The 61,097-nt window shown below is 41.8% G+C and overlaps 4 protein-coding genes and 1 non-coding gene across 23 annotated transcripts; 3 read left to right on the top strand and 2 right to left on the bottom strand.

The window, feature by feature from the left end:
• The first annotated feature begins 5,922 nt into the window (after positions 1-5,922).
• On the top strand, positions 5,923-44,317 carry LOC4577692 (protein enabled). 19 transcript variants are annotated; one of them, XM_061661430.1, is made up of 11 exons: positions 5,923-6,053; positions 8,953-9,716; positions 13,008-13,329; positions 13,429-13,745; positions 35,212-35,362; positions 35,994-36,344; positions 36,423-36,545; positions 36,680-36,944; positions 37,915-38,000; positions 38,106-38,333; positions 38,467-44,317. In XM_061661430.1, the coding sequence occupies exons 2-11, from the start codon at positions 9,712-9,714 to the stop codon at positions 38,614-38,616; spliced, it is 1,998 nt and encodes a 665-aa protein (XP_061517414.1). In that variant the 5' UTR covers positions 5,923-6,053; positions 8,953-9,711; the 3' UTR covers positions 38,617-44,317. The 19 variants fall into 19 exon arrangements, with proteins under 19 accessions (XP_061517414.1, XP_061517410.1, XP_061517409.1 ...); XM_061661426.1 differs by having other exon boundaries at positions 36,414-36,545; XM_061661425.1 differs by having other exon boundaries at positions 36,414-36,545; positions 36,680-36,947.
• Trnas-cga (transfer RNA serine (anticodon CGA)) lies at positions 11,083-11,164 on the top strand. The gene has a single exon. It is a non-coding gene; the product is annotated as a tRNA-Ser (tRNA).
• A 294-nt stretch (positions 44,318-44,611) lies between the features above and the next one.
• LOC1272475 (succinate dehydrogenase cytochrome b560 subunit, mitochondrial) lies at positions 44,612-45,726 on the bottom strand. The gene is made up of 2 exons (XM_311387.4): positions 45,520-45,726; positions 44,612-45,334 (listed from the first exon to the last, which is right to left on the bottom strand). Exons 1-2 carry the CDS (start codon positions 45,540-45,542, stop codon positions 44,830-44,832), a joined length of 528 nt encoding a protein of 175 aa, XP_311387.3. The 5' UTR covers positions 45,543-45,726; the 3' UTR covers positions 44,612-44,829.
• Positions 45,727-46,087: 361 nt separating this feature from the next.
• On the bottom strand, positions 46,088-48,259 carry LOC1272474 (actin-related protein 8). Its single transcript, XM_061661431.1, has 4 exons — positions 48,114-48,259; positions 46,862-48,031; positions 46,595-46,793; positions 46,088-46,499 (listed from the first exon to the last, which is right to left on the bottom strand). Exons 1-4 carry the CDS (start codon positions 48,138-48,140, stop codon positions 46,201-46,203), a joined length of 1,695 nt encoding a protein of 564 aa, XP_061517415.1. The 5' UTR covers positions 48,141-48,259; the 3' UTR covers positions 46,088-46,200.
• A 3,351-nt stretch (positions 48,260-51,610) lies between these two features.
• Positions 51,611-56,002, top strand: LOC1272473 (probable ATP-dependent RNA helicase CG8611). Its single transcript, XM_311385.5, has 5 exons — positions 51,611-51,750; positions 51,836-53,514; positions 53,587-53,753; positions 55,509-55,761; positions 55,825-56,002. The coding sequence occupies exons 1-5, from the start codon at positions 51,706-51,708 to the stop codon at positions 55,985-55,987; spliced, it is 2,307 nt and encodes a 768-aa protein (XP_311385.4). The 5' UTR covers positions 51,611-51,705; the 3' UTR covers positions 55,988-56,002.
• Positions 56,003-61,097: the final 5,095 nt, after the last annotated feature.

Genomic DNA, 61,097 nt, shown 5'->3' with positions numbered 1-61,097 from the left:
TCATTTCATCAGAGGGCCGCAAGTACAGATTTTCAGTGATTCGCGGGCCGCAAAGTTGAGAATGGAAAATATACCCTATTATTTATGTAAAATACTTTTTTACATTTGTATTGTTAAACAAATTGACTTTTTGTACTCCTCGCTTCTTATATGGAATCGTTTGTTTTGTACAAATTCGCGATGTTTTTTTTATATGTGCTCTTTTTATATGAGAAAAATATCTGTAAAACACACTTTTTCACTGAAGTAGGAGAAGTCTAGCAGCCTGTAGTGAATCTTTTTCAAGCAATCCGAGCTATCCATCACTGGATGAATAACAAAAATATTTGCTTGCAATTTTTTGATAGATCAAGAGAAAAATTGTAATAACACGTGTTTAAACATTATTTTTCGCTAATTTCCAAGTTCCAAGTGTTCTGGATGTATAATTATTTCTTATAACAAGAACCCGTATTTTACGAATAACTTTTTTTTAAATTACGATAATTTTATCTATTTACGAAGAGTCGTGGTGTGTGATCCCATACAGATTGGCAAATCTGTTTTTGACACTTGAAGGGAGATGATTTGCGAATTGAGGAATTGAGGACTGTGTGAGCTAATCTATTAATAAGCTTTGTATTGCAAGGCTTCGGCATTTCGATTATTTTTATCCTTAATCTAAATCCTTTAGGCTTAAGCGTAATCATATCATTTTGGTTTTCATTTTTGGGGAGGTTGGAAATTACATTAATTCATCTTGCAGAATGTTGGGTACAAATAACTCCAGCTTGGCAACAATCATTTTTATTAACATTCATGGTGGCATGATTATGACAAAAAACAGAAGTGGCTCCAATCGAATATCAATGATGTAACATTCTAAGGTCGGAAAAAATCGGAGCCGAATGAATCCTTTACTCGGCAGTCGGGGGCATGGAGATTGACAAATTCGGTGGGACAACCGATGACTCCAACGGTTCCGAATGGCTCTAAACGGCTCTATAGGCTTCAGACGGCACCGAATGGAACTGTTGGTTTGATTTGGCCGGATTCGAAGTCGGAATAGCTATGATCGGAAATGGTTTTGAGCCGTGGATGCGATTCAGACAATCAATCACTAGTTGTTGCAAAGTTTCCTAGTGTATGTATCAAGTTATTTTAATTCCTTTTTCGTTTGTAGACAGTTGACGCAAATCTATTTTTCCATACAGAATGTGCAATCGAGTGTGCACAAAATTATGCTAATATTCAGTATTTAATCGAAACATAATACGAATGAGCTTGCATTCGATTCAATGATTCTTAAGGGTCTCGATTGATATGTACGTTTGGGTAGAATAAGTTTATGAGATGTTATGGGTACATTCATGTTAGTTTCGAAAAATATACCAACAAAAGGATTGTTCTTCTCTGGAAAATTTAATACACTTTGACAAATAGTAATAACAGATTAATGGTTTGCAGTGCTTTTAGCAATTCTCAAAATACTCTCGCGGGCCGCATTCAGAATCGACAGAATCGATACCTGCTCTACAAGTATAACTCATGCTTATGGTGTCTGTGATGCCCCTATTCCCCGTGCGTCCTTGTCTAAGGATCTTGGCGTCTTCTTTGACCCGAGTCTTTCTTTCAAGGAGCACACGGACTATGTCATCAATAAGGCCAACAAAAGTCTTGGTTATATTTGTCGCATGTCCACTGAAATGCGTGATCCTTTTTGTCTTAAGTCCCTTTATTGTTGTTGGGTCCGTTCCGTACTAGAATATGCCTGTGTCATCTGGTCTCCTGTCCAACTATCTCTGCTCCAAAGGATTGAGAGGATCCAGAGACGTTTTACAAGGATCGTATTTCGTAGGTCGCTGGGTCGTCACTCTATTCCGCTTCCTTCGTATGACGATAGATGCACTCTATTAGGCCTTGCCAAGTTGGAGCACCGCCTCTCGGTCGCTCAGGCTTCTTTCGTTGCTGGCATACTGCTCAATACGATTGATACTCCTTCACTTCTGTCGCGCTTACATTTGTATGCACCTTGTCGCACCTTACGTTATCGTTTTCGTCTCCAGTTACCTATATGTCGTACACGTTTTGCTCGCAATGAGCCTTTTGTAAGAGTTATATCGTCTTTTAATAGTACTTCAGATCTGTTCGATTTCAACCTATTCTATCCTGTCTACCGATCCCGTCTTCGCTCCTTTTCCGTACCATAAACTCCTTCCAACTCCTTCGTGAATAATTGTATACTATAGTCAGTAAGCACTATTGCTGTAACCCAACGTGGCCGAGCAATTAATAAAATAAAAATAAAAATAAAAAAATAAATAAATATTACCGTTGCCACGTTTAAATGTTTATGTCTGTATTCAAATACATAGAAAGTAAGGTTATCTTAAGTATTATTTTATTTTTAATATTGTAAAGGCCCCTGCGCGCGCCACGCAATTATCTTCAATAAATAAATAAATAAATAAATCACAGTAGAGCTCGTGACGCTGAAATGATTATGTTTCAGTAAGAATTTGTCATGACTATGTCAGTGACAGTTTGCAAAAACGGATCTTTTTCTTCTTTGGCACAACAACCGCTGTCGGTAAAGGTCTGCCTGTACCCACTAGTGAAGTGAGCTTGGCTTTCAGTGACTTATTGTTACCATATCAGGATAGTCAGTCCTACATATGGGGGCACGGTCTATTGGAGACTTGAACCCATGACGGGCATGTTGTTACGTCGTACGAGTTGACGACTGTACCAGGCTCTAAACTGCCACTCTTTCGCAAAACTGATCACAGTAAAAAAAGTCATGACATAAGGACTGACCAAGCGGTGGTTCCAAAAATGCCATGAAGCATGTATTGGTCGGTCACACCAACCGTTCTGAGTATGACCTCTGATTACAGGGTTTCGAATCATATAAGGGAATAGTTCAACCACTTAGGGGAATGTTGCAAATCGGTAGGGGAATGTTGCAAGCAAGCTGTGGATGTTTGCAACCACTTAGGGGAGTTGTGCAATCGATTAGGGGAATGTTGCAAGCGTACTGTGGAGCTGTCATCAGACTGTGGGTGCCGGTGTAAAAAGCTACGAATTGATACCGATGATGTTTTTTTAAAAACATCGTTTGGAGTTGTTTTCATGTGGGATTCTGCTGTACACATGATAAACTAAATAAATCCTGCTGCGGAGCCATAATTAAACATGATAAGTTAGTAAGATTGACGAAAATATTTTAAGGTATTTACAGCGGCACCCACAGTCTGATGACAGCTCCACAGTACGTTTGCAACATTCCCCTAATCGATATGATTCGAAACCCTGTATCACAATTGAATAAGTGAAGCTGATATGGATTTTGCTTCAGTCAGATTTTTTATGACATTGACAGTGACATTTTGTAGCACTTCTGAGCAATACGTGGGTACCAACACCAACGACTATTACTCAAATTTCACTAGCTTCAGTCCCAAACGTCCAAAACGCGATGAATGGGTAAAACTATGGACCTGAGATGGGGCCCTATCCCCAAGGAAACATTTTGGACCTAGCTTGAACAAAAACTGGACTGTCTTGCTCTATCTTCTATACCGCACCTGCTTGCACTCATTCGCGAGCGTTAAAATATACTCTCCCGATTTCATGTTCTCGCGAATTGCCTGTTGCTGTAAGAATGTATGAGTGAATGTGCAGCGTTTTTCTCTGTGCTTCCTCTTCTCCCCCCTCGTTCGTACTCCCTTCTTCCATCGATCCGATGCGCGATTCCTGATTCGACCTGGCAATAACATTTGTAAGGTTCCGCCGCAATGAGATACTGTACGGAAATATACAGGGCATTTCCTTTAAGCATCCGTGGTCCACACGGAACGCCGATGAACCAAACACCACCGGCCAATATCAAATTCTCGATATTGGCGGTGACTGGTGAATGTATCCCTCCCCTCCCTCATCAAAATAATTCACTTACTTCTCATCTCCTTCCCATTCCCCCCTTCTCCTAGAACTGATACAAATGGAATTCTAGAGAGAAGTGGAGAAGAGGGGAGGAATCAGCTTTTAGCTCTCTCTCAAAAAATAAGTCCAAAATTGTCTGCCTTTGGGTACCAGTTTGGGTACTGAGATAGGGCCCCATCTCAGGTCCATAGTTTTACCCATTCATCGCGTTTTGGACGTTTGGGTCTGGTACCCAAAGGCAGACAATTTTGGACTTAATTTTTGAGAGAGAGCGAAAAAGCTGATGCTTCTCCCTCTTCTCACACTTCTCTCTAGAATTTCATTTGAATGAGTTCTAGGAGAAGGGGAGAGGAGGAGATGTAGCAAGTGAATTATATTGGTGAGAAGAGGGGAGACACATTCATTCACCAGTCACCGCCAATATCGAGAATTTGATATAGGCCGGTGGTGTTTGGGGTATCGGCGTTCCGTGTGGACCACGGATGCCAAATGGAAATGCTTTGTATATTTCCGTACAGTATCTCATTGGGGCGGAACCTTACAAATGTTATTGCGCGGTCGAGTAAGGAATCGCGCTTCGGATCGATGGAAGAAGGAAGTAAAAACGAGGGGGGAGAAGAAGAAGCACAGAGAAAAACGCTGCACATTCACTCATACATTCTTACAGCAGCAGGAAATTCGCGAGAACATGAAATCGAGAGAGTATATGTTAACGCTCGCGAATGAGTGCAAGCAGGTGCGGTATAGAAAATAGAGCAAGACAGCCCAGTTTTTGTTCAAGCTAGGTCCAAAATTTTTCCTTGGGGTGCTGGTGCTTTACATTGGAATTTAGTATTTAAACAATCGCATCGCTGTTCTAGTTCTAGCGATGCATAACTTCAATGCGAAACCATACAACAGTACAGAGGGAATGAGATAGCTCTCAAAGCAAAAATAGATCCACAAGCTGTGTATCCCACCAACAGATGGTGACACCAGCTTTTATTTAGCTATTTTTAGAATGCATCAATCGTTTACCGTCTGCTAAACGGAGTTTTTTTAGGCTGGAAATAGACGAACCGAGATCGTCGCGGTACCGCGAAATTCGCGCCTTGTTTAAAACAGTTGTAGAACAGCAGAGCTGTCAAATCTTTCGCACCTCCAATCGCGCCTGCTGTTTCGCAGAGATACCCAACTTCGGTATTGCTGAGATTTTCGCGGTAGCGCGAACCGATTTTTTTTACTTTTCTTGTCGGATTTGTGTGAAAAATCTTGTCGAGATTTGAGTTTTGTATTTTATTTTGCATACACTATGTGAAATAAATAATTTGATTCGCAAATTGTTAGAAAAATATTTTTTCTTGCCACATTCAATCGTCATCAGACCTCGGATGGTTCCATACACGAACCGCGATTATCTCGCCTTTCTGTCAGATTTTATAACATAATTGATAGCTCAAGTCATACGCAATTTTCGCGGTACCGCGATGATCTCGGTTCGTCTATTTCCAGCCTTAGATTCCCTTCAAGTTGAGTGCTTGAGCCGTTTAGAACCTGTTTAGTGGTCGTTTAGGCTCGTGGCAACGCTCATCGGATGCGATTTTATCGGAAGAGATTTATATGGGATTTGACAGATAACGTCGGACTTGCGATTTCGTATAAAAATTTTACAGGCCGTCCGATAAAATCGCATGCGAAAAAGCGTTGCCACCACCCTTGGTGGATTTGTGGCACTTGGAAAACCCATAACAAATCGAAAATTGTCGTGCATGTTTTTTATGTAAACGTCACTGTTTACATAAAAACACACTCTTGCTTAAAAAACTGATTTTTTGTATTTCTCTGGTGAAATTGCTTACACGCAATATTTGTATCATTTGTTCCAAATAGGAGCTGTCGTGCAATGTTCTCGCTAGGTGTAAGCGTACCCTAAGATCGCTTCAATTCAGCAGACAACCCGGACATCTAAACGACTTGACAGCCGAACCAAGAAAAACAGTCAAAACAAGGCAGCGCAACATACACACAAACACATACAGACAGCAAAAACGCACAGCAGCGCACACAGCTCACTAAACGCCATGATGCGCTAGCGAACACGACCGAGAAACGCTCTGCTCCCATGTTTTTCGTGTGTGAAGTCGCCCGCGGTAGGTTTTGGAACTTGGCATCGTGTAGTGTTGCAGTGAGTGCGAGTGTGAAGAATTGTCGTACATAGTGGGAAGAGTGCGTGAAGATTGCCGTTGTGAATTTTGGTTAGAAATTATCTTGTTCTTAATCGTGCACACACCTATATCTACACTCAGATACACACACACACGTTTACTTATACACACATTGGCAGCTTGTTCTGTGGAGATGGACGGGAAGGCTCCGGGAAACCGGGTAAAAGAAGCGTTTTTTTCGAGGGTCTACACATGTGCGTGTGTTAGTGTGCTCGCATTGTCGCTCATTGTGGAGTGGAGTTTTAAAAATCTGCAATATTGGTCGAACCAGTCGGATTGCAAGGAACTGAAAAGACGGAGGGAACGGTGGTAAATGGACATAGTTTTTTTGTAATAGAACAAGAATAGTGAGCTAAAAGTAGTCTAAAGTATGCAGTATGCAAAAGTAGTGTGAAGTATGCAAAAAAATGTTTTTCGTTGAAGTCAGGGAAAGGGAGGTGAGGTGATGGTTTCCGCAACACTCAAACCGCAACTCCCCGTTTGCGTTGTGTCGCTTGCTTCGATCGGGTTCGCTTGCTGCTGCTGCTTCTTGTTGGGTGTGTTTGAGCGCTATGTGTGTGTAGCGTGCGCAGACGAGCCGGGAGAAAGAAGTTTTCCTTGAGGAGCTGGTCCAGCCGCACAAGATGTGTGCTCTGCCGGTCCCTACAGTGTATGTGTGCGTTAACGAAGTTACACTGCAATTAAAATCGCAACAGGCAAACCAGCCTTGTGCCTTGTGCCTTGTGCTCTTGCAGCCTGTGTGTGCAGTTTGCAGCAAAAAGCTGAGCAATAAAAAGGTAGACGGACACGGCGACGACCCCAGCCCTTTAGGAAGCCCTGAAAGTTAGAAAGAGAACGAATCTGACCGACGGGGAGATTTACGCACACACACATACAGCTTTGTAGCAAACGCTCGCTGGCTGGCTGGCACAAAACAAAGGGAATTTCCCGTGAAAATCATTGCCCAGGTGGAGAAGACCGGTTCTACCATGGTCCCGACCGTAAGGTCAACTTCTTTAGCCATCGGAACGATACTGTATGCTGGCGTACGGGGTTTGTATGGGGGTGAAGAAAAAAAAAACACATCAATCGAACATCACAACCGTATTGGATTGAGCAGTGGAAAGCGTTTTTTTTATCTGACGCTGCTGGGTTCTTGAAGGATTTCTTTTCTTAGGTTCCAATACTGTTTGGAATAGTAGGACAAGAAAATTCACAAGTGCATCGTTTGTGGCCCCCCTGCACGGGTGTGGATTGTAGGGAACGAGCGAAGAAAAGATGGAACAAAAACACATTCTGACTGGAAAAATGAAAGGCCTCCTGCGCCGTCGCCACTAGTGTGTGTACGTACAAATGGTGTGGATGGTGTTCCACATACTACTCTAGCAGCAGCTTTCCGCATTTACCGGATTCGGATGGGTATCAAACAAGCCGAAAAGAGGGTGTTTTATTTGCGAGATGGCTAAACGTAGCTGTGGTGTAGACTAAAAACAGTTGTCTCACTAAATGTTATTGTTTCCGAAGCCGAAAAATGCATTAAGTTACATAAAATCATATATTTTTTCGAAAAGTAAATTTGTCTACTGGGTGAAAAACAGCAGAAAGATTCCAGCTCTTCTTTCCCTGCTGTACAACACTCGCTGGTAGTGTGCGTGTTTGTATTTGTGACTGTATTTTATTCGTCCTCCTGTGCGTGTGCATCTATGCGGGAGTGCCTGCCACACATAGAAGCCGAGCATAGAGGGCCCTCCTGGTAGCATGAAACGGGCCGCATAGTTTGCTCTTTCTATGGGGGAAATATAATTTCGCTTTTAATATATCATTTTTCGTTACTTTTGTGGGAAAAGATTTTCAAAATTAGCTATTGCAATAGAGAAACTGTATTATTCTTACTGGTTTGCAAAATGTTAGTTTCTTCTAATCTAAAAAAAGGCACAATTAATCGGGGTGCGGTATGATGCGCAGCAATGGAATATGAAATTGCTCGATTAGACATATTTTTTCCACGTCGAATGTGTCGAATGCAAAGTAATGTTGATATATTGCGAAAAAAGTATCAACATATCAGAATGGACAAATCGCTAATCACTGTGGACAAAGTGATTCGTTTAGACCTCGAAGCAAATGAATATCGCAAATGGCAAAAGAACATCCCTCCAGTGAATTGCGTTACAATTTGTGCATAAACTCCACAAAAAGCAAACAGCAAAAGTAAGCATAAGTTCCATCAAGTTGGGTCCGTTTTCGGTTTCCGGTTGACAGTAAGAAAAGAGGGCGTACTGGCTGCTGCTGGTATATCTCCCTTACCAACGATCCTGCCAGCACAGTGCGTTGTGTAGTGTGCGTGTTGGTGTGTTAGTGTGTGTGTGTATGTGTATATGTGGTGCACTGCTGTGCTGAAACCTCTGATCTTTCTCTGTGTATGTGTGCGTGCTCAAACCCTCGTAAGGATAAAAGGAAATACAAGGGCCAACGTCACGTGCACTGTTAAAAGGATCCGTGTAAAAGAAAAAAGGCGGCCCCTTGTCGGATGCGTACGAGAGTGTTTGTGTGTGTGTGTGTGGTGGGGGCCACTGTGCAAAACGAAGGGTGTGCTGTTTTCGATTCTCTATGTGTGTGTTTGTATGTTCATTGTGCGTGTGTTTGTACGAATATCCTGGGTTTTTTTTGGCCCCCGACTCGGGCGTGTAGTAAATGAAATGAGCTCTAATTTTCCTTTCCGTGACGGATTGCCCGTTCAATAGTGGTTGTGCATTACGGATTTAGTGTTAGTAAAACAGGCGTGTGGGTTGGAAAAATTTGTGTGATTTTATTTTCACGCCTTTCCTTTATCTCCAAAATATAGGCTAATAAATAGAAGCAAAGCGCGTAGTGTGCGTGAGTTAAATTGAAGCGAAAAGAAAAAAGGAAGAAAAGTGGGTGTAGTTTGTTGTGTGCTGTGTGAGTGTGTGAGTGCGAAAGGAGAGGTAGAGAGTGAAAACACAACAAGTAATCACGGCAAATCATCTCCCCGGGCGCGGTGGAGGAGCTTTCCCTCGCGACCATTTCGTCCAGCAACCCCACCTCCCCCTTCTCCTTCGCTTCCTTGAGGAAGTACATTTCGACGGTGCCTTGTGGCTTGGTGAACCGCACATGCACGCAGCGTGAACGGGGTGAATTTTCCTGCGCTCTTGTTGGTGGAAAAGCTGTAAAGTAGGCTACGGTTACGGCAAAGGACCCTCCCGTTCAACACACGCGCACGCTCCCCCGCAGAGCAGCGGCACAAGCACAAACACGGACGAAAAGGGACAGCGCCGAGAGTGAGAAGGCAACACAATTATGCGCCGGTTACTGTTGGATTGAGTGGTATCACAACTACATCTTCGAGCAAAAAAGCGAGCAAAGCAACCATTGCCGGAAGACAACACTACCGCACCGACTATCGAGGAGGCTGTGGTGCTAAACGGGATAAGGCAGCCTGTCCAGTCATTTCACCCGTCGTCCGTCAGCTGATCAGCGATCCTGATCCATCCCGGAGCCAATAAAAAAGGCTTTTTGCATCAAATCTTAACAGCACAAACCACGATCGCGGATCGTCTTCCTTAAGCACAACAACAACAGCAAGATGAGGTGAGTAGTATGTTTCAATGTTGGATGTAGTGGAGTGGAAGGTTATTTAATTTTTCACATTTTTTTATAACCGCCATCCAACCCTCCTGTAAAAATGCAGTGCAGATTTGGTGCAGTTTTAGTTTCCCTTGGGCCTACATTCACATTTTCGCTCCCTTAGTCTTAGCCTAGCAATCGGTTCGCTCTGTTTCTCGTTCCTGTCCCTTCGCACCACGCGCTGTGTGAAAAGAATGAGGTGAACAAAATAAAATAGGGCATCCCAATTAGCGTGGCTCTTTTGGTTCTAACGCCTGACTGGCCGAATGAATTGACTGGTGCGCACTAGATGGCTTTTTGAAGAGAGGGAGGTTTTTTATGATTTTTTTTCCTTAAATCATCATCCTGGATAATTCATCGAGTGAGCAATAACACACGGGGGATGAAAGGGGGAGTTAGTTCTTCGCCTTATCTCGGTTCAGTTTACGTTTCTGAAATGATTTGCGCGGTTCATTCACAATCTACGCCGGTGAGTGCAGCGTTGCATTATTCATCTGGAAATAATTTATAAAGCACGATCCGGGTGAAACTCGAGATACGGTACCGGTGCAATTAAAAATGCTCTACAGTGTAGCCAATTCTATTGTGTATTTTTTTCCTTTTGATGAGCTAAATGATTTAGGGTTCACTTGAGTTCATTGAATTTATAGCTATTTTGTGACCTAGTGAACGTTTGGTTCTGCGTATCAAAAGGATGGTAGACTTTAGAGCAGTAGACGGAATGTTCTTTTATTTTGTGTATTACATTTTCGCAATTTTTTGACATGATTAGTTTTTTTCTGAACACAACAGTTATCCTTTTGTACAACACACACATAACCGACAAGAACAAAATGTACTTCAATTTAAAAGAACATTTTCATATGTTTGATGCATTTTTAAATTTCTTTGAATAACTGTCTGTAGATAAGAAGATAACAATCTGGAGACGGCATATGCGAATTAGAAAGCTTTTTTTTCTTTTTTTATGTAAGAGATACAGGTGAATCTCGATATTCGACTGTATTCGGGACCGAAAAAATGTCCCAAAGCAAGGCATAACCGAAGTCGACAAATCGAAATCTATGATATCGTTTATTTTTTTAAAATAATATTCGATTATGTGTTAATTTTACTCCAATATTCAAGATTGAGTAGCTGGGGAATATTTTTAAATGTAAATGTAACGGTTATAATATTAGATTGTTTTTTGTTTAATACAAAGTGAATGTATATACCAGTTGAGTGTCCTCACCAAAACATCGACACACAATTTTACAGTTTTGTTCCATAACAAAATCTAGTATGCCATCCGGTTCAAACGATGTCGCGCAGGAGTAGTATGTAAGAAGCAGTCGTGGCCGAGTGGTTAAGGCGTCTGACTCGAAATCAGATTCCCTCTGGGAGCGTAGGTTCGAATCCTACCGGCTGCGTCACAGAAAGTATTTTTTCGGACCTACGCCTGACAGAATATAAAAGGATAAACCTTTTCTCGCTAATTAAGAAGAAGAAGAATAAGAAGAAATGGTAAATGGTTTTAATCAGGTGTAGCACAAAGAAGAACGAAGCCCAAAATCTTACGTGGCGGCTAGTTCTTGGATTAAAATGAATATGTGAAGGTTAGACGATTCAAAAAATAGATAATTCCTTCTCCAAATCTGATACAAAGGTAACAATTATTTAATCCGTTCAGCTAGAAAGGAAGGAGCAGTATACTATCCGAACCAAATATGATATTATACTATAAGTGAGGAACTTATCAGAATGCTTGTGTATATAACCTTTAGTTCAGTTCGACAGATCTCAAATATCGTGTAAAATTGAGAAAATTCAGGATATATTTAGGAGTGAGTACATCATCAAACAATCATCAAACCACCCAGTTTGTTATGGATATAACTGTCAAACCAGGATTTCCTGGTTCCGCCAGCGGTTGTTGTGCCAAAAAGAAGAAGAAGAAAAAACTGCATTAGATAAGGCCCATCTGATATAAACTAGCTTTGAAAAAATACATAAGTTTCTTCTGAATGACAGCTTTTTATTGTCAAAATCGTCCTATCAGCGAATCGTCGTAACTCGAGGATAGCCTGTACTAAAGTGTAGCTACCTTAATTCGAAGTGTTCAAAAGTATAAAAAGTTGGTTTATTACTGAAGGTGGAGTCTATTTTACGCGTCTGAAGTATTTGCCTTAAATATTGATCTGGTTAGAGCAACCCTGTTAGAGGAAGCAGTAAACTAGTTAAACACATATTTTCCGGAAGATTGTTAGTTGAAATCACGCAGAGCTAAAAATAGTGTTTTTTTAAATGCATTACATTTTTTTACAAAATTCTTTCAACTTTCTTGTTCTGTTTGCTTTGTACTTTAATAGCAAATTACTCTGTTTATATTTTAACGTTATATGAAATGCATGTGCCATAACTAAATGCTGTATTTTTGTAGTAAGGACACCACATGACTCAAACCCAATAAATAAACTTTTAATATCTCCACACAAAAAAAAAAATGCGTCATCTAAATTTCCTTTGCGACCGTGCTGTATGATTCATAAAGCAGACGACCTACCGTTGAGCATGTGGTAGTAGTGCTGCCCATTACATCGAATTGTGTTTTTACACACTATTTTCTTTCATTTCCTTTTTGCACGTTATTTGCCCGTTGCATTACCAGCTCTTGACGGTTTGCAGGAAAAGCTGGCACTTGGTCACCCCCATGCGCAAAAAAAAAAAAATCGCACACCCTAAATGAACGAAGAGCTCATGTGTGGACAAACATACCAATTTCCACCCTTCGGGCAGGAACGTTTGTGGCTCACGCGGCCTGCCGTAGCACCAGTTGGCCTTGACAATAAAAAGCAATTACCGCTAAACGGGGAGGAGAAGAAGAAGCAAATCGATTGCTGATTGGATAGAATGCACGCGAGCAAATCGTTAGGTTTAGGGGCCTGGTCGTGTTCTGTACTGACAGTGAAAGGGACAGCACCTCGAACGTCGAAAATTGAATTGGTTATAAAAATTAAAGTGAACCGTGCTGAGAGAAAATGCGCACCCCCTCCTCGGGTAAAAGAAAATGTTAACGAAGCATTTTTTTGTTCTTCATTTTTTTTGTTGGAAATATGTTCCCCTAGGGAGACTGAAGTACACTCAAGAACCAGAAATTTGTCACAGGGATAACTCTGAGCTTCGAAAGAATTTGCTTTATTTGATAAGCACTAATCGCTCATTCTGAATATGGTTTCATGACTCTTTCTCCCTTCCTTCTCATTCCACCAACAGCGAACAAAGCATCATTGGGGCCCGGGCCTCGGTCATGGTGTACGACGATGTGCAGCGGAAGTGGATACCGTCCGGCAGCTCGTCCGGTCTGAGCAAGGTGCAAATCTTCCACCATCAGCAAAACAACACGTTCCGCGTCGTCGGTCGGAAGCTGCAGGACCATGAGGTCGTCATCAACTGTTCGATCATCAAGGGGCTGAAGTATAATCAGGCCACCGCGACGTTTCACCAGTGGCGCGATTCCAAGTTCGTGTACGGGTTGAACTTCTCCAGCCCGATGGACGCGGAAGCGTTTGCCCGTGCGATGATGCACGCTTTGGATGTAAGTTGCTGTGTTTAGCCAGAACAGGAGAATTGTTTACGAATTTGCCTATTAATTTGGAATCAATCCTTTGCCCTACTCCCTCCTCCTCCTTTTTAGGTGCTGAGTGGACGCGTACCACCCTCGTCGACCATGCAAACGACCAATCCGAACCCGAGCCAGATGGCTGCGGCGTACGAGGAGGACATGGGCTACCGTACGATGACCCGTGAAGATGCGGCCATCATGCAGCAGCAGCAGCAAATGACTAGTCAACCGCCGGGCGTGGGACCACCACAGCAACCGCCGAACTCGATACCGGGCCCGGGCGGTGGCATACTATCCCCGCAAACGCCGACATCTCAAACGCTGCCATCACAAGCCACCCAGCAGCAGCAGCAGCAGCAGCAACAACAGACGCATCATCGTACAAACAGGTAGGAGGGGGATTTTGGCCTTCGCAAGTGGCTCTCTTCAACTCGAAATTGTCGACGGAGGGATGATGTAGACCGCTGGGGTTACACGCTAAAGTGTACAATGCTCTATCTGCTGTGCACTATTAGTGCCGATGTACGGGGTGGGTACACTCAAGCGGATCGGATCGGTGTTGCGAAATTGGGTCTCATGATTATAAGAGACGGTGGAGTTGCCCAATTTTAGCTCGAACCAAACTTAACGATTCAAGAAGGTTATATTCGGTAGGACGTAATGTAACAATTTTCTTTTTAAAAACATCCATAATCCTTCAACGGCTCAATGAAATGCAGACCTGCATGTTGAGTTTGGTGCATAAATACAAAAGGTATCAATATTACATTGCAGTTCTCTTGCACCGCTTTTGCCCCACTTTCGATGTCAATGATCTTGCCGGGGTCGTTCACGACCACCACTTTTGGTTCTTCTGGCTGTGCTCGGTGGTAGCGTGGACAAGTTTCTTAATTAGTTGCCCATCACACGTGTGTGCATTGGGGACTACATTCCACCTTTTCTCGCAAGAATTACGTCAAAAGAGCTTCGACTCAAAGGGAACGCGCGGGCGTGGCATCTCATTGCGTTCGAAAAGCACGTCCGTAACGCCGCTTAAGGTGCAACCGGAAGGAAGGTAGCGTTCCGATGTGTGTACTACTGTGCTCTTGTGTCGTTTGTGGTATCTCTCCATAAAATAGTGCTCAAGCTTTTCCCATTCTCCTCCACCGGACATGTATGTGCTACGCCAATGACTCCGGTGTGCAAACTGAGAAATGTGCACATCATATCTGTCCAGCGCCCGGACTCCACGGAGAGATCCAACTAGCGAAAGAGATTGGTTTCTGCCAAGTGGCGGTCATATATCCATTGGAGCGTTTATGAGCTGCGGCGGACGGACACTTTCCTACTGCGGGAGAAATAAATAATCAACCAGCGTGTGTGTTTTGTTGCCTTGTTTGTTGTGTTTGTTGCTTCTTTTCCAACAAATCGTAGCGGCACAGACATCGTCGCGCCCGGCACGCCACTCTCTTTACGATGCGAATAAATACATTGCGCTTACTCTCCATACACTCACACACACACACGTGTTTAATTGCTATCTCTTGCCGGATGCGGTGCATTCCTTTGGTGCAGCTGCACAGTTGCTTTTTTGCATTAACGCTCTGGAATGTGAGATATGAGGTGCAAGGAATATTCTACTGTAAGAGCGTTAAACATAAAGATTCAGTTACATATTTATGATTTTCGACACTATTCCTTGCAGTTATTTTGCTGAGCTTGGTAAAAACAAACATCTTTATCCGTGGGCATCAGTTTATAATAACTTAATCTGGAACCAAAAACATACGTCTCTTCTTGCCTGAACGAGCAGAAAAGCAGTAGCGCTGAAGATAGCGTGTTGCACACATACATTGCAACTTTGTGCTGGTAAATGCTGCCAATCGGACGCTTCCATACAAAGAGATTGTGCGGGCAGCTCATCTCAACCGGAACCGGAACACAACACCAATAAGGCACGAGACGCGCTCTTCGTCTGCGCACACACTACCGGGGGCGTCTCTTTGGATGAGAAGAGGCGGCAGAAGAACGCATGTAATCGTTTTATTAGTGTTATTTGTTTCCTATCCAGCGTCGGCGGAAGAAAGCGGCAAGAAAGTGTAATACCTTTTCTGCAACAATAAGCCGCATATACACTCGGCACAGAAAGCAGAGGAGTGCCCAAGTGTTTGTTTGTTGGTATGTTGCCTTTATTCATCTCGTGCCCATGGGATAGTATTTACGGCCCAGTCGCGCATACTCTTCAATTATGATTGCACGACGGTGAAGGGGTAGAAAAGCATTTTCCCTGATCGATTACTGTTGCGTTTGTCTCGCTTACGTCTCTTTCTCTGGCACGTTCGTCTTCCGTTGCGTATGCGATATGATATGCGCCGTACCGAGTCTGTCTGGTGGGGGTACTATCCGGATCGCTCTGGTAATGTGCTGCTGCATCTGCCAGACAGGAGGCGCCGAAGGTGACGACCTCTTGAATGGAGGTAACAGCGGCAACGGAGACAACAGCGGAAAGCAAATGTCGCCCCGATTACTTTGATTTGCGCGGGCAATTTACAGGGTTTCCCACGATTTATTGGTTGGTACCCATCAATTTTTGGTGGGTTCCCATATTTTATTCGTGCGTTCCCACGATTTTTTGGTCGTTTCCCAGAATTGTTTGGTCCAATTGTATTGATATCCAATCGGAAAATACCAAAAAATTATGGGAACGAACCAAAAATCTATGGGATACGACCAAAAAATCGTGGGAACGCACCAAAAAATCATGGGAACTGACCAATACATCGTGGGAAACCCTGTATCGTTGCATGGTGGATGAACTGCATTTGCTGGCAGATGCAAAATCAACGGTTCAGTGTCGCGACATAGTCCAATTGGTCCAGTGTCGTGTGTGATGGGAACCTATGATCGTCTCATGATGACTCATGTTACACAATTCCAGCAAGCTCCTAACAGGTTTGGTACATCTTCATTGCAGCACATTTCCTCTAGACAGGAAGTTTCCGTGAGAATTACGGAGTATTTCTGTGATTGAATGTCATTTCCCTGTTAGCATATCCCCCCATAACCTCAAAAATCATCGCTATTGTGTGTGGTCAACGAAACAAGAGAAATAAATTGAGATTTTGGAGAAAAGTGGTCTCTAGTGTTTTCCATCCTGCTGCATCTCTTCAAATTGGGGTGCTTTTTTAATGGTGAATGCAAATTCTACGGCGGTACTGTTGTGCTCGGTTTATCATCCTTTCGCGTAGTTGTCGTTTACGCTGATCCTGATTATGACGGGAGAAGATTGTTCAATCCTCCCTTACTGTAGACGGCTTTGTCTACGATGCTTGCCCTGGTTGTTTTGTTCGAGGGCGTACGCTGGTAGTTTTGTTGTATCTTTGGCTCTTGGTTTCGTTAGGCGATACGTCTAGTCCTTATCGCATCTTTGCCGTAACTCATACTTCCTTGCTACTGCTACATTATAAAAAAATATCTCCTATCGGTCCAGAGCTACTTTAGCCTCGAGTAGCGGTTCAGAATATAGGATCGTTGAACTTTCACTTATCATTTCTTTGGACGATTTCTACTACACATAGGCTACAGCGCAGCATGAGTGTCTAGCCGTCACTCTCCTCAATGATGGTGTATATAGGCAGACGTTTTCTGTTCTCCGCGCAGCAGCTAGCTTTTGGAACGGAACCATGAATGGAATCGGCTGATACGACGCTCAGCCACTAGCCATCCCTTTACATGGGGAATATGGGGAAGAATTTTCAGCCACTACTACTGAACCATGATGAAAAGTGGTCTGTGCTGCACGCTGCACTTCCAAGGCTGATTTCTCTAGGGAGAGATGAAGATGATGAACCCTTCAAACGCATAAGAGCCGCGAAGATTGATCGGAAAAATTAGAGCGCTATTTATTCATCATGCTGCATATGTGGGGCTGTGCCTGTGTGTGTGTGTGCATTATTGAGTGGAAGTTACTTCTCCTTATCCTATCACTTATCAGGGATTAGGCAACTGCTTTCCCCATAGATTGCGGTTACGTTGGGGACGCGTGTTTTTGGGCTTTTTCCTTGGTGCGTTCTTGATCTTTGTTTGGCTCATTAGCCTTAATCGATCGTTAATTATGCGTGTATGGTCTTTGTTTTGTGAGGTTGTTTGCGATAAGCAAGATTTATGTGGCTATACAGAAACTACAACTCATAAATAGATTAAATTCCGACGTTTTTTTCGCGTAAAATACGGTAAAATACATTGGAAAACGAGCTAAAATTGAATTATGTTTGTTGAAGACATCAGCTGATTTTACTATTTTTTCCACCTACCATCCACCATGCTGTTATTTCGATATGGTATATCATCCCTTGCTTGTCTCTCCATCTGCCTTTAGCAGATAATCGACCAGATATGTCCAGATTTCATGCGTGTATGGCACATGCGCAACATATTAATACCGAACAAACACAGCGCAAGTGAATTATTTAAGCTGTGGTCTTGAAGCTCAGAAATGTGCGAGCTGTAAAATTCAATTTACCACTTCACACTCTCACTCTTTCTCAAACGCGCTGCGAAAGCGTTATGTTTTGCTCTCGCCCACCTTCATCCGTCTTTCATGCCTAGTTTAGTATATGTTTTTTTTTCATGTGCGTACACGCACATATGAGCCGACCAGCCAGTCAGTCAGCCGCCAAGCTAATCAGCATACAATCGACACGCGTCTTTCGCGGTCCGTTGCGTGCGCTGGCACAGTGGCCTGGTTAGTGGGCTGCGTAAAGAAGCGGTTTGATGATATTTTTTCGTCCAAGCTCCGAGAGAGCCGAGCCGGTGGTGTCGGTTACTGATTATTGGGGTGAAGGATTCACAATTTTCCAATGAATTCACGGGCAATTTGTTGCATTAGCGCGCGACGAGTGGCGTTGTGGTCGGTGTGGCCTTGAATTCTGCTGTCTGGAGGGAATTCTGGAGGGAAAAGGAGAGAAAGAGTGAGATATGTGTATAGTATGTAAATGGGTTCTCTCGAAGGACGCTGGTCAGCACGATTGGGTGCTATCTTCCTTACCCCGGGTGTGCAATAAAATGCGTGTTTGAGAGCATTTACCACCGAACACCGTTTTCCTATGAGGACGACCCCCGAGCGGGAACTTCTGCCGGATGTTAAACACGCAGCACTTACGTAATTCTCGACCGTTTTGTTAAATTTGCACGGTAGAGCTGGTTTAAATGGGTTTGGTGGGAAAGGATACGTTGGGTTTGTTTTGTTAATTTCCAGCAAGCTCATTTTCTACCTTGGGCCACCGTTCAATTGAAGTCTCAATGCATTAAACGCCATAATTGATGGAAATTAACTGATCAAATACGTAATTATTTTGCCATCCGTCTAAATGATAGAGTTCATGAATCTATGTTTAAATGATCAATAATGGTATTCTACATTACATTACATTGTTGACCTGATTAATATAGCCGGCCTGACCATGCGATGCATGCGATCACGGATTCGGATGTATTGTAGACATCGTGCATTACAGGGTCTTCCAAGATACTTTCGAATGTGCACATCATTACAGGGTTTTCCAAGTTAGTTTCGAATGTAAACATTGTTATTCACCGCGTGCAAAATGTTGTTCCACATCGATCTGACATTTCATTTCCATCATAATAATTTTTAAAATCTACAGCATGATTTTCAACACGTTTCAAGCTGGATTGAGTTTTGCAGCTCTTTGTTGTATGTTGAGAATCATGTTTTGAAACTGAAATTTCATTTTGTAACAAATAAACCATTTGACAGCTTATTGGAATTTAGCTCGTGCACATGATTTTCAACAAACCACAAATAATTGTCAAACTCAGTCCAGTTTGAGACGTGTTGAAAATCATGTGGAAGAACTGAAATTGTGATGAAAATACAGTATTTGACAGTTGTTGAAAAACATCTCGCAAGCAATGAAAAAAGTTGTAGACATTGAAAATTAAACAATCAAACAAACCTATTTTCATGAAAAATTTTAATTCACATTTAAAGCTTTCTTAAAAGACGGCTGTACAAAAAAAAAAGTTAAATATCCTGTTTTTAAAAATAATTATAGATAAAACATCGATCCAGTCATTTTTTAGTAACACGTGCCACAAATTGCAACGAACAGCCTTTCCCATGCAATATCTGTTCGGTTACATGTGTAGTAGACCCCTTTCGTTTGCTCTGAAAGGTTTAGCGGGGTATGATAAATGTGCAGCTTTATTTTGCGTTTAATCCATAATGCGAAGAATGCCGCTTGGGACACGTGTGTGTTAATGTTTTTTTTTTTTGCTCAATCGTAGCATATTTGCATTTGTTTTGCATTTCTACCCCAACCCCTTTTACTTGTAACCGGTGGGATGCAATAGTGAAAGAAGGTAATGCATGCTAGTAGCTGTCGTGCTGAGTGTTGCTTCTCACAAACGCACACACACACATAAACCATCATCATCATCATCATCATCAATTGTTAATGGGAGTTGTTGAACTAGTTTCTGCCTTGTTTGGTTTACAGTGGTTACATTTCTCGCTTTGTCTCGATTGGCATTGTGTCCTGCTAACTGCTAATTGGCCTCACTTGTTTGTAATCCCGTAAGTGAGTGAGTGAGTTTTTTTTAAAGTTTGTTTTGCATATGCGTTTGGTTTGGTTGGGTGGTGCAGTTTGTTCAATACTTTCTTCCGGTTTGGCGTTGTCAGTTTCTGCCCGTGTTTGGTATTGTGTTTCAGAGCTGCACAGGCATATAATGGAACGTTGACATTGATCCAGTTGACGGTCACGTATAGTTTGTGTATGTAGGACTCCAATGATAACATAACAAAAATAACTTTAAATAATTATAATTAATAGTAGTAATTCCTGACATATGGTTGCAAAGAATCACAAAAAAACCCTTTTTTCTCTGCCGAATATGGGGCACAAAAGAAGCAATGTGTCTTAATTCTATTGATTTTTTCGTTCGCGTTGCATAAGCTCTCCTCCAGCAATGTAGCCTCCTCGTAGTTTGGTAAACATACCGAAATTGAATCATACTCAATTATGTCACCAATTAAGGGCGTATATTTTGTCACCAACCAACGAGGACGATTCGATCGATTAAGCACAAGGGCCCGAAGCCGCTATTTTACATCAATCGGAAGCGAATGATTCATTCGGCTGTCGGAGGGGGAAAGGGTCAGTCGCATTCCAGACCATCTGTAAGACCTAATCGAACAATTTGGGGTGCATTTGTATGGCATGTCTTGCTTCATAAGGTTAACTCTTGTAGTCTTGTGTTTGTACAGTTTTATGTGTGCTGCAATTGAACGTCTTAAGAGTGTGATATTTATGAGCGAATAATTTACATGCTCATGCTCCCTTTTTGACGCAACACAAGTGCGAGAGTGAGCCCACTTTGTCGTTAGAACCTGCAGCATTAGCAAGAACTTTTGTTGCAGGAAATGTTTGCCGCTTGTAATATACGCTTGCACGATACATTCCCTTCAATTGTTGCTATCCAGCAACGAGCAACGAGATATGTGCCTTGCAGACGCAGGAAGCTAAAAATGTACTTCCGCGAATTAGCTGTTACTTTCACGCTAGATTATTTATCTCATCTTTCCCCTGCTCTGTTCCGTCGTCACATCACTCCTCCTCGACAATGGCAAACTTTCCTGCGCCCGACACTATCTACACGGCTCTGGAGTATGTAATGGCTCTTGTGTGTTGATTGAAAAATTAGCCCTTTACTACGCCACAGACCGATGGGGGGATATATGTGCTCTGGAGTGCGCAAGCATTTACATCACTTTCGGTTGGTACAATTTTGGTGTCTGCGTGTGTTGGTATCTTTTGTTTCTACTGTCCCTCCAGGCCTTTGTTAGTTGGTAAGAGGAAGAAACCATCCGCTTTTAAGGTGTGTAGCAGCATGGCAGTGGCCGTATCAACGCACAGCACATGCCGTATCACCATCATCATCATTCTATAGACTTGACGGTAATGGAAATTGAGCAGATTTTGGTTTCCGATATGTCAGGAGTGTCTTGGTTCTTGTTTGATGCGTCAGCTAATGGTCTTGTAATTTGAGCCGCGATCAAGTAATTACTTAGTTGGCAATTATTCCCGAAGTTCGATCCCGATGCGATCTTTGGAGCATATTATGAACTTGAATTATTTTTAAATCTATAAAAATATGAGGCGATGGTAGGAAGTGGCGAATGTGTTAACAAAAAAGCAAATACCAATTTGTCCTGTTCACACCTGCTTCTTTTACCGTCCGTCTCACATGAATTACCTTTGGAGGGTGAAAACTGCGTAACATACAGGTATGCTTTTCGTGAGCGCTTGCTCCCGAGCACTGCAAACATGCCATTCAATGTTATGTTGCAGGAAGTTGCTCTAAAGCAACTGCAAAAGCCGACGGCACGCAAGTAATGTGTGGCATCTCTTAATAGTGAAGACAAGCGAAACATCCCAACACACCATCCGCCGCCCGGTAAACGAAAAAAAGGGGAAGCTATAATTGATGGATCATCATTATCGTCTCGCTCTGTGTGTGTATACATTTTTGGAAGGTTTGCAGGAGTGAAATTTGAAATTTTTTACTGAAGCTGCTCTCTCAGGGAAGTAATTTGGTCCCGTAGTTGGTGTGGAATCTGTACAATGCAATTGGCGAAGGTATGCAAGCCGATCATCATTCGCGCATCTCGATCTTTACGTTGCTTCATGCTAAGACTCTAACGCACGTACTGCCTTGTGGTGGTGTAGTCTGGGCTCTATTGTTTTTGTGTGGTGTGTTAAGAAGTTACAATTAAGATCAGACTGATTGCAGATACTGGATACACAGCAACATTGGGTGGATGTTATGGCAGCGAGTTGAAAACAAACTCGCAGATTGCTGTTACTGTGTTCTGTGTGAAAATCGATAAAGATAAGATATGTATGATGATATGTGTATGACGAATATAGAATGACGAAATCGGAGAAAGGGAATCGCAGAAAGAGAGAAGAAAGAGCGCTGTGATTTAATCGCGTTGTTTTGTCAGACATTTAGAAACAATACCTATGGGAAAATGATGACGAGCGTTAACAAGGGCCATAAAAAGTGGGTTAAGGAGAAGAAAGGGTCCGGATTAATATGCAGGGTATCTTAGATATGTTGATGTATTTATCAGTTAATGATGTGTGAAATTAGATCATGTGATCATGGCCCCGAACACTTTGTTGGATATAAGTAGTCTTTACCACAGAAGTTAGGCAATGAAACTTAGGGCGTTTAGAGATATTGAAAACTTCTTACCGCATTCGGAAGATTAAAGTCGTGCCATATTTTCGTAAAAGTATGATATCTGAAGATTCTCTGAAGCAGAGGTTTTTGTTGAATAGACATTAATAATCAACTCATATTCGTTTTTGGGCCTCCACAAGTACAAGAATGTGCTTGCCATCTTTATAGCGAAACTCCAATAGCCTAGACCAGCGATCGGCAAAGTACGGCTCGCGAGCCGCATACGGCCAACGATGACTTTTAAATGTTAAAATAAATATTATATTATTTTGAGTTTTTTGCAAATCAAATTGTTCTTCATCTAAGAATTGATGCATCACGCTTTTGTAATACGAAGATGTACAAGTCTCGTTAGTATTTTGTTATAAAAACGAGATTTAATTTCACCCATCAGTTAAAGGTAACGTCAAATGGCCCTCAATATAGTTGTTTTCGAAGCAATGCGGCCAGCGAGCCGAAAAGTTTGGAGACTCCTGCCCTAGTCCAGCGATCGGCAGAATACGGCTCGCGAGCCACATGCGGCTCTTTGCTGTCTAGATGGCGGATCTTTGCGCGTCCGTATATTTCATAGAATTTTTAAAAAAAATCTCCTATTGAGTTATCTATTTGGCTCTTGACGTACGAACATGTTTGCAGAATTTGGCTCTTTTGGTTCAAAAGTTTGCCGACCCCTGCTCTAGACTTATCAAACATTATACCACATATAACGCACTATATAGACATTCGCCCTGAAGGTCGATCTATTCTTGATGACAGGACTTCCCTCCGCATAACGAACGGATATTGGATTACAACAGAGAATGTTGTGCGCCGGACCTAATGGTGGTCACTTCTCTGCAGTATACACATTTTTTTTTACTTGCAGTGCAGTTATGTCCATAACCGCTTGGGAATAAAGATTGATGTTCTTTTGTATGTTTTTTTCGTCTTCTACTTGCTACACTCAATACACTGATATGTACCCAAAGTTCCCAGAGACATCACCCGGGGAGGAGGACGACTTTATTGTGGGTACAGTGCGCCAAACGTTGCGATGGCTCGTTTCTTCTTTTCTAGAATAATTAAGGAAAGCTTTGTGATTTAATTATGGTCTAGTTTTTTCCTTTCCTTCCGCGGGGGCGTCCTACCCCATAGTGCTGCGCTGCTGGCCTTTTGAAGTACAGTTTCTTCTGCTTGCTAGGCTACTATAATTGTGCCGGTGGTGGACGCTACCATTGATTGTGGCTTAAACGAAAAGTACTCTCCGTGTCGCTTTGCCCGTAGTAGGGGTGAGCTTTAAGTACGTGCGCACCGGACAAAGTATGATTTATCTTTTGTCCAACCACAACCGCATCATCATCATCATCATCCATCCCGCATGTGTTTATCACCGTGGGTAGCAGTTTTTTTTGTTCTGTGCTTTTTTCTGCTAGTACATAGTGGTGGCTGCTTGCTGCGGTGCCTCAGTCTCCCTCACGATTACACACACACAAACACAAATGATGCTACCACAATTAAAAACGTTTAAGCGAGCGCGTTGAAATGAAGAGGTCAGCAAAGTGGAAAAACAGGCGAAAAAAACAAGCTAAAAAGCGGAACCCAAAACAATCCGATGACACAGATTCCGGAAACTAACCCACACTCACTCCTCCACTGTGTTGAGAGTTTTCTGTTCCTTCTTCTGCCCTTTTGGAAAAGCTGGGACTGCACACTCATTACTCGCTTTGAAGTTTCTTTACTTTACTTCGCTGCCGGGTGTAAGAGTTTTGAATCTTGAGCAGCTGGCGGAGTGTGCTACCTTTCAACTATCATCTGGTTTGTCACTTCTTTTGAGTGTTCTTGGCTTAGTTTGCATGTTTTTTTTTCTCTGGAGGATCCATTCATTCTTTACCATTAATTTTTATTTTTTAAGTCGTCACTCCTGATTAAAATATCATCAAAATATCAATTTTGTGACGTTTTATAAATTTTGACCATTCATCTATTATTTGATCTATGCTTTTATTGAAACAAAACAATTATATGCTTTTGTTACCATTAAATTCTTCTTTCTTTATTGAGAAAGGAGCGGCACGGTTGCTACAATTTTAATAATTGTTGCTATTTGACTTGTTATTTCATTATTCAAAATTTATTTAAAAGAAGTTTCTAATTCAAAACAAGATAAAAAAAGTCTAAAATCTAAATTCTGCAGCTTAAGCTATATGCTTGCTACCATCAATAACTCTTATTCAGTAACCTGGTGGTACCAACCGTCGTTTACACTGTTTCCGTTGTTTGGCATTCTTCTCTTGAACGACACCGGAAGAATGCCACTTAAGCATGAGGGGTAATGAACACGGCAGCATGCGGGAAAAAAATGGACCTCGCAGTTACGAATGCTCTATCTCCTTTCCTTTCCATGAACTTTATACAGCGTAGAAAAGTCGTTGTTTATTGTATCTATCCTCCATGTACCTCATCCCTGTACTGCTTGAAGATTTCACTGATTCGCATTCAACGACAACTGCCATGTTGCAAAATCGCGAAAAGTGAGGTGCTGGCCATTCTGAGCTCTGCTGCTGTAGCTCGTAGTTTTGTAGTTGCTGGGAGTGTAAAATCCGTACCATGGAATGGATCTGCGGTGTAGCAGGTCCACAAGTCCACAAGTCTTCTTTCCCACTTTTTCTCACGAATAATGGGTGTCGGAAAAAGTTTACCACCAAAAACTCTGCGGTCTAGTTGTAATCTGCCTGCAGGAGTTTAGTTGGGAACTTTTTTGCTTTTTTGTACAGGCGTGGTAAAGACTGTATAATAGCGGAATTACGTGTCAGCAGTGTTGCTGCAAAATCGTGAAGACAGCGTGATGATGAACGGTGTTGATTATGATGATCCTACTACTCGTACTATTCTTTGCTCCCGTAAACTAGCGATGACTCTATTTACATTGTAGATTATTGCAACAGTTTCTACGTAATGCCTTTGTGCATAATTTGAATAAAGTAACCATGTAAAAAGCATGGTTATGATATTAAGCTATAGCTTTGACATTGCTTATCGAATCTTTTATCAAATGCATTCTGAAGCAGCTAAATGGTTTTCATTCCATTTATACCATCCATGACATGCATAAAGCTTCTAGATTATTCCTATCAACTAGTCATTGTAATGCTTTAAATATGCAGCTTCTCGCACCTTACAGAACGGCAGCTCAACCTACCAGCGATACACCTATTTTGCAATGCATGCATCGTCAACATCCGCTGTGCATTCGTCACAGCTGTAATTTTCTCAGTAATAACCGGTGTCAGCGAGCGCCAAGCTCTCTTTGTTGTGCACTTACTCACACCTCACCTTTGCTTTGTTGCGTAGAGTGGAAGATTTGCTTGAACTTGCTTCAAAGGTGCTAAGGAGTCTTGATCGCGAGTCTTGCTTATCAGTCGCGAATGTGTTGAGGAATTAATCATGTTTTGCTTTGCTTGACTGTGAAGAACTTGGCGTCGTTTGATTCTACAAACGTCGTGCAGTCATACATGTTTATCGTAAATGTTTCTGCGATAAGATATCGCTTCGCACCACTAAGCATCGTATATGTACGTAATATTGCAAAAAACTTCCCTTGGAAGCTATCCACTGCTGACTTGGGAACGAAAACAAAGCAAAGGCAGAGCAACACTGAATACCAATATCAATAACTTCATTTTGGTTTCTGTTTCGTTATGGCTCTTCAACGTAATTAATCCATCTGTTGATGGGTTGAAAATCTCCCCGTACAACGATGATCTTGTTGCTGCATCCAAAACGCCATCTCGTTTAAGCGGGCATAATTATGACTACCGCCGTTAATCGAAGAGTAAACACAATCTCTCCACGTTTTGGAAGTAGTTATGTTTCATTTCCGACCAATTTCCATGATTATCCCTCTATTTCATTGTTCCTTTCATTTCTATGCGCCGCTGGAATCAATGTGTGAGGCAATGGGGTGGAAGAAAGGGGGGAGGGGCAAAAGGCAAAGAGCTTCCCTAGTGAGGGGAACGATAGTGTCACTATCAGTAGAAGCAGCTGGAAGTAGAAAAGAAAGAAGACAAAAAATATGATGCACAAACCCCAGCCTAAAACCGAATGAAACCGAAATCAGAGCGGGAACATTAAAAAACCATTCTGTGGCTTCTGTTGCTCGTCACGATTGTGTAAGAAAGGGGGAGTGGTTGGGTGGTCGGTAAAGATCATAGGTCATTACAAGCCTAAGCATCGGGTCGAATATTCATTTCGAAATTATGATATCTTTAGTTGGAGAAGGTTGGAGTGTGGTTTAGTGATGGGAAAAAATGAAGTCTTCGTCGGAACGGAATCGATACCTAGCTAGCTAATAAGTTTTCTGAAATTGATGGTGGATAGTAGGTCTGGAACCGATTCTGGAACTGGTTCTGGAATCAGAATCGGTTCTGGAATCCGAATCGTTTTCAGAATCAAAAACGGCTCCAAAATCGTATCGAAATCGGCATGGGAGTTGATTCCGAACACCGAATCGGAATCGGGTAGGTCCAATTCTGATATCCCACCACTAGCGTGGATTGCCATGAAGAGATGTAAATGCAGAGGGATTTTGGTACTAAGTGTAATTGGATTGAATAAACAATGGTTTTGTATGAGGATACTTGGCAAAATAATTATTATACTTTGGTTATAATTCCAAAACGCTTAATTATACATATGACTCGATTTTTGGAATTATCTGTAAGTAAAGTATCACTTTGACGTAACATGAAAGACAAAGTTTTTGACATTCTCTGTGGAAGTGATCATACTTTCTTGAGCTAAAATTAAATTAAAATTACACAACAAATACAACAAATTATAATCCGAAAACTCTGAATGCAATATAATATGTGTTTTCAGAATTTTCAATGTAATCACTCGTATATTTTTTTATTAGAGAGTTTATGAGAGTTACGCACCGTCAGTCGTCGTCGTAGATTCACGAGATTTGTAAATGATGGAAGTAAGTTCCATCCAGAGTCTTTTGAAATCAATTGATATCTAGAGTCAATACTCATTAAACATGAATCACCTTGTTTCGGACACTGTTTTCTTTCTTTGTGACATCCTCGTAGCTTGTCCTGTTACAAGACTTGGATTCTTTCACTCACTTTCAAATATTTATCCAGAATCAATAATCCTGATCAGATTTGTTTTGTATACGGTTATTCTTACGTGACTTGATCTGCTTTTGTAATAATGGTCTGAAATCCTGTAGAATGTCATAAGATGATAGTGGTGTGAGTAAACAATAAGTTAACAGCCTCCTCGACAGCAATGGTAAAAGTTTACACCAATCTATTACAAGTATTGATCTCAGCTTTTCCCATCACAGTGTGTCACATTTAATTTTACCCACAATTTCCTATCGCACGGATTCCCTTTCGTCGTCGTCGTCCTGGCTGCAATTCTTGTCTGCTTGTTGTGGGTTATGATAAATGAACTGCTAAACATGTCTTGGCTGTGAAAGGCGCACCGTGTTATTGTACCGTGCACAACTCTCCATTAGAATAAATCTCAAACGTCAACGAGAGCTGCACAGCGCGCGTAAGAGGAGGCGCACAAATAAATACGAGGGAAAACTAGGAAACGTGCATATCATCATCCAGAACGACGACCGACCGTTTCCTGTATCCAATCCCGCTCCCTGCTCTCTTGGCCTCGTTTGCCACGTGCCCCTACCGCCGCCGCCACTGCTACACTACTGCTGGTAGTGTGATTGTAATTTCCTAAAGATGAAGAAAAGTGGGTCGCGTTCTAACGACGAATGAAAAAAATGGATAGAAACTGCTAGTGCCACTGTTACTACCGCTTCCGACGTTCCCGTATTCAAACACACACACACACACACTAAACACGTTAAATTCACCCTTGCACACGTCCCCGGGAGTGATGAAATTCCTGGAGTGTGTGAGAGAGTACATTACTCTGCGGATTTGCGTGCTCTAAGGGCGCACCCACGTAGTAGTAGTAGTACTACTACTCGTCTCAAGTACATTTCAACTTACTTCCATTAACTTCGCCTGTTCGCGTTGCATTGTTTTGCCACTTCTGCTTTCTGTGTCACCTCTCCAGAGCGCGGTGAAGCTGTTGTGGTGCGGTCCCCATATTCATTGTGCTTTCTGTAGGATTGTATTTTTGCGACCGTTGCCGTCTTGAAAGCGTTACATATTTTTACATTATGTTTCACTTTTTTTTGTCTTTTCTCACCCACTAATGTTCTATTTTGTGGAGTGGTTTTAGAGGCGAGTTACTTTTGTGAAAAGTGGAAAGAATATGTGGAGTAGTTGCTTTCGGAACCTGTGAGAAGAGGTTATGGACCTATCCTTTCCAAAGTCTTTTGCGTACATTAAACCATCATTTTTCAGTTGTTTGTGGGTATGGGCGTGTTATAGTCTGTCACTTCTTTTTCCAAGAATTCTAGCCACCAAACCCCAGTCTTGCCGTCTTTCATCCGATCGAAGAATTTAATCTCATACTACTGTTTTACCGTTTCTTTTAATACCATTGTTTTTCTAACCTAATAAACAGAGTGCTTCTCCGATTTCGTTTGGGACACTGGCGGTGGGGAGAATAGCAGCAAACCTTTATAAATCCAACTATCGTCTGGTGTGGTGGTCGGGTTGCTCGTGTGAAATCCAAGAACCGATGTAGAAATGATCGGTATGGGAACTCTGTTGAAAGAGAATCCACCCCAAAGGCCCCACACAATCCATCCCCCGCGAGCTGCTGGATGAGACATTCACACACCCATCTGCCAAACCAGGGTGGTTGGTGGTGCGTAAAGAAAGGCTTTCTTTTAAAGGCCATATGCAAAACAGACGGAAGAATATGTTGTTACCACACACACAAACACATCCCGTGCACGCAACTAACCGCGTTAGGATGACAGAGGTGGCTGCAATATGGTACAGCAGATATTGGAAGAAATGTGGGGAAGGTGTGGTGGGCAAAAAGAAAATGCTACGTACATTGGGCATGATTCATTCAAGTATAAACATTGTACACTCGTTGGCAAATGCACGCTCTTCTCCACGTGGATGTGAAGCAATGTGCACTGTAGTTGTAGGAGTAACACACATTTACGCTTTCGTACTTCGCTCGCAATATGCTAAGGTGCACGGGATTGGTTTAAAGCAGTTCGGAAATGAGAATGGAAATTTGATTTGTTCAAATTTGTCTTTGCTTTTCAATATTTCAACGCATAACGTGTGTTATCTCGCCAAAATGTAGATCTTTCCACTTTGATGTTTTAAGGGAGATTGCCCTTAAATATGTACCGTGTCACATTCACTGTTCCACTCCAAAAACACATTACTAAATCAAATATAACACTTCTAACAGCAACACTGAACCACAAAATCCCTCTATTTTTGGGAAAGGAGTTTCGACTTTCGTTCGACATTATGCCCATGTGTGTGTGTGTGTGTGTGTGTGTGTGTGGTACGTTTAGTGTTGAAATTTGATAGTTAACAGCTCCTGGTTGTCATTAGCGCCCGCAAACGGGGGTAGAAAATTGAAAAATCATTCCCAAACAAAGAAAATCGTTAGCGGAAATTAAACATCAAGAAAGCCGAAAGCCAACGATGACGGATGGACATTTTCCGCCTGTTTCCGGCTGAGTGGTTACGGGTCATTGTTATGTTTTGTGTTTTTGGTAGTTTCATCACAGAATTTGTGAAATATGTGCCATGAAAATGAAAATTGGAAGGGTTTCGCTTGTGGAGAAAGTACATTGTCTCTACTGCTACGGCTTATTCGTTTTGTAAGAACTGCTTTTCTCTGAGTAGGATAAGCAACGTTCGGCTTTCGGAACTTTTCCCCGTTTTTTGTTTGTGCTGCCCTTGAAACACTATCTCGAAAATTTAATTTACAGTGAAGGCAATCTAATACGTTTAACCGTCGACCACTTTCCTGTTGAATTCTGCACAATGATGCTCTACGATATCCATTATATTATCCTCCTCTCCTAAGCAGAATGTAATACTTTTGCGCCCAGCACCTAACAAACTTCAAAGTGCTCGACAAACACCAAACCTCATGAGACATGCCGGCTTGAGCTCTAAATGAAGACAGTGCGGAGGGTTCCGGAAAAGAAAAAAAAGAACACAGGTTACTCATCAAACATTCGTCGGAAAGTCTCGAGGGTTGCAGCTAAACTTTATACCGTTCTTACAGCCCGTGATGGTTTCCCCATTTCGTTTCAAAGTTTGGTTCTCACGTGAATTCTAGCGCCGGTGGTAGGTGCTTCCAAGTTTGTGCTGCGTCAAAGATGCAATTTGCCATGGGCGCCTAAAACATTGCACCCATTTCTTTGTCGTGAACATTACCGCCTGGTCCCCTTCTTCTTGAATGTAAGCCTACGCTTAATGCGCTTTTGCGACTGTTTATTGTCCCGTTTCATTGCTCCTAATCTGTTGGCTGGTCTGCGTAACGAAGCAACGTAACGAAAACACAAATCTAAGGCGCATCGATTTTCGAATGTTCCACAAAATGATGTTGCACGCTTTCATGGCACATTGCTGCTGATGGTGCTGCTGATGGATTGAGGCGCGCATAGGCACGATGGTCGGGTTAAATATATATAGCTCGTCGATGCTTTTTTTCTGAACAGCCAAAGACCAATCCGAAGCCTCCCCCTCACTCCGGACCTGTTTGTCAATCCTGTTCCCGAGCCGGTAAATTGTGTCATTAGCTTTCGCGCCCCGCTATCCTGCTTTCGGTTTCAACAGCAAGAAAAAGCTAACCTTTCTGTCACCCACGCTTATTTGGCTTATCGAACTTTTTGGGGTCGGTGGAAGGCGTCCGATTGGAAAGGGCGGGGTAATCCACCGGAAACGATGAATCGATTGTCATCTAATTAACGTCCGGTGTCAGGTCCCGGGGATGAATGAGCGGACCCGTCTGCAGAACCCGACCTGTACGACGTTGTATCAGCGGGACGGTGATGACGGCGAAAGCAATAACGATTTTGTTGCCGCCAAATTGGTGTACCCAGAGAGTGCGAGAGAGAGAGAGAGAGAGAGAGAGAGAGAGAGAGAGAGAGAGAGAGAGAGAGAGAGAGAGAGAGAGAGAGAGAGGAGACGGACCAGTTCTTCTTTGGAGGTACCTTTAAGGCTACTTCCGGTGCGTTCTAACCGCTATGCCTTAGGCTCATGCGGTACGTAAGGGTAGATAATTTTATCGCCCCACAAGCAGTGCCAGCTGCTTTATTTGGCGCACATAACGACGCCTGTCGATTCCGTCCAATAATGTGACTGGCGATGCGAAAACAATGGGTTCTAACAATGGGAAAACCAGCCGGGAATGGCGGGACGAGCGTGATTCTTGATTGCGGATGTTTATTTGTTTGTATTGGCCCCCGCCGCGATGGGCTGGTGTTTCCGAACGACGTGACAGTACTGTACCCGAACAAAAAAGATAACACACATTTTGAGCCCACATAGTTGTGTTGACCAATAGCCACATGATTGACGATTTTATTGGCATTCAAAATGCAATGATAATTGTTTTTTATGTCTTTTGTGTTTGTGTTGGAGTTTAGTTCCACTGTGTTCACCACTATTTAACAATATTTTTTTGTGACCCTATTGTTTGTCGCGTGTACGTGCGGTGGGTTTATTAGCTATGCTCTCGGTATCTGTTACCGGCTGCTATCGTACAGTGGATTGATAGAGCCAGCTGGTAAGATCGAATATCCATTCAAGATGTCCAATTTTGGGCTTAAGCTTTACAAGTGTTGTATACGATTAAATCCATCTTATGTGTTAAAGGCACGTTAAAAATACATTATACAAATAAACTCACATCAGAAATTCAAGCTATACACGATTACTGAAAATTCTCTTTTTACTGAGTTGCATATTCACAATTTCATTTGCTCCCAAATTTTTGGTTCTTTAAGCCCCGGTTACAGCTCCAATGAAATTGAACGTGAAATTTTGGGGCTTTCTACTATATTTAATTAAATATTAATATATATACAATATACGGAATATGATTGATTAGTTTTAGGTTTTTGCCGTGAACCAAGCTGATAATCAAAAGGAAATGCATGAAATTGATTATTGTAACATGTTTTATAGTCTAAATAGTTGGGGATTTAATTCCCTTTCTTTTGGTGTACGATAAGCCATAATCTGATAAATATTTAATAATAACTCATTTAATAATAACTCAAAATTTCACGCTCACTTTCACGCAAGGTCTAAATCGATCTGTATTACCTTTTGAAAACTATTACCGTGGCAAAATATGTTAATCTAATTTATCTTATCAATTATTTGATATTCTGCCGTTGTAATTTTTTTACGAACACTGAAGTTTCTCATTAATGCTCGCCTGAAATTGTATGCTTTAGTTTATGAATTTTTGAATTTTTAGTAATGTTGAATTTTTGTGTAATTTTTCAACATTACTAAATCACGTAGTTGACTCTAGACAATTGTGATCGATTAATAGAAAAAAAGAAAAGTTGGTAACAAAGTAAAGTATTTACTCGTAGCAATAGCACTAAGAATTGCATTTTGGAGTTTTTTTTGGAATTATGAGTTTTTTTAACTTGATTTTTAATTTGAAATATGAATTTAAAGAGGTTTTAAGGGGTCTTATACTTTTTCGACACTTTTTAAACTCTATCTTACGGGAAGTGAACCTTATGTGACGAGAATTGGACTTTATCACCACCCTTTTTGAACAGGCACATTTTAAATTTCTAACAGCTTTTCAATGTGCATGTCCAACAAGAGTACTCGAAGGTCCAGCTCCCGTCACATTAAGTTCACTTCCCGGAAGAAAGAATCAAGTGTCCAAAAATACGAGAAACCCTGAAAACCCCTATGATGATGACCCTGACAGGCATGATAGGTTGAATTCCCCAAATGGCTAATAGATTTTAAAAGATCTCTAATTACGCATTAAGATTCTACTTTATTCAAAACTCAGTATAAGTAACAGTCCTAGTTTTAGCTCTACCTTATCGAGTGTCTTCAAGTTACCAGGACACTTTTTAAATGTTTTATACTTTTAAGTGTAATCACAAACTGAACTCACTGAACTCAACAGATAAGTAAGTAAGAGGGCTTATGCATCTGTATTTTCGAGTAGTTTCTTGAATATCCGCATGGATCCGCAAGAGGGGTATCTATGTCGTCGGTACATACTGCAAAGAAAGAATGGCTAAAATGCAGTTCCTGTCGGTCTATTGTTGGCAAGATGCCGTAAAATTTCGCTCCCCTTTTTTCGGATCACATTTCCCTCCTTCCCCATGCTATCTTCCCATCTGTTTTGCGAACGCGGGTATGCGCAATGGATTCGATGCGAGTAAAAGAATTCGGTCAACACTCGTCGTCGTGCGTGTATGTGTGTGTATGTGTTTGCAAATATCCTCATAACATCATAACATACCACCGCCCACCGGGAGCACGAGGAGAGCATCTCGGAGAGCGTAACAGCCTCCGAAAGACTCTCTGTTTTCCAATTTTCCTCTCGCTAACACGGATGCGGATGTTTGGCAGTCGGTGGCAACGGCGGCTATCCGTGCTCTTTGTTGCTGTCCGACACGACACGGCATCTCTGGTCCAAGTGTCTCAGCAGCATCCTGGCGCTCTCGGTGTGTCACGCGCGAAGGATCTCTTATGCGGATGCCTAAGGATACATTATTGGGGCCGTGGGAGATCGGGTCCATAAACACGCTTAAAGGTGTTGAGAGCAATTTGGCTCCATTACAGAGAGATAGAGAGAGAGTGAGAGAAGGAGAGCGAGAGGTGGTGGAGATTCATGGAAAACCAGAACGAAAAGAGCAACAAAGGAGGCACACCCTTAAATAACATTGGGTGTTGGCGGGAAAATATGCCCTAGGAAGCTTAACTCTGGGAGCGCACATCAGGATGTCGGGCCTGGGGTGCTACCATAATAATATGTACATCTCGCGTAAAGTTTTTTTTTAGTATCATTGTGTTCAGTAAATAGAACACAAAATAATTGGAGAGACAATTGCAGGAACGAGCGCACGTGCACCTGTTTGCCGTTGTCAAACAATGTTCTCCGTACTTTGGCGGTGTGGTGAGCTGGTGTGTCATGCCTGGCACGCGACAGAGTAGTTTGGAATGATGATTATTTGAATGTGAGAAGATATCCCCCCCCCTCCTTCGGGTCCAACTTCCATCCCTTTTTTTGGCCAGCGAGAAAAAGGGAGACCACAACGCGGGAGAGCACAAAAGCTAGAGAAAACGTTGTCTAGAGTGTAGCATCCATTTGTAACTACGAGGGGGACTCGTATCTGGCGAATAGTACGGTAGAGAGCTGTATGTCGTCTGGAGTGGTGTTACCAGTGAGTAGAGTACACATAACACATTGGCCGAGAGGTGGTGTCAAAGCTTGGGTCGTAGCGTGCGCGTGTAGCACAAGCAGAGCAAATTCACCAAAAGGCAGCATCCGCAATCCGCGACAATTTAGAGTTAGGATTGAAACATTACTATTGTTTACCCCCATTACGAGCCCCATTGTGAGCACACAGCATTAATTTGACCATTCTCTCTCTCTGTCTCTCTCCTTCCCTGTTCGGTTTGTTTCATCTGCCCTCCTGTGTTTGCAAACGCAAAACAACAGTGCACCACCGGTCCCGCCAGCGTTACCGACACAACAGCAGCAGCAGGCATCGCAGCAGTCACAGGCGCAGCAACAGCAGCAACAGAAACCGATCTATGCATCACAGCAGAGCAACAGCAGTACCAACAGTATTACCTATGGAAACAACTCGGTAAGTAGCTTTTCCTACGGCGGCGGTGGTGGTCACCTGCTAGGGGCGCGCAAGTGTAAAAATCGACCGGGAAGATACCAGTGTGTGCACTTCATTGGAAGCATTGCGACCGGAACCAGAACGGAAGCGAACTAGTGATGACCTTGAAAACGTTGCCCATTTCGAAAATTCGATTTCCCATCAGGCACCTGTCATGATGGGGGTGTTGATCGGTTATAGCAGGGAATGGCCGCTGAGGGTCGATGCCGACTGCTACCGTGCAGGGTGGAGTGAATGATAATGGCATATTTTTGGTAGTATTTACCGTTCGTGTGGAAATGTATGTGTGTGTGTGTGTCTGTATGTAGTTGTTGGTGAAAAGACGGTACGATTTGACGTACCACGTGACTCGCACATTAGTGAAGATATCCCTTGAAACGGACGGTTCATAGTGGCAAAGGGACAGCAAAGGGGGAGGCGGGATTGTCACGGATCGCCCTTACCTTGACATTTCCGCAATGCCAGTTTTGTTATGGTGCATGAAATTCTCCAAACTTCTTGTAGTGTTCTGTACCAGAATTTTAATGCGCTTTTTCGACCAAGTACTGATGTTTAACGTGTTTCTCGTACGCTCCCCTTCATTACCCAGCAGCCGTATCCGCAGCCAATCTACGTAGCATCGAATCAAAATCATCAAATGCTGAATCAGTCGGTGTTGCCACCGCAACCGCCGCAGCAACCACCGCCACCACAGCAGCAGCTACCGTCGAACCTTTCGAACGGTTCGATTTACGCGACGGCCACGTGCTCCCCGAGCGCGACCAACAGCAATCCAGCGAACCCGATCTACGCCGGCCAGCAGCAGCTCGTTTCACAGCAGCAACAGCAGCAGCAGTCCGCACCACCGCCGCCACCGATGATGATGCCACCGAACGGCTACGGACCACCGAATGGTGTCGGCGGTCCGTACGGTGCTGGCCAACCACAGTACGGTATACCACCGGTAAGTGGCAAGGCTTGTCCGCTTGGAGAGTGAGTGTGTCTTACCTTACCTTCTCGCCATTCTCTTAAGGTTCCACAGATGCCAATGCAGCCGCCGCACCAGCAGCAACCACCGTCACAGATGCAGCAAACGAATGCTCCTCCACCACCGCCAATGATGCCGCCGATGTTCCCGATGGCGGCACCATCTAGCGTACCGCAGGTAAATCGTGTGCTTTTGGTGATCGATTGTATCGACAGTTCCGAGACAATAATCCGCATTAGCAAAGGAATCCGTGGCCGCACACAATCCTAAAACGAGGCTTCACTCTCTCTTCCTTTTTTTTCGTTCAACAGCCACCAGCACCGCCGATGCCACCAAATCTGAATAATGCGGCTGCTCCACCGCCGCCGCCACCACCGCCCGGCATGCCAGCGGTAAAGCCGGGAGAAATCAACTCCTTGGCCCTCCAGCTGGCCAGTGCCAAACTGAAACGCAGCCAACCGCCGAAAAGCTCGCCGGCCGCTGGCGTGTCGTCCACCTCTTCCTCCGCCAACAATGGCAGCAATGCCGTGTCGTCCACCGTGACGGAAAACAGTGGCAGCAGTACATCGAGCGGAGGTAGTGGTAATTATGGAACCATAGGTTAGCACTTACCACTCATACTAACATTGCTGCTTGTACTAATCCCCCCATACCGGGCTCATTGCATCATCGCGGAGTACTCTCACTCGTCTGTGTGTTTTTGGTAGTTTTTATGTGTTTTCTTTTATTTGCTTTCCTTTTTTCCTTTGTCCTTCCGCAACCATACGAACACCTTTTCGGCTTCCTACCTGCTCATAAACGATGCTAATTTGTGTCACCAAAAACGGTCAAAATTTATACCACCTCACCTCATCATGTAGAATAAGAATATGTTACTGGTTGTGTACTGGAATGGATAATAATGTGTTTCTGGTGCTGGGAAATAAGCCGACGTTTTGCATAGCCATGTAAAGTTCAATAAACGGTTTGGTATAGAAAATTGGTCTTTTTCATCATGAAGTTTGATGTGGACATGCCAGTAGTTTAAGTTGACCTTAAGTTGATTGGGCTGCAAAAGGTTGATGATATTTTCCGTCCAATCACAACTAATATCTAGTTTGAAATGTCAAATGTATATAAAAATACATTTAATGTTCAAATTACACGCCCGAGTATTTGTTCAAGAAGAATTGTAACGCAACGCAGTCACCCAACTGTGTAGACAAACCGCTAATAGGATTCGTCTGGCAGGATTGTTTTTTTTTTCGGGTAACATAGGAACAAAATGTCAAAACAAACCCTTGGCCGTCTGGCCCATACCAGATTCATTGTCAACCAAATGCAATTAGCTAGAAATCAATTAACTCACGAAGAAAAGCGTTAAGGCTTAAAATCATGTCTAACAACTATAATAAGTATGTGTTTGGGTAACTATTCGGATACAGGTTAGATTATTATAATTGTAGTTTGAAAATGTATGTCTCTTTTGTTTGAGTAGATTTTCATTAGAGTTCGTAACATTTTAAACTAATTTGCGGTTTTCCCTATTTGTGCTTCCAAAAACCAGGACGGTCGTCATCTGGTATGGCATCGATGATGGATGAAATGGCGAAAACACTTGCCAGGCGTCGAGCGCAGGCAGAAAAGAAGGAGGTCCGTAGTACCGTACCGTCATCAATCGGCTATTAGCCTAGAATGCGTCTTTCGCTTTTCTGCATTGATTTAACATATTTCGCCATGCTCTTCCCCATTTTCTAGCCGGACTCCAACGAGGATGGAGGTGCAGCTGGATCCGGTGGTCGCCAGCGAGCCTGGGAAAAATCGAGCACACTGCCGCACAAATTGGGCAGCGGCAATAACAATGCCGGCGGTGGAGGAGGCGCCAACTCTGGCAGCGGCCAGGGTGGTGCAAGCCTGAGCGGTTCGGAATCACCGAAACCGTCGCGGAAACGCTTCGGCAGTGCCAGTGAGGAAACGATACTGAAGGTTGGTAACCTTTCACCGAGCTGTGAAGCAGGGCGAATGGGGAACGTTGGACTAACAACGCACAACCTTTTCCTTTCTTTTCATAACATTGGAACTGCTTCACATAACAACAAAAACCACGAAAACATAACAGCAGATCAATGGTGGTGATAGCTTCTCCCTTCCGACTGCGGTCGAGTTCGACAATCTGAAGGAAGACATTTTGCGCGAGATGCGCAGCGAGATTGCCAAGGCGAAGCAAGAAATCATAGAAGCTATCAAATCAGAATTCAACCGCAGGTAAACGCTGCTGCATCATGTTGCTTCTTTGTTTCTTTGGCGCAACCGAACCGAGCGCCACGAAACACACACACATGAACACACACACACGCAGACACACCGATACACCGTTTCTATTACCGCAAATATCTAACTACAGTCGCAAGCTATCGTAAGAAGTGGAAGTGTGACGATGAGGAGAGGAAGAGGAGGTGCATCGAATGGTGTCATAGAATCCAGAGGCAACGCAGGCAACGATATGATTACAACGGAGGTGGACATTCGAATGTAGGGCGTAAGACACAGGTTTACTACTGCTGGTGCAGATTTTACTTCATATGACACATTCCTCTTTTCACGGCTTCTTGCGTAAGGAGGGTTTATTTTGTTTTCATTTCAATTGTATCTGTACGTGAAACGCAAAGACGTACATACTCATGCGTAAGTTATTTTTTTTATTTTATTGTTACATCGTATGGGTGCGAAAGCTATTCAATTCAATGCTTACCCTTTGTCACAAACTTACGTTCTTATCTATAGTGTCGAAACAATTTTCCAATCAATCAAAATTTGTAACTTGCTGCTGGCTAGAACTTTTAAAGACAAGGTGCTTTGAAATAGCAAACAAAAAGGTGCGACTGACTTCATCTGACTTGCGACAGGAGGATATAGGGTTGTACCGATACTGATGACCGTTGGAGCCTGCTTGAGCAACAGAACGATGGTACGAAGCAAACAATTACGATGAACGAATTCAGATTGGGTGCGATGCGTCAACGCTACAATAAGACCATACTGGGAAATTGTAGTGGCCCGCTTACCAATATCCTGACCCACGGACACGGATCTGTCTAACTTGTTTTTATTTGCCCAAGCTCTCATAAATTGGCTTTCCGACTGTTGTTGCCATCATAATTCTATAATTTGTATTCCAGTATTCGAATATGTTTTAATCAGCCAGTGTCGGTACCAACCCGGGGTGCATATTCTCAAGCATTGGAAGTGGCAGTGCATCTCCCACCAAGAGAAAGTGGCGTGTAAACTTTATACAGAAAACAGAAGCAAAACGAACACACCATTCACTTACGCGGAAAAAATGCAGAACTTACAAGACTCCAAACGTTTATACATATACGTCGTAAAACAATGTGGTGCAGTTGAAAAAAAAGGTGGGTAGTCGAAATATGAGCTAATAAACTAGTATAATATACATAGCGAGTGTAGCAGTTTACCGCGTGGCCGCGGATCTCGCGGGCAGAGTCCGTATTCGAATGGCAGATTGCATTGCCGACGCATCATAATGCATGTATAAAATTTGATATACATTTTTTGTGCGCCATTGTTGTTGTGGTTAACCGTTTTGGTCTGTGGGTGTGTATGTATACACACTGCGTTGGCTTTCACGCCTCATCCTCCTCCGTATCGCGTTGTAGTATTAGTGGCAGTATCATCATCATCATAATCATCATATAAACTCTCCTTGACGATGGTGGACCGCAACTGGTGAAAAAGTGATTTTGCATCGTACCCCATTTCCTCCTCACTTGCATTGCGTATATTACTGTGGGAAAATCGTAATGGAAACTGGGGTCGTGTTCTAACCCACACCAGACCGCCCGCGTATGTGTGTGTGTGTATCAGTAAAGAAGGTGAAAGCGAAAAAAACACAGTTCTTTGAATCGAATGTCTATCCATGTATCTCTATGTGTCAGCCATATTATCTGTCTCATTATGATTACTCTCGGGAAGGAATGGAGAAGGCAAAAAACCCAAGAGAAAAAGGCAAAAAGCTAAGCAAAAACCATTAAACTATGAAAACGTAACATAAATCATTGGGAACATGAATTAAATTAAAACTAACGATACTAAATACTTAAGTGCGACGAATTAAGTATGTAAGAGTAACGAAGCGAGGCAGAAAAATTCAGAAGAAAACCAACTCGGAAGCTAACAGCTTTGTTGCGTTTAATTTTATTTTAGTTCTTGCTTTCTTCTCTCTTCATTCTAGTTTTGGTCTAAATGCGCAAAATAGTAAAATGATGCCGTGTAGTGTGTAGTGTTGAGTGAAAACAACACTCGCAGCTAAAATGTTACGCGAAGTTTGCGTAACGCATCAGTTAAAAGAAAACTGCACACCGAAGCAAATCAAGCTGATTAAATCAAAATGTAGCTTAAATTTAGTGATCACATCATTGAATCGAATCGATAGGGACGGGGAACGATGTGTGATTTAGAGCAGGGGATCGTAATAAAATTTGCGATAGTTAGTTGGCAAGCTAGCCGAAGGAAGAACTCACCCAAACACGCACTGAATTTTAGCGTGTGCACAAACTCGATTGAGCATCTAAACGATGCGGAGAAGACGATGATGAATGAAGTCTTGAAGTCTTGAAGAGGGGGACTACATGATCGATTTTTTTGTACATAAACAAAAGACTAAACGGTACTCGGAGGAGAGAGAACAGAAGTTGTGTGATGAAATTGAAAAATCGGACGAAATATCGGAGGTAGCGAAAGAGAAGGGAACGTGTTAGCGACTAGCTTTCCTTAGTATAGTCCTATCGATGGTACATAGTCAAAAGCGAAAGAGAACGTTTTCCTTTCCGCGTGTGGAAATCGGGTTGTACGCGGGCAGAATGCAGACTCGAAAAATAAGCCACGGTGCGGTAAGATAAAATGGATCTTCCCTCGGAACTGAACTGACTCCTAATTGTGTGAGGGTGGTCCCGTTGCTCGTCCCCCATGAAAGTCGTGCGATAATAGTGCGAAGCAAAGGCGTAGAAAGCATTTAGAGCTGGATGAAAGCGAGTCGAGGGTAGAATATATCTTTAATCATCCTCTAACGGCACGAACTATGTGTTGCTGATTTTGGCGAAACGAAACGGTAGATATGCTCTCTCTTTTTGTTTTTAATTTTTGATCGCAACGAGGAGGTGCGTTACACACCCCCGATCTATACAAACTACACGAACGCTAATGGGACAGTGAAGGACAGCGAAATAGTAAGCAACGTAAAAGAAAATATTTAAAATTCACAAGTTACAACTCTGGAACACAATGCAATCGATACGAATGTCTGTCTTGAAGGAGCCGGAGGAACGGTTTGGATGTTTGGAAATGGAAATGTTCATGTATGTAAATCACGGGTGAATAATAAATTGCCATCGAAATTGGTTTTGAGTGAAGTAAAACACACAGTGACAGAAAAGTAAAAATATGTCGCGCACAACAGAATACAGAAACGAAAAAATGAAAGTAAAAATAGAAAGAGAGATAGAGTGAGAGAGAATGAGAGAGAATGAGAGATAAGTAGAGAGTAAAAGCATTTGCAAGGAATACAACAATACAGTTACACCGCTACCAGCTACAGCTCTGAACAGAAAGATTTCCGTTCTGAGAACACAAACAAACAGCGCAACAAGTTAATAAAAATCTACAGCAAATTTGACGACGCACATAGACTGGAAAATACTATAGAAAAAGTAAAGAAAACAAGGGAAAATAAATCGCAAACAGTATAAAGAAAGTGAAACGTAAAATATGTACGTAATCGAAAAGCTAGAGACACAAATCTAAACCACAAGATAAAACACGGAACACATATATATCCATGAAGAAGAAAATATCGTTGATCACGTGCTGGCCAGGAATGGTAAACTAAAGATGTAAAGTTAATCTTGAAAAGAAACTTGAATGAAAGTGAACAATTTGGCAACAGTGCGATTATGCAACAGAGAGATTGAATGAAGAAAAAAAAAACAAATTAAATGCAAACAGTAAAACAAAAAACCCAAAACATGTTAAGAAACAGGTGACGAATCGTTGGTAAAGCACAAGCAATGAAGAAAACAGATGAAGGAAATAGATGGGAGAAGTTTTATATTAGTTCAGTTGCTCCCATCGTCCCAAAAAAGTCATTTCAACTTCCATATATAGTACTTTTCTTCTTCCTCCTGGTTCTACGCGAACCGCAACGAAAACGGGCGGCACGGAATGGATCAAACGTCGTAAAAAAGCAGTATTAGAGATGATTAAATTTAGCAAAGAGAAGGATAATGTGAGAGAGAGGGAGAGAGAGCGAGAAAGTACGAGAAGGGTGTAGAAGGGAGTGGAGTGGGTGAAGCAGTTATTTAGGGGCGTGTGTGTACAAAAGATTGATGGTGTATCGTACAAAATAAGTTGTAGTTTTGCGTGCAAATTAAATTAGTTTGTCTTTCAATTTCGTTGCCAGGAGCGTTTGATAAGGATTGTTACGGGGGAGGGGTTTGTAAGGAACGTGCGGAGGAGTATGCTTTTTTTTAAATGCTTGCTTTTGTGAATTTTTACTGCTTGAGATGATGATGATGGTGGCTAAGGTTGCGGTTTGCTGTAGTGTTATCAGCAGCAATTAAGGATTAAAAATGGTGGAATTTTAGCCAACAAAACAATTGGATGAATACACTATTTTCCGTATCCGTTTGACAGAACTGCTCCCCTAATTTTAAACTGTGATCGTTTTGAGTAACGATGGCGACATAGAAAGAGAGAGAAAGCGAAAGAGAAAATGAGAGGAATCTGCTTCGTTTTTGGTGTGTCGATGGAATCGATTTTTATCCGTTTTTTCGATTACTGTTTTGACAGAGGTGCAGTAAGAGCAGAGCCAGGCTACTTAGGATAGATAGAAGTGGTTTATATGAGACAGGCCGGCGTGTTGACAGGGTTTAACAGAGCACAGAAGCGAGTGGACTGGATTGTAATGCAGAGTCAGCAAGGATGATGCTCCAGATTTATTAGATCTATCCATAGACACATGCACCAACATATTATATACAAAAACAAAACAAAAAAGCCGCGGAAGGAGAAGGAGCTGCATCATACTATATATTAGATGATTTGTGATTTTATGTTAACTATATAATTTTGTATTATTACTTTTATTTACCTATTTTTACAATAAGGACGTGAAGAAAGTGACTATTGGTATATACATACACATATACATTTATCTTATTATTCGCCAGGAAAGAGAGAGAGAGAGAGAGAGAGAGATAGAGTAGTGTGATGCGCGAAGGGGAAAAGAAACGAATCAGAAGAAAAAAAGAACACCGCAAAAGAGCGCATTAATATTAGGTGAAATTAATTGGTCGGATTTGGCGGCATTGGGGTTGTTTGCTGGTAGAAAAAAAAAATGGATCTAAAAAAACAGAGGTAAAAGCTTAAAAAACCGTAACCAATTCGAGTGATTCAAACGAAAAAAGGCAGATAGAGCGTGCAGCCCACAGGACGGACAGAACAGTTAGTAACGGCGCAGTAAAGGGCGGTTAGAGATTAATTAAACAACACAACAACAACAACAAAAAACACACACAGTTATCAAACTCTCTAGTAGATCAAACAAGAAAGAAGTAGAAAACAGGAAATGAAAAGGTACGAAATTCGCAAACGCGCGATATGGATGGACTTGTTTTTGGATTGAATAATAATGATCAATGAGAGAAAGGCAACCAGAGAAATGAAACACACACACAACAAGGACACACAAGACAAGACACCGATACATACAGTCGCAAGGACATTAGACTACAACCGAAAATGAAAAGAAAGAAAAAAAAGGAACAGACACAACACAAACACACATTATTATAGATAACCTACAAATTTTATAAAATTAACAAACAAGAACAACAAAAAACATATTGCGATTAATAAAAAAAAGTGGAAAAACTAAAATAAACGTAAACAAGAAACTGTGTTGCTTTTTTGTGATATTTAATGCGAAAGTACGAAATCCAATAGGAAACAGTGATTGGAATTAGGAAGTGTTTGTGGAATCAGATTTTAAGCAGATTAATGGTTCTGAACTCCAAATTCCGTTTTGATTTTTTATGCATCTTAAAATTTAGAAGAATGGCGTGATTTTTGATGAAGTAAACTAGTTTGTGCATTTAATTGATTTGTAGAACATTGCTGTTCTTGTAATAGAATATTGTTCCTTTCCTTTTTTCGATTGCAAACCACATTCTTAACAACACTACGTTAGGTTAGTTTGTGTGTTAATTTGGTTTATTATTTCGACAATTGATTTGTTCGTCTCCACTACTACGCAACGGGGTTCAATAAATTAGCACTGCTTCGAAATTTAGAGCCTCCTTTCCGATACCTTCCATAACATTCGCGTTTTATTTTGTACAAAACACCAACAACACACGCGCCTCTTCACCGCTCTACGATCCGGTACCCTCGCTCCGAGCGTTGCGCCTTACAGTGCGGTCAGCAGTCCCGCCAGCACACCGGACACGCCCAGCATCGTGTAGCCGGTGGTGTACACCTCCTTGATCGTCAGGAACTTGCCCATATCCCAGAACAGATGGCGCACACCGTTGACCGTGTGGTACGCGAACGGGTAGGCCATGGTGAACTTGAGCGCAATCAGCGTCGGTGCGCTGAGCCCCTCTAGCATCGTCAGATAGTGGGTGGCATCGTGGGGCATGGCAAGCGCGCCCAGTCCGAGCGCGGTTATATATCCGGTCAGGGCCAGACCGGTGAAACGGTGCGTAATCGACAGCATGCTCGTCAGCTGGAAGCTGTAGATGGTCAGATGGGGAGACTGGGGACGCTTCAGTCGTGCGTTTCGGTCATCGTGCGACTCCCCGGGACGGACGTCCGCCTGCACCGGTTTAAGGACGATCGTACGGGCGGCCAACAGGGGCAGCGCGGCATTGGTGCTCTGGTAGCCCTGCAGCAGCGTACGACGGCAAGCGTTCCTACAATGGCACAGGGAAGCACAACAAACGGGCCGCGGACGTTAATTACAATGTTCAACATTATGTAATTTCACCAGGTTGTGAAGGTGCAACAGTGGCCAGCGCTCGATATCCATCCCGTTCCACACTGGAGGGAGCGAGAGACTGGTTGCTGCTCGACGTTTTTCCACACCTTCACCACTTACCTCAGCAGAAGAGAAGCGGCCATTATTATGATGCGATCTGGCGGTACGTTGTTCCACTAGGAAAAGTCGAAAGAAATTTTGTGTCCGAAGACAGACTACTCGTGTGAAAAGTGAAGTAGTGTTGTGTGTGTATGTTTTATTTTTTTGCAAAACAAGTGCAAATCAGAAACGTCAAATTGTGTTGTGCAAGGCCGCTGGCGGATTTGCTCTTTGGGCGGTGAAATGTTTCATTTGGAATGTCATGGACGTCAACATCATTTGTTCTTCAGTCCAAGGTGTATATATTTAGATTGTTTTATGTATTTAATTAAATTGATTCATTTGGTAAAATTTTTCAAAGTAATAGCATAGGAAAATTCCCTTTATTATAACACATTTCTATTGTGACAAACTTCTATCCTTTGAATGTTGTTGAAATGTTTCGCCGTAGAGAAAATTATACGAAAAGTTTCATACCGAATTTTATTCAGCGGTTTTAAATGCCGATCAAAGACGGTTAGAGTTTGATCGAAAACGCATAATGTTGTTTTTTATGCGAAATTATTAACGAAAAACACTTGGTTATCCATTGAGATTTATCGAAAGGCCATATTATTGAATTTCTATTACTAAAAATTTACAATTACAAATCTTGTTTTGTTGTAGTATCTCACTGTATAAAAGCACCTTCTCCAACCACCCCTACCACATGAAAACGGCTTTCTCGCGCAAAATACGCAAACCGTACCGCGTCCATTCGGGTTCCGTTAGCCACAGCTCGACGACACTTTCCAAACAGGACATTACCGCAGCACCCTTCCAGCTCGTAATCTCCGGATCCATATCCTTCGGGCTCGACACAATGCTCTGCTCCGACCGATAGGCGGCGGGAATTTTACGTGCCAGCTGACTCTGCAGCCAGCTGGCGATGCCAGCGAATTTAATTCCTCCGCCAACGATTAGAATGCAACTGTACATTTTACGCTTCAGTTCGTCGGTTGCTGCCCAGTGGCAATCGGGAAGAAGTGGAAATTTGTTGTTTTACCAGTTGCATTATGTAAGGCTTGAAAATAACGAAAAAAGGTGATTAACTTACGGCATCGCTCGATACTTTGGATAACCGCTTGATCTAGTCCGACCAGCTGTCCACCGGGGAGCAGATAATCTCGATCATTGGATTTTGCTTCGCGCTCCTGCTCCAACCCATCCACCACGAGATCCTCATCGGGCGCGTCCGTGTTTGCCAGCGCTCCACTATCGATCGCCGATTGTTCCAGATTGTCTTTATTGCGACGCTACAAATTCAACGAAACGTATTAATGATATACTAAACCACAATTTGAGAGTAAAATGTAACGCTTACCCCCGTTTCCCTGATATATTCCGCATCGAAACAATCTTCCGGATGGGGTTGCGATGAGCATCTGTTCTGTGTCTTCGGCGCGGTCCGATTTGCGCCCGTTATTGCGAGCAGCTCGGTGTAAAAAATGCTTAACGGAGCAACCATCGCCTCGTCGCCTACTTGCAGCGTGTAGTGACGCTTCGGCGTTGTTGGATGCTGAACCGTGAACGATTTCTCCACCGAACCGCACACATCCAGATTGACATGCCCAAAGTCTTCTTTCAGGCGACGCAACAACACACCATCCAGTGGCATTTGCTCGTTGCACTCCCGATAAGGGAACGCACACTTTTGCAGCAACCAGTAAAACACTTGCGTTACGTCCGCTCCACCATAGTCGAACCGGACGCGAGTGTTGGGATGTGAAATGCCATCCTCCACGCACGACACGGAAGTCTTCCCGTCCCCAACATCGACAACGCACGCGTACCCGAGCCCCGCACCGAATGTGGCCGCTACGTGATCCTGCACCAAGAAGCAGCACCCGAACCCGATCTGATTCAACAGCAGCGTCACGTACTCTCTCAGGTGAGCACGGTTGTAAATGTCCGGAATTACCAGCACCGCCCGGTAGTGTTTCATATCGCTCGGCTTGATCTCGAGACGCGTATGCAGCACGTGCTCCCATATACTCTGCAGATCCGACATGACCGCAAACAGTGATCCACCGACACCGGCGTGCAGATTCAGCTCACCGCGTCGAATCGGGAAGTGCACATTATACTCTCCGTTGGGATTGAGCTGCAGTACGTCCTCCCCTATCACCACATCCCGTCCGTCCTTATCGCACCAGTCCGTTTGACCGTCCGGTAACACTTCCGGCTGGGAGCGTCGATTAAAGGCGGCAATCTGCTGGGGCGGTGTAGCATACCGACGCTGTCCGTTCGATTGCACGCAGGACTGCAGGGTGTGCGTTATCTGTAACCGGCCATCTTCCAGCTCCTGCAGCAGTTCTTTCGTTTTCTCCACCACCGGCGGCAGCACACCATCCCGGTGCGTTTCTCCACCCGGTTTGCGGCGTCGTGCGATCGCGTGCAGAATTCTCACCGGATTCACGTCCGATGCACGCCCGATACGCAGGTAGTGCGAGCCGGGATGGATTACAATTATGTTTTGGGCATGGTTTTGGTGCTGAAATGAAGCACAAAGTAGAGGCAAAAGGAACGGTTTCGGGTGCTTTGTTTTCGATTGCGGAAAGATTCAAGACACCTACTTCTGATTGATCTTTTACGGTGGACATGGTTTCCTGTTTCACTGGCTAGTGGGCTTCGACATAGACACTGACCGGCTAAATTTGTAAACAAACACAACGCTGATTGTGGCTAGGCGAGCTCTACTGTGATCAAGGTGGATTAAAAATATCAGGTGGTGGATTAGGGCCTTTGGGGGGTCGCCATAGTTGAGGGACTTTACGTCATTTTAGAACCGTTGACCATTGGTTTCCGCACACAAAGCTTAGCAAATATAACAGATTTCTTTGTTATTATGTGCATTTTAGTGTGTCTATTGATTTTATCGAAAAAACGTAATATATTAACAAAAGATTTGATGATTTGTTTATGCACGAAATTTAAAATCATGCTAGCATGAGTTTTAATCTCAAGTAAATTGTCCATGCGGCTCGTAGATAATGAGGAATTAATGTAAAAATTGAACAAAAATAATGATTTCTTAATTTTTATCATCAAAAATGTCGAAAACACAAAGAATTCTAGAATAAATTCACAGAATAACACAAAATAACACACTTTAATGTATGTTTCAATGTTAAATAAGAACTCACAAAGTCCAAAATATATTTTTAAAGAATATTTATTCGAAAAAATGGGGTAGATAAATTATATGAACAAATTTAATTAATGTAAACAAAGTTTGAATCCTGGGGACCTTACGTCAAGTGACGAATTGTCAAAATGCACTAGAGTCCAAAGTGTATGAATATCAGGTGGTCTCATAGCCTGTTTTTCATAGCAAAAGTTGAACGTCACTTTTTGACAGCATGGGTGAAAACATTTCCCCAAACAAGCTTTCTGACGACTTGCCTTACACACAAACAATCTTAGAATCTTCGTAATTTGCACTGAAATACCTTAAAAAGCACTCAAAATATATGTTACTGTAAGCTAAACCAATCTGAACTAATTAATATCCATTTTTGGATCAAAATAATGCCGTCGATGAGGACACCAATGTGTACTACGTATGTGTTGCTAAGAACAAAGCGAACGGTTCCTATGGAAATTCACTTCACCCATTCTGTCAAAAGGAGATTTTTTTGATTTCGAAATTAGTTGTCAATTTGTATGGGACGAGACCACCTGATATTCATACACTTTGCTAGAGTCCACCACCTGATATTTTTAAATCCACCTTGACTGTGATAAACGAGCTGTCACGTAGGTTGTGAAATTCCCAACGAACAAAAGCTTTAAACCGAATTTGAAAGGATAGTTCCCAATTGCCTTCAATCCACTAAATGACTCAAGCTCTCGAACTAAAAGGAATCCATCTGTTAAATGGAATGTTAAAAAAATTATAAAAAACGGTATCTTTTGAGCAATCCAGTCATGCTCCGGGTTTTTTTTTCATATGGACATTGCGGCGAGTTTCTGACCGTTTTTTAAAAAGCTTCTCTACTTGATCTTCTGTTATGAACAATGTATTAAAATGTATAAAACTATGAATTACAAAGCTTTACGAATGATTTTTTGCTATTTTTAAGACATTTAAGAATTAAAAATTAAAGGCTGCGGCACAGGGTGTAAACAAAAGAAATGACAGCACTACAGAATTGCTGAACTTGTCAACGCCTACTTCCCAGTCAGACAAATCGGACTTAATTTACCCCTATCTTACCGCTAAATTACCGGTAATTTAACAGTAATTTAATGGTAAATTAGCAGTCGTTAATTTACCCATTCGAGCAGTTTTGACAGATCCTACCCAAGCGCCACAGATTAAGCTTAAACGACTGGAAAATTGAATATCCATAGAAAAAAAAATGAAAGCTTCACAGCTTTATTGGTTTGATCAATAGATGGCGTATTAAAACTGATTATTATATTGCTATCCTTTTCTTGCAATGTGTTTCGGCATGTTTCATCTTATCATGACCTATATAGCCTTCTAACTTTCCGAGCAAAAGTCTATATGAATGGTCGTGTGGTCAGATACGTGGGTATCAACACCAACGACCATCACTCAAATCTCACTTGCTTCAGTGCTGGTGGATTCTGTTGGAGTTTAGCATTTAAACAATCGTATCGCCGTTCTAGTTCTAGCGATGCATAACTTCAATGCGAAACCATACAACAGTACAGAGGAAATGAGAAAGCTCTCCTCCAAGCGATGAAGCTCAGCTGGTTGGGGTATCCCACCAACAGATAGCGCCACCAGCTTTTTTGCTATTTTTAGAATGCATGAGTCGTTTGCCGTCTGCTAAACGAAGTCTTTCTATATTCCGTTTAGGTAGAGAACTTAAGTCGTTTAGAAGCCGTTTAGTGGTCGTTTAGTGGATTTGTGGCACTTGGGTATTCCTTTCTCTATTTTATTTTTATTTTTGTCGGCCAAATTGTTTATAAATAACACGAAATGTATTATATTACAGTTGAATGCTTTTATTCAATCATTGTCCTTAACTTATACAAACGATTACAATGTATTTTTTTAAGCAAACTCGACTTGAATAGCCGCTTCACCCGGAGAAGGTGGTGCACAAATAGCACTAATAAATGCAATTTCTCGGCTGTTTTTTTACATTTTACAGTTTTAAACACACCGCCGATGTCTTCTTCCACTAAAAGATCATTAAAACAATACTCTTTTTGTTCTAATTTACATCTTTTCACTGACAACAAACGACAACACTTCGTACCGCTAAATTGTTCTTAAAGTACTGTTATGACAGACACAAAACTGCTCGAATGGGTAAATTAACAGAAGGCTGTCTGACTGGGTTCCGAACAATTCATCATATATCTCGCTGAAAGAGTCTATTATATGCCTGAACAAAGCTACAACTCGCTGAACATATCTATATAATCCTCGAAAACCCTGGTAGGCTGAGATATTATACAGGGTTTTCAAGTCACTTCCAAATATGCACATTATTATTCACATCCTCTAAGATGTTTTACAACAGCTGTCATACAGTGTATTGGCATTAGACTAAAATTTCAGCACGTAAACATGATTTTCAACACACTTTAAAGAACTGTCAAACTCAGTCCAGCTTGAGACGTGTTGAAAATCATGTGGAAGAACTAAATATTAGAATGTATCAATTGAAATATTCAACAGCTGTTGAAAATTCATCTCGCAAGCAATGAAAAATGTTGTTAACATAGGAAATTAACTAGGAAAACCCTGTATCGTGTATCGTAAACTGTCCTTTTATGTATTGTATTTCGCCAATCTTCAACCTTGTACTGGGGTCGGTTTCATAATATAGGATTAATTCGAGTCAATTACCAATATCACATCATTTAATACTCGCGAGATATTTTTCAACAGCAAAACTTTCACAAATATAGAAGAGCTGTTGAAAAACAACTCGCGAGTCGCGAATAATGCTGGTCACATTAGAAACTGACTCGGAAAACAGTGTAATCACATTTTGTTATTTGGGTATTCAGCGTGGGCATTCTTGATTTGTGAGATGGGGCTATGTTAACCTTGACTCTGCTTTGAGCCCACCCCATCCTTATACACTTTGGTCAGAATACAGTGTTGACATATGCGCCTCGTGTTGTGCGGCATGTGTGGTGCCCGAATCTGAACTGGGAATTGCACGCTTTATCAAAACAATGGATATCATATTGAGTAATTTCATCGTCGATGAACATCCACAGGTATAAATGGCCTCTTTAAATTATATCTTAGCTAAACACACAATATTACCTGTTTAATTTTCACCTAAACCTTGCTGTTCTACAGGTTTCAGAGCCCCCCAAGAACACCAGTACCGCAGTCAATAACAAGGATGAAATTCCAATACGTTTTACTAAAGTGCCAACAGGTAAAGCAATTATTGCTAAAAAACGGCCCCAAGTGAGCGTTCAGAATAGTGCCAGCAATGAAAAATCACGCCCACGAGAGAATGGTGAATCCAAGGGCAATGTTCCTTCATCCGACGAAAAGCGCCCTAAAGAACAGGTGGTAAAGCAAGAGAAACGGCAATTGAAAACAGAAACCCCTGCCTACAGACTGCTATTGAGCAAACCAACTGACTCGATTCGGCCACCTGAAGTACGTCCATTTCAAGAGAAGCTGTTCAGTGAGCAATCCTTCGACTCGCTTGATATTCATCCACACTCGAAGAAGAATATCGCTGATCTGCTACAATATGAACACCTAACGACGGTGCAAAGCATGGCAATTCCGTCACTGCTCAAGGGCACCGATGCATTGATACGCGCCCAAACTGGTTCGGGAAAAACGCTCGCCTATGCGCTGCCCCTTATCGAAAGGCTGCATACCATCAGGCCACAGATCCACCGCAGCGATGGGATTCGGGCGGTAGTTATCGTTCCAACGCGCGAGCTTGCTGTACAAACGTATGAGTTGATACAAAAGCTGCTGAAACCCTTCACCTGGATCGTCCCAGGGTATCTGACCGGAGGGGAGAAGCGCAAAACTGAGAAGGCTAGACTGCGGGCCGGTTTGAACATACTGATCGCGACACCGGGACGGCTGTGTGACCACATTCGGAATACGGAATCGCTCAAGTTTGGCAGTGTGTGCTGTCTCGTGCTGGATGAAGCGGATCGATTGCTTGAGCTTGGATACGAGACGGATGTGAAACAGATTATCGAAGCAATGCGGGAAGCCCGGGAGGAGAAGGATGAAAACGAAGCGATGAAGATGCAAACCGTTTTACTGTCCGCCACGTTAACTGCATCGGTTAAGGAGTTAGCTGGGCTTACTCTGCAGGATCCGGTGTACGTTGAAACGAGTGAGGTGGTACCGCGTGAGACGCCATCGGTCGAGCAAGGCGCAAACATTTGTACCGATCAGCTTCTTAACGTTGGCGACTACGTGTCCATACCGGCTACAGTGAAGCAGCGCTACTTAGTGACCGTACCCAAACAGCGGCTCGTTGCACTGAGCGCACTGATCGTACACGAGCAGCGTCAGAAACCTTCAAAAATACTAGTTTTCATGGCTACCCAGGATTTGGTAAACTTTCACTATGACGTTATGACGGAGGTGCTCACGCTGCAAAAGTTCGGCACCACGGTCGACAATGAAGCGAGCGAAAGTGAAGAAGATATCAACGGCGATAATAATGGCCCCACGGATAGCAGCAACGTTTTACTGCCTGGGTTGAAATTTTACAAACTGCACGGACACATGACGCAACTGGAGCGTATCTCGGTGTTTAACGAGTTCCGCAAAGCCACGGCAGCGGTGCTAATTTGCACGGACGTTGCGGCCCGTGGTATTGACATCCCGCTGGTGGATCTGGTGGTGCAGTACCATGCGCCGCAAATACTGGCCGACTATGTGCACCGTGTGGGTCGGACAGCGCGTGCAGGGCATACGGGCAAGGCAGTGATTTTCCTCGAACCGGCCGAGCAAGAATTCATTCAATACCTCACGGACAAACACATCAGGTAATGTTAGAGCATATCAGACAGTTTGTTTGAAATCAGTGTATTTGCAATGAAGTACCATCTTCTTTTTAGAATTCAAGAGCAAAAGATAGATGGAATTATTAAAAACTTTGGACTATTTGTGAACCGTAATCAGAAGCGCAAGCCCATCAATAAGATCCATTGGGCGTACGAGATACAGCACCGTTACGAGCGGCTCATAAAGAAAGAGGATCAACTATTCGACAGCGCTAAAAAGGGTATGTATGTTTTATTTAAATGGGGTAAATTTATGTGAAACTAATGCGCCGGCGTATATCTATTCTGAAATGGCCTCTAGACTTGGTGAGGCCATTTCAGAATAGATGAGTTCATCCTAACTTGGATTCATTGAAATCGTGGATTTGGCAGAATTACAGGGTTTTTACTTGATTTGGAAAGTGTTGCAACCCTTGAACGCAACTGTAGCATTTAACAGGACAAACGCATCGGTTATTTCTATGCTGGAAATAGAAGAACCGAGATCGTCGCGGTACCGCGAAGATCGCGTATGACTTGAGCTGTCAATTCTATTATAAAATCTGACAGATAGGCGAAATAATCGCGGTTCGTGTATGGAACCATTCGAGGTCTGGTGACGATTGAATGTGCCAAGAAGAAATATTTTTTATCAATTTGCGAATCAAATTATTTATTTCACATAGTTTATGCAAAATAAAATACAAAACTCGTTTCTCGACACGAATTTTCACACAAATCCAACAGAAAAAGTAAAATATACGGTGTGCGCTACCGCGAAAATCTCGGCAATACTGAAGTTGGGTATCTCTGCGAAACAGCAGGCGCGATTGGAGGCGCGGAAGATTTGACAGCTCAACTGTTCTACAACTGTTATAAACAAGGCGCGAATTTCGCGGTTCCTCGACGATCTCGGTTCGTCTATTTCCAGCCTTAGAACAACTCACGCTTCACAGACTCAAGGCACGCTTAAGGCAACGTTCGCACTTGATATCGCAAGCGCGGTGCACAACATCACAAAGGGCTTGTTATTGATATCAAGTGCGAAGGTTATCTTAAGCATGACGCCGTTCTGAAAACAACTGATGCGCTTGTCCTGTCAAATGCTGCAGTTGCGTTCAACGTTGCTATGCTTGCGAAATTAAGTGTAAATCCCTGTAAAACAGTACAGCTTTTAAGACATACGTTTATTCCTTTTCTGAGTTCAATCTCAAAAGGGTTAAAGGGAATTCCTATGTTTGATTTAGGAACTACGTCAATCTATTTTTATTTGGCATCAACAGCCAAAACCTTTCTGTGCATTGGGCCAGGCTATCTTCTATCCGTGATAAGGCGAAAGAACTCCATTGGAGCCAATGCTTCTATAAACTACATAAACAATTATATCCGTGATTCGTTGAATAGTAGTGAACAGTTGAGAAGGTTCTAATTCTTCTCAATCTATTACCTAAATATACTGCGTTCCTCTTAGATAAATAGCCATGCTTCGGATTCGGTTAAATTTGCCAAAGCTATTTCACGTTGAAACGCATCCCCTGTCCATGAAATACGTAACCTTAATAAAATTTGAAAGATATAATTAGGTTTTTTAAAAATACATCCTTAAAAGTCGGGTGAATACTGCAATACTCTTTTGTTAATTTTTTTTTCTTTTAACTTTGTTCCAATTTTTGTCGATTCCTTATCAAGTAGTTCCGTAGTTTATGGATGACCCCCAATGTACATCTGTATTCAATCGACTTTTTAAAATATAAAATTTATTTTTATAATGACTCTGAGTGAGCGTGCTTGGTAAATCGCCTCTTGCAATCTTGATCTTTTATCGAAGCGAATACATGGGCGAATAAAAAAGTTAGTTGACTTAAAATCTCTATAAAAAAATTTAAATAAAATATCAAAATCATTAGGACCAGGTCTAACGTTGTTGTGGGCAATACATTTCAATGAAAAAGTTTTCCATAAGACTAACCAAAAATTACTTTTTCTATCGTTAACAGCGTACGTGTCTTGGGTAAGATATTACTCCAACTTCCAAAAGGAACTGAGAAACATATTTTGCATCAAAGCTATCCACCTGGGTCACTACGCGAAGTGTTTGGGTCTTAGTGAAGCTCCCAAACAGTTGTTACAGTACCATACGGACACTAAGCAGGATAAGGCATCGAAAGCAAGTTCACAGAGATCAAGAAATTCAAATAAACTGCACCGAAGAGATGAAAACAAGCAATCCAAAAGCGTGTCGAAAAATAGGTAAATATTGAGTGATCTTCAAAATCATTCACATTATAAAACGCAATTTTTGTTTTATTTCAGAAACCCCGATGATTCGCGCTCAAGAAAAAGAGGTTTAGAGCAGCCGGGAAAATCAATGGGACTACAAAAATTGATTGATTTATCGTCTCGTTCTCGTGTTTTAAATACGTCTGAATTCGGAAGCGGATTCGAAACAGTTCGTAAAAAAGCAAAAATAAATTAACTTCTGAAGCTGTCAGTTGTTGTGTTATGAAATGGGATCACTAAAAAATGATCATAATAATATGTGTTGGATATCACAGTACACATGTACAACCATATAGAATAGTCAGTTGGAATAAAGCTATTAATCTGAACACATCGTAGTCTGGCAACTAAGTATATAACAATATGTTATCTTTTTTACTTTACGTCTTGTGTGACCTGGGTATTACGTTGCCTTACGATCTTTCACTCTCTTCTCAAGCTCAGAGACAATGCCGATTTTGCGTTATGTTCTTTCTCTTTTTCTCGCTGCTTTTCATTCTGCTAAGAATTGCTGAGACAAAGTACAAAGAACAAAGCGTGCACAGAAAACATCGATCAAAAACGATTGATAGAGCGTTCAAAACGTTAAAGATAGTTTCCAGAATACACAGCACTTGATCTACGCATGTAATGCGAAATTCGTAGCTACGCAGTTAAAAAAAACATCCAAAATAGATAAAAATAGTAACTTGGTGTTTTCTAATGGAGACGCCTAGTACTTCATTTAACTGTTGGAATAGATAATCTGGGCGAGTACGGGCTTCGTTAATTCCGAGAACAGCTACGTTCGAATCTCCCTTTATTGAAAATATGGCGTATTTTTATACGAAATTTGTCCTACCACAGGCGAATGCTAAAAAGCCTCGTAAAAAATAAAACAACAGCAACTGAATTTGTCCTCACACGTTTACGCGATTATCCGCTCGGACTGGATTGTTCGGGTTTCCAGAAACTTCGTATTTTGACGTGGAAGGATTTGAAAGAATAAAATAATGGTTACTGGGATTAGGAAAATCAAATTGGTTGAGGAAGAAACTTATAATCGTGGGCGTAACAACTATTGTTCCAAAAAATTATATATCTGTTATCACTTGATACCAGATGGGCATGTATTGGTAAAAATGAACAGGAATTAATCCATTTAGGCATGTGTTTAATCGTCTCAAATGGTTTTTAAAGTAGATGATGCTTTAAAATCTGTCTGTTGACAATTTATAAAACTGGTTACAATTTATTGATATTGAATGATATTTGGTGATCTTGATTTTGTTATCGTTGCAAAAAAACACGAGACTTTCAAAGGGTTAACACTATTTCTTTTAAACCTAAAAATAAACACAAATTGATTGTCATATTCATATTTTACTTGTTCTTGATTTGAAGCCTTGAAAGTGTTTGACGCTGTAGTGTAAGATGTTCCCGAAGCGGCTGGTGAAGTGGCCAATTTTGAAGAAAAAAAAAATGACGTCAAGGCCAAGTCATTGCTGGTAAGTTTCATCTTCAATGAGTACTTGGGATGTATTCCAGAGAAGTCCGCGACGAAGGAATTGTAGAAAGTTCTCATAAATACACTCACCAAGAAGTCCTCGGATAGGTAGATGGTTATAAGAAGCCGAATCGGTCACCTTAAGTTGAAGGAAGGGACATCGTTGCGCCTCCACTTTCAACAATTTGAGGACCTAGTTTGACAGCTTCCACTAGACGGATCGAAGCTAGAAGAAAGCGATGTCTGCTCGGCCTTAGGTTAAAAGTTGCTGTGTGGAATAAAAACTCGATTTTCTCGAACAAGGATGTTCGTGCATAAAGATGGTTGCAAAGAATATGTATGATATTGAAGGGATTGGATAAGCTTAGCGACAATATGATAAAGTTACCGTGGGAATATTTTCAATTCTAATCCGGCCCGCGACCCTAAACGAGTTTGACATCCCTGCCATAGAATCTCTCATCTATTCCTGAACGATGTCATATTAATGCCTCTTCTTTTTGTTCATTAAAGTTGTCCAAGACGAGGGTTATCAAATTGGGCCTTCGGCGGTATCTGCAAAGCGGTGAGATACACCAGAACACGAGTGATCTATATCAGTTCGAGCTTTATTTGTAACTTAGACGGTGTTAAAGTTGTGACACATTTGGCAACAAGATGTTTGTCATATGTGGGCTTTCACTGGGTTTTCCGGGTATGAGTTTTTTACAGTGGTTTCTTAAATGCTACCTAGCGTGCCTATGTTTTATCAACCATCCATGCATTGTAGATGTACCAAAATTGTTCCTGTTTGTGCCTGGTTTTTACAGATATTTTTATTGTTTAACTGTGGCGGGATTTCCTTATTTATATTTTGGGGTAAAACACGAGAACGTGTACGCTCTTCTGGTGTTTAAAGTATTTTTACCTAGCTGTTGACAACACTTACGTATGTGGTATTTAAGTTAGATTTGACCAACTGTTAGCAGTAAATTTGCAACACGGTGTTTCATTTCTTGATTATTTCAATACTTTCTCTAAATGCTGGATGGGTTTATATCTTTAGAATACCCTTAGTTAAGGTGTTTGATAAAATTATATTAATCACCAATTTAAATAAAAAGCAAAATAAATCAACAAGCTTGAAGGTCCATTTTTCCTACCGCAAAGTGTCCGTCTTTCTCGCTTTGGTGTTATGATGTTTTAACCACCAGAAAACAAGATTTTTTTTAATGCTTTCATTCTCGCTCGTTCACCAGTTTTTTGCTTAATAATCACGACAACTCATTCAGCTAATAAAACTTCCAAAAATATAAAGAATTCAAATTACAGAGCTTGAGATCCGCAGTAGTCAAATTAGATTCACAAGGTTGCACACGATTGAAAATTTGTTTTGTTCGTGAATTTAACCAATTTTGCATATATTATGCCAAAAATGTTCACAAATGTGTTGCTTTACTTTCAGTTTGGATGCTGCATTGTTGAATTATTTGAAAATTACCTTTTTCATGCATTTCGAGAAGTGTTCATCTTACCCGCAGTGTCCGTCTTAACCTACCTTCCCATATTTGTGGCGAACGCGACAATCAAACAAAATAATATTTCTTTTATCCTATAATATAGAGTAAAACCAAGAAGACGAAAATAATGTAATCTGAAATCTTTCAAGTAGGGCCATCTAGTATTTATCTAGGAAGACACTAGCTAAACCGTGCACACGTACCTCGCTTTTTACCTGTTTTACTTACTTTCCATGACTTTGCGAAATTTCGTTAGCGATATTATAATGTCAACACCTTATTCCTCAGTGAGCCTCAATCATAGCATCAACACGACCGAGGACGAGGAATCCCAAATAGCCAGAATTGCTTAAGCAGCCAATTTTGGCAAGCTAAAGATCGCTGCTTGAATTCGCCTTTTGCAGTAGATAAACAGCCTCAAAGTGGCCCTTCTAAATAGCGCCTAAGCAGCTTCCTTGTGCCAGAGTGCCGGGGTTTTTTTTCTTTATGTTTTATTATTTTTAATTACGCTATAGTTTAGTTTTATTACGCTATATATATAGCGTCATCGATGAAATAAATGTCGATTGACAACAAGATTTGTTTTGTTTAAGCACATGTGTATATATTTAAATCCTTAACATTCATGAATTGCACAAAATTTCACACAGTTTAATGTACAATCACTGCACTCAAAATTATTTCTTCAATTAACTTATCTAACTTGTACAGCAGCAATGAGATGATTGACGGCGTCTGTCTTTGACACTTTGACAAGAGCCACCTTGTACCGATGTAATGCATTAAAAAGCTATAAAGTTCCACCAAGATCGGTACGCTTTCTTAACAAGCCTTCAAGTTCCATCGTGAATCATACACATAGTGCTAATCAGCCGCAAAGTTCCAAAGAGTAGCGTGTGCTTGTTAAAAAGCTTTACGGTTCCACCAAGTACCGTTTCATCTCTTAACCACCCTCAAAGTACGACATCGGAACGATTTTTCGTTAAACAGCCTCAAATCAGCTATGGCGTTCGAGCTGGCTATTTTGGAAGAGTCTTTAACTACCAAGGGGGAACCTATTCAATTGGATTACTGGAAGAGGATAAGTTTCTTTTAATCTTACTTAGACAACGACGAGGAAATTAGGGCAGATTTTTCTTTCGGTTAGTTAAATAATCGTTCGAATTGTGTTGTTGTATTACCTTTTCTTGCGTCTTGCGTTGTTATCCTATACGGATTTAATTATTTCTACGCATATGCATGTTGCATCATGCAGTCTCTTTCCTATGTTCTTCTCACGCTGTACGGACCTACGCTGAGATATTTTATTGTCCTACGCTTGTGTATTTAGGCCAACGATAAGTTACAGTTTGGTTCTATCCTTGCATTTGTTGCATTTATCAGTTATGTTTCAAATGGGTATGGAAGAAGTAGAGCGAGAGAGAAAGTGTGAAACCACGCGCGCAAGAAAATGTCCAATGAAAAAAGAGAAAAAAAGTAAACGGATCAAAGTAGCCTGGTTAGAGGGCTTGCTCTTATTTTTTTTATTTTTTTATTTATTTGTATAATCTTCTTATTTGGGCTCAAAAACCGTTGTCGGCCATGGCCTGCCTATACCACTTGTGGGCTTTGGCTTTCAGGGACTAATTGATTTTCCCCCACAGCAGGATAGTCAAGTCCTACGTATGGCGGCACGGTCCATTTGGGGATTAAACCCATGACGGGCATGTTGCTAAGTCGTACGAGTTGACGACTGTACTACGAGACCGGCTAAATTTATGCCTAAAACCGGCTTATTTGTATAATAGAAGATAGATAATCTCGATGATAATGTTAAAAAAATAAAAGTCATCAAAAATCCCAAGAAATTAATGTAATTTACGATTGCAAAATTGTAATATCAAACAATTCTAAATTTAATTTAGATATTTTCAATAAATTATCTCTAGATAATAGATCAATGTTCATAAAATATTAATCACCTTAATGAAAAAAATAGTAATTTTTTAATTAATAGATTAAAATAGTAATAAGTGTTTAAAAGATTATAATAACAAGAAAACAAAATAAGTAAAAGAATCCAAAAAATGAGAAAATTTAACTTCATTTCATTCCGATATTCTTCCAAAGTGTGGAGGTGTTTCAGATTTACTGCTAACAGTAGGCAAAACCCAACTGAAAACGCGATGTAAGTAATCGTTGCCAACAGTCAGGGAAAACCCGTTAAGGCCAGAAGCGTACTTGTTTTCGTGTTTTACCTATAAAACATAAATAAGGAAAACCCTTCACAGGCAAGCAATAAAACCTTACGTGAATCCAGGACATAAACAGGAGAAATCCAA

The sequence above is a fragment of the Anopheles gambiae genome, chromosome 3 (assembly GCF_943734735.2).
Source record: "Anopheles gambiae chromosome 3, idAnoGambNW_F1_1, whole genome shotgun sequence".
Lineage (NCBI taxonomy): Eukaryota > Metazoa > Arthropoda > Insecta > Diptera > Culicidae > Anopheles > Anopheles gambiae.
The sequence above is the reverse complement of the archived record's forward strand: the minus strand, read 5'-3'. Positions and strand labels throughout refer to the sequence as shown.

What these genes read in the sequence shown, in the direction of transcription:
- LOC4577692 (XM_061661413.1), top strand. An exon ending in CGATGATGCACGCTTTGGAT is followed by an intron (nt 13,330 to 13,428) that starts GTAAGTTGCTGT and finishes CCTCCTTTTTAG; the next exon opens with GTGCTGAGTGGACGCGTACC. An exon ending in CGCAGGCAGAAAAGAAGGAG is followed by an intron (nt 38,001 to 38,105) that starts GTCCGTAGTACC and finishes CCCATTTTCTAG; the next exon opens with CCGGACTCCAACGAGGATGG.
- LOC1272475 (XM_311387.4), bottom strand. Translation starts at nt 45,542, where the DNA reads ATGGCCGCTTCTCTTCTGCTGAG. An exon ending in GCCGCTTCTCTTCTGCTGAG is followed by an intron (nt 45,335 to 45,519) that starts GTAAGTGGTGAA and finishes GTGCCATTGTAG; the next exon opens with GAACGCTTGCCGTCGTACGC.
- LOC1272474 (XM_061661431.1), bottom strand. Translation starts at nt 48,140, where the DNA reads ATGTCCACCGTAAAAGATCAATCAGAA. An exon ending in CCGTAAAAGATCAATCAGAA is followed by an intron (nt 48,032 to 48,113) that starts GTAGGTGTCTTG and finishes GCTTCATTTCAG; the next exon opens with CACCAAAACCATGCCCAAAA. An exon ending in CCAAAGTATCGAGCGATGCC is followed by an intron (nt 46,500 to 46,594) that starts GTAAGTTAATCA and finishes GCCACTGGGCAG; the next exon opens with CAACCGACGAACTGAAGCGT.
- LOC1272473 (XM_311385.5), top strand. Translation starts at nt 51,706, where the DNA reads ATGGATATCATATTGAGTAATTTCATCGTCGATGAACATCCACAG. An exon ending in TCGTCGATGAACATCCACAG is followed by an intron (nt 51,751 to 51,835) that starts GTATAAATGGCC and finishes GCTGTTCTACAG; the next exon opens with GTTTCAGAGCCCCCCAAGAA. An exon ending in CTCACGGACAAACACATCAG is followed by an intron (nt 53,515 to 53,586) that starts GTAATGTTAGAG and finishes TCTTCTTTTTAG; the next exon opens with AATTCAAGAGCAAAAGATAG.